This window comes from Magnolia sinica, chromosome 9 (assembly GCF_029962835.1).
Source record: "Magnolia sinica isolate HGM2019 chromosome 9, MsV1, whole genome shotgun sequence".
Taxonomy (NCBI): domain Eukaryota; kingdom Viridiplantae; phylum Streptophyta; class Magnoliopsida; order Magnoliales; family Magnoliaceae; genus Magnolia; species Magnolia sinica.
Window position 1 is genome coordinate 83,813,100 of NC_080581.1, and position 60,948 is coordinate 83,874,047.

At 39.1% G+C, this 60,948-nt stretch overlaps 1 protein-coding gene across 2 annotated transcripts; it reads right to left on the bottom strand.

Moving 5' to 3' along the window:
* Window positions 1-28,444: 28,444 nt before the first annotated feature.
* On the bottom strand, window positions 28,445-53,319 carry LOC131255899 (uncharacterized). 2 transcript variants are annotated; one of them, XM_058256826.1, is made up of 16 exons: window positions 52,737-53,206; window positions 50,219-50,970; window positions 45,769-47,364; window positions 43,941-44,330; window positions 43,778-43,849; window positions 43,469-43,549; window positions 43,271-43,308; window positions 42,597-42,684; window positions 42,365-42,514; window positions 39,957-40,148; window positions 39,780-39,859; window positions 39,388-39,460; window positions 39,202-39,303; window positions 37,455-37,560; window positions 35,338-35,425; window positions 28,445-29,267 (listed from the first exon to the last, which is right to left on the bottom strand). In XM_058256826.1, the coding sequence occupies exons 1-16, from the start codon at window positions 53,110-53,112 to the stop codon at window positions 29,081-29,083; spliced, it is 4,371 nt and encodes a 1,456-aa protein (XP_058112809.1). In that variant the 5' UTR covers window positions 53,113-53,206; the 3' UTR covers window positions 28,445-29,080. The 2 variants fall into 2 exon arrangements, with proteins under 2 accessions (XP_058112809.1, XP_058112810.1); XM_058256827.1 differs by lacking the exons at window positions 28,445-29,267; window positions 35,338-35,425 and adding an exon at window positions 35,448-35,871 and having other exon boundaries at window positions 52,737-53,319.
* Between the last annotated feature and the right edge of the window lie 7,629 nt (window positions 53,320-60,948).

Genomic DNA, 60,948 nt, shown 5'->3' on the forward strand with positions numbered 1-60,948 from the left:
TCCTACATGTTTGTGTGACCTAATCAATAGATTAGTTGGCAAATAAACGTTACAGTCGCCTTTCAAAACTTTTCGGTGGTAGGCGTTGGATCACTATTGTTTACTTTGATGTGGTCCACCTGAGATTTGAATCCACCTATATTTTAGCTAGAAAATTGGATGGATTGTATGGATAAAACATATACATCATGGTCAGACCTAATGAGATTTTTTCTAGATAGATAATCACTGAATCTCAATCTGAAAACAGAGCAAACAGCTTAGTAGCCGACGAACGCGGATTACATGTTGACGCTGTGAGTAGCCCGCAGCTACTCCGAAGAGCCACCATGATATGTGTTTTATCCACGCTATCCATCCAGTTTTTTCAAATTTTATTACTTGAGTTATACAAAAATGAGGCATATTTAAATCTCATGCGGACCACATCAAAGGAAACCATTGCAATTAAATGCATACCATTAAAACCTTCCTTCAGATCACAAAAGTTTTGGATGACACTGATATATGTGTTTTTCCTTCCTACATGTTTGTGTGACCTAATCAATAGATTGGATTGCAAATAAACGTTGCACTTGACTTTGAGAAATTTTCAGTGGTAGGCCTTGGATCGCTATTGTTTACTTTGGAGTGGTCCATCTGAGATTTGGATCCACCTATTTTTGAGCTAGAAAATTGGATGGATTGTATGGATAAAACATATACATCATGGTGACCCACAAGACTTTTTTCCAGATAAAGAGATAATTACTTAATCCCGATCTGAAACAAGAGCAAACAGCTAAGTAGGCAACTAATGCGAATTACCTGCTGGCGTTGTCAGTAGCTAGGAGCTACTCTATGCACCCACCATGATGTGTGTTTCATCCACGTTGTCCATCCATTTTTTTCAATTTTTACTGCATGAGCTAAAAAAATTGTGCATGTTTAAATCTCATGCGAACCACATCAAATGAAACAGTTGCAATTAAATGCACACCCTTAAAAATTCCCTTGGGAGCACAACTTTTGGAAGAGACTGATATTTTTGTTTTTCTTCCCTACAAGTTTGTGTGACTTAATCAATAGATTGGATGGCAAATAAACGTTGCAATGGCCTTTGAAAACTTTTCAATGGTAGGCCTTCGATCACCACTATTTACTTTGGCGTGGTCCACTTGAGATTTGGCTCTGCCTATATTTTAGCTAGAAAATTGGATGGATTGTATGGATAAAACATATACATCATGGTCAGACACATAGAGCTTTTTTCCTGATGAAGACATAATTATTGAATCCCAATCCGCAACTAGAGCAAACAGCTTAGTAGGCGACAAATGCGGATTACCTGCTGATGTTGTCAGTAGTCAGGAGCTACTATGTGGACCTGCCATGATGTGTGTTTTATCCACGCTGTGCATCCTTCTTCTTTTTTTTCAAATTTTATGACATGAGCTAAAAAATTGAGACATGTTTAAATCTCATGCGGACCGCATCAAATGAAACAGTTGCAATTAAATGCACACCATTAAAAACTTCCTTGGGAGCACAAAAGTTTTGGATGAGACTGATATTTGTGTTTTTCTTTCTCACAAGTCCATGTGACTTCTTAATCAATAGATTGGATGGCAAATAAACGTTGCAATGGCTTTTGAGAACTTTTCAATGGTGGGCCTTCAATCACCACTCTTTACTTTGGTGTGGTCCACCTGAGATTTGGATCCGCCTATTTTTGAGCTAGAAAATTGGATTAATTGCATGAATAAAACATATACATCATGGTCAGACCCACATAGCTTTTTTCCCGATAAAGAGATAATTACTGAATCCCAGTCTGAAACCAAAGTAATAGATAAGTACCTAATCCCAATTTAAAAAAGAACAAACAGCTTAGTAGGCGACCAATGCGGATTACTTGCTGACATTGTCAGTAGCCAGGAGCTACTCTGTGTACCCACCATATGTGCGTTTTGTCCACACTGTCCATCCATTTTTTTTCAAATTTTATTGCATGAGCTAAAAAAATGAGGCATGTTTAAATATCATGCTGACCACATCAAATGAAATAGTACACTTAAATGCACACCTTTAAAAACTTCCTTAGAGCACAAAAGTTTTGAATGAAACATATTTGTGTCTTTCTTTCCTACAAGCCGTGTGACTTAATCAATAGATTGGATGGCAAATAAATGTTACAGTGGCCTTTGAGAACTTTTCAATGATAAGCCTTCGATCACCACTATTTACTTTGGTGTGGTCCACCTGAAATTTGGATCCGCCTTTTTTTTTTAATTATGCCCTAAAATGAGTTAGAAAATTCAATGAATTACATAGATAAAACATATACATCATGGTTAGACCCACAGAGCTTTTTTTCTGGATAAAAGGATATTACTGAATCTCAATCCAAAATCAGATCAAATAGATTAGTAGGCAATGAAAGCGGATTACCAGTTGATGCTGTCAGTATCCAGGAGTAGAGGTGTACACAAACCGAGCTAGCTTGGTCAGCTCGCTCGACTCGACTTGAAAAAGCTCGATTCGTCTCAGTTTGAAGCTGAGTTCGAGCCGCGTCTAACCGAGTCAAGCCGAGTCACACCATGATATGTGTTTTATCCACATTGTTCATCCATTTTTTTCATATTCTATAGAAAATTAAGGCATTTTTAAATCTCACGTGGACCACATATAAGGAAACATTTGCAATTAACAAAACATTAAAAACTTCATTGGGAGCACAAAAGTTTTGGATGAGAGTGATATTTGCGTTTTCCATCTGTTCATGTATTTTTTCGCCTCAGGCCCTAAAATGATTTATAAAAATATATAAATAAAACACATACATTATGGTGGGGTCCACATATTACCGTCCAATTGCCAACTCACTGCTTGCAAAGTCAGTAGACAATCGGCTAAGTAGGCTAGGCCTTGACTGTGGGGCTTACCTCAATGTATCAGTTGTATATCCATGCCGTTAATCTGTTTTTTCATATCATTTTAGATGTGATTTTAAAAAATAGAGCATATACAAGTCTCAGGTGGACCACACTACAGGAAACAATGAAAATAATGAAACCCTCCGTTGAAACTTTACTATGGCCTGCCGTAATGTTTATTTGCCATCCAACTCATTGATAAAGACACGCAGACCGGATAAAGGGAAAAGAAATTTTTAACGGTGGGAATCCAATCACTGCTGTGTGGTCCACCTCACATTCGTATCTGTTTCATTTTCAGGACAATGTGCCTCACCCACTAAGTTGTTACCTCAGCCTCACCTAATCCGGGTCCCTTTTCAGATGGAAACGGATTGGCTACTCCCCGGCCATCAGCCCCGTGACTGGTGGTCCCACCATGTTGTATGTGTTTCATCCGATCTATTCATCCATTTTTAAAGATTATTTTAGGGCTTCGGTGATTGGATATTCACCATTAAAATCCTCCTAAGGCTCAATGTACTTTTTATTTGACATCCAATCTGGTTATTAGGTCATACAGGCCCGGATGAAGGGAAAAAACAAAAATCAACTTGATCCAAAACTTTTATAGCCCCCAAAATGTTTTTAATATTCGACGCCCATTCAACACTGTTTCCTGTAATGTGACCAAATTGAGACTCTGATATACCTAATTTTTGGTCTCATGCCCTAAAATGATATGTAAAAATAGATGGACGGAATGGATGAAACCTATACATCATGGTGGGCCCACAGAGCACCGACCACTGGCCATTGGCTGGTGTAGGGGGAGTAGCCAATCCGTTTGCTTTCGGATGGCTCATGTGACGTCACATCTGCCAGCGTAGCTCATTGATTTCGATCCAGTCCATTCATTAAAAGGTAACACTTTTTTAGGTGACCTATTGCAGAAAATCAGGACAGTCCACTATATTTTATCCACACCATCTATCCATTTTGGCATATCATTATACAGCATGTGCCCAAAGAGTAGGTAGATTGAAGGGTCAAGTGTACCACACCACAGGAGGAAGTAGTGAGGATTGAACTTCCACCGTTGAAAAATTCAAAGGGACCACCTGATATTTATTTGCTATCCAACCTGTTCATAAGGTCACATAAACCCATGAATGGAAATCATAAGTATCAGCTTGATCTAAAATGTCTATGCCTCCAAGAAGATTTCAACGGTCAGATTTCAATCCCGGCTGCTTCTGGTGGTGTGGCCCACTTGAGCCTCCAATTTGCCTCTTTTTTCTGTTCATGTCATAATTTGATCTTTCAAAATGAATGGACGATAGTATATATATATATATATATATATATATATATATATATATATATATATATATATATATATATATATGAAAAAGGTACTATGCGCTCGACCCTACGATAAGCTCGCGAGGTCATGAATTGACTTGATTTTTGAGACCTACGCCGAAGATGAAAGGGTGCATCTTACTGATGGGGATAGATGTTCCAAACACATCACAATGGGGCCCACATAGCTCGACCTCATGGGATGGACCCGTGAGGTGGGCGCATAGTACTTTTTCCTATATATATATATATATATATATATTAAGGTGGGCCCCACGTAGCCTATGACAGGACATTCCGTCTCTAGCAAGGTCCTGGTGGGACGCGGTTTGGCAAATGCTGCTGCCATTAGCCAGGTGCTTAGTAAGTGGGTGCTATGTGGGTCCCACCATGATGTATGTGTTTTATTCATGCCTTACATTTATGATCATTTTTGGGCTTGATTCTAAAAATTAGGTAGATCTACATCTCAGGTGAACCAAACCACGTTAAAACAGTAGTGATTGAATGTCCACCATTAAAAATCTCATAGGACCCACTGTAATGTTTATTTGACATCCAATCCGTTGATTAATTCATACATATCCGGATGAACGAAAAAAACAAATACCAGCAGGATCCAAAACTTATAAGAAATGATGGGTGTTCAATCAACACTTTTTTCCTGTGATGTGGTCCACTTGAGATTTGGATCTTTCTCATTTTTTTTCTCATCCTATAAAATGATCTGGAAAAATGAATGAACGGCATGGATGAAACACATCCATCATGGTGGATCCCACAGAGCAATGACGACTAGCCAGGCGGGGTCACTGGCCAATCCGCGCCCTGTGCCCCACCTGCTAAATGCACCAGATGTACTTTCATCATGGAATATCTGCACGGCCGAGTACACTTGATGAACTGCTTGCTTATTATCTCTGTAGCTGTGTGGGGTCCACGGAGATGTCCATAACAAATCCCCTCCGTCCATCTGTTTTAAAAGACTACAGTATAACATGATTCTAAAAATCAGGCAGATCCAAACTCAGGTGTGCCAGACAAACAAAACAGTGGGAAAGCAACGTCCACCGTTGAAACCTTCCTTGAGCTGACCATGATGTTTCTATGCCATCCAAACCATTCATAGAATTATTGCCACTCAAATAAACTGTAGGAACAAATATCATCTCGATACAAAACTTCTGTCACTGCTAACCGTTCAATCTCCACTGTTTTATGTGTTATGGCCTAGATGAGCTTTGGATCTGCCTGATTTTTAAAATCTTGTCCTGATGCAGCTTTTCAAAACAGATGGACGGATTGGATCTGTCACGGACATCTATATAGGCTCTACGCAGCCAGGCCACAGAGACCGGGGTCACAGGTAATCAGCTCCCGTTAATCGCACCATACAGTACAGTACGCGCGCTGGTGCGTGCATGTTGTCTTTCACATACGTGTGGGCTTAGGTAGACATAGGGGTGTACATCGAGTTGAACCGAGCCGCCTCAGCTCGACTCAGCTCAGCGACTAGCTGACCTCAGCTTGAACCCGACTCGGCCACTAGCTGACCTCAGCTTGAATTGGCCAGCTTGGCTCGGTTCAGCCAGCAGCTTGGGCCAATTCGAGCCGAGTTTGAGCCAAGATCGAGGCGAGTTCGCCACTATAGCATTTTCACAAACACTCAGATTGCACCTTCAAAATCTAATTGTATTTGAGGCAACAGTAATGGTTTTATAGGTATTTTATCAAACGCCTTCTAAGTAACATAAAAAATTTTAAAAATTAAAAAAAAAAGTGTTGGTTTCATATACATACCTTCCTTTCCTCCAGCCACACTTCTTTGAGTCATTTCATCAAACACTTGGTGAGAAACATCAATATCAAAGTAACTGAGTCACCGAAATGGTTCGATCTGAGTTCGATTCGAGCTGGGTTTGATTGAGTCGAGTCGAGCTGGGGCAGCTCATCTCATTTTCAAGCTAAAAAAATCAGCTCGAACTCAGCTTCAAACCAAGTCGAATTGAGCTTTTTTGAGTTGATCCGAGTGAGCTAACCAAGCTAGCTGAGTTCGTGTACACCTTTAGGTAGACAGGAGAGCAGATTAGGTGGGACCTAGCCTCACTCAAGACAGTGTGGCCCTTACTGTGAGGCCCACCTTGATGAATCTACTATGTATCCACACTATCCATCTGTTTTTGCAGATCATTTTAGGACATTATCTAAAAAATGAAACACATCCAATTATCAAGTGGACCATACCATAAGAAACAATGGTGATTGACCGTCCTACCATTAAAATCTTCTTAGGGCACACTTTAATGTTACCGTAGTATTTATTTACCATATAATCTATTGATAAGGTCACATAAGGCTAGATGAAGGGAAAAAACAAATATCAACCTAATCCAAAACTTTCATGGCTTATTAATGGTCAATTACTACTATTCCTCATGCTATGGTCCACTTGATAATTGAATTTGATGCATTTTTTTGGATAATGTACTATGAACACTGTGGAATGCTCACTGTAGCCCCATGGTAAGGGCCTCACCATCTTGGCTGAGTCGAGGTCTCACCCACTCTACGGCCCACCTTGATATATATATATTCTATGTCCATGTTGTCCATTCATTTTTCCATATATTCCAATGCTCAAGTGGACCACACCACAGGAAGTAACGGGGATAATGAAACTCACCATTAAAACCTTCTTAGGGGCCACTGTGATATTTACTCACCATCCAACCTATTCATAAGGTCATATGGACATGGATGAAACTACACATGTGCGCACCTTTATATATATATATATATATATATATATAGTCATGTGCACCTACACACGTGCATACCTTTGCACATCTTCAGATACACCATTCCACGGTAGGCCTCGAGTTTAAACATCAAGTCACTCGATGACTTTTGCCAGCCACACCACGTACAAAAGTTGAGAGGGATTACTTTCTCATTAAAACATTCATAATCATTTGTTGGCCAACCTAGGGGTGGTTCACAAATCCAGACCATCCATTATGTGTGTCCCACTTGGATGAGGGGTCAAACCAAGTTTCAAATACATCCAAATTTTAGGTGGGTCACACCAAGTGCTTTTATATGTTTTAGGTATGTCTTCACATAATCTTAGATATTATGGCCCACCGGAGTTCCATATACAGCTGATTTTTGAGATATCCCATCATTTAAAGGTGACCCATCAAATGGGTGTTGTTGATGTTGGATGCGCATCACGGTGGGGCCCACGCAGCTTGGCCTCTTGGGAAGTGGACAACATAGAACCATTATATATATATATATATATATATATATATATATATATATATATATCTATATATATATATATATATATATATATAAAAGATTCATCCAAATTAAACTTTCTTTCGCTCCTGAGAAGTTTTTAATTGTGGGTGTTCAATCTCCACCATTTTTTTTTTTAAGGTTTTTGTTTTTCCTTTTAAATTTGTTAGTACACCAACTGTTAGTTCACACTTCAGTGTTAGCCACCCCCGCTAGGGAGTCGATACCAAAGACCTCGGTGTTAACGAGTATCTTTCACTCAATCTGCCACTTGAGCTATGGATCTGGGTGTGCTCAATCTCCACTATGTGGTTTACTCGTATCTTGTATCAACTCCTAAAATAATCCAGAAAAATGAATGGACAATATCGATAAAATCCATACATCATGGTAGGCCCCACAGAGCCATATCCGATGGATTTACATAGGGGTGGAGGTAGGATGCAATCCGCGTCCGCTTATTAATGAGTGATCCACCTGTCAGCTTTTGAGTTCGGCTTGCAGAAGTTTTAAATTTATATGATGGCCTTGGATTTAGATATAAAAGACCAAACAATTTCGTATCATATGCTAAAACTAACCTAATTTTAGGTCATGCTTGGACTAAAAAACTATACTAACCTGATCAGTCTCAGGATATATCTTTAATATATATTATTTATTTACGGAAATGGTACTATGAGGTCGACCTCATGGGAACTTCCCATAATGTCGAGCTGTGTGGGCCCCGCCGTGATGTGTGTTGAACATCAACACCGTGCATTTGATGGGTCCCCTTTAGGTTATGTGATATCTAAAAAAACAGCCGTATATCGAACTCAGGTGGGCCATACCATTTAAAACCATGTGAAGACATGCCTAAAACATATAAAAGCACTTGGTGGGACCCACCAGAATTTTGGATGCAGCTGAAAATTGTTCTAACCCCTCATCCAAGTGGGACACACACAATGGATGGGCTGGATTTGTGAACCACATCCTGGTAGGTCTAATAAATTATTATGAATGTTTTAATGAGAGGGTAACCCCCTCTCAACTATTGTATGTAGTGTGGCTCACCCAAATCATGGATTGACTTGATTTTTATGCTCATGGCCCACCATGGAATGGTGCATCTAACTGATGGGGTAGATGTTCGACACACATCACGGTGGGGCCCACACATCTTGACCTCATGGGAAAAACCGACCTCATATTACCATTTCCCATTTATGTATTGTCTACATGTAAACACACGTATATGGGTAATGATCTTCTAGAAAAAATGCCTTCCGTGGAAAGTTATCTCATGTTATGTGTGCATAACATCATCCAATCTGTCCATTAGATGTGTCACCTCATTAAATTTATAATGGTCAGAAATTAGGCCAATTCAAAAATTAGGTAAGCTACATCAAAGAAAATAGAAGAGGGGTTGCAGGCCCTTATTTTCTACAGAGCCCACTTGAATTGCAAATCAGTTTTATTTTTCTAAATGAGTCTTCATTCAAGCTAGATGAAAGGTTTATATGGCTTGGATTGCATATATTTAATATGAGGATTTTTTGAGAACTCATTTCACATTATGTGTATATGCAATCTATGTCATACAAGTCCTTCATCTGGCTTGGATGAAGGGTTGGGCAAAGAAATTGCGTTGTTTTGTAACTTAGGTGAGCCCCTTAAAAATCAAGGGTTAGAATTCACTCCTACCTTGCATCGCCTACTTGCTTTTTGGATCATGCTGACTTTTGGGCTGTAGAGGTTTCCTGAGGTGATTCGATTCATTTCGTAGAAGGTTATGATTACCCTGCACATACCACATGATATGGGTTCTCAAATTGGATCTCACCAGATTTCATGAGACCCTCTTCATAGAAGAAAACAGAGATAGAGAGAGAGAGAGAGAGAGAGAGAGAGTCATTGCTAGAAAAAGGGTGGGAAGCTTGGGTGGCCCCCACAATAATGTGCATGTGGAATATACTCCGACCATAAAGTGCTTGATTCTATGCTAGGCCTAGGGCTAAAAATTCAAACCCATCTATATTCAAGTGGGCTTTAGAATTGAAAACAGTGCAGGGAGTAATGTCCGCCCTCCAAACTGTTTCCATTTGTGTGGCTCATCTGAATCACGGATGGATTTGATTTTTAGGCTTCAAGACTAAGTTTTGGCATGGCATCTAATGGTTGGAGTGGATTTCACATAATCATCATACTGAGCCTATAAAAATTAAGGTTGACGTCTCTCTCCTAACCTTATTCATTGGTGTGGTGACGTGATTGCTTGCCTCTAAGTGCAAAGGTTTGTAAGTAATATCCCGTGAATGCATGGTCGATTTCATAGGGAGATGAATTGCAAGAAAGAAAATTAAATGCAAAACAAATTAAGTAATAAAAACTAAACTGATGATTTGATTTTGAGAATTTTGAATGGATGTAATTCAACTGAATTAAAACAACACCCAAGCTTCAAAGTTTGACACATACGTTAATATTCCAAAATTATGATGACTTAGATAACACAACTAGGATTCGAACACTATAGTCGGCTTAATCGAAAAATAAAACAGTTTAAACAATTTAAATAAACAATATAAAATATTAGAAAATCATGGATTTGCATCATTAATATATATTCTCAAGCGCTAGTATTTTAGAAATTCATATTTATAAGATAATGAATATCAAAGAAATATAGCAGGTTAAGAACCTCTCCTATATAGGAAATCTAATTAATTCCGGGTAAGCCTATCCACATTGATTGCTTTAATGTTTTCATAGTTATGATGATTGATTATTTTAATGATGAGAAGAATGGTGTATGTATGTTATCAATTGTTTGGGTTTAGTTTTTGATCCATCAATGTGAATCTCATATGATGGAAACATATGCATCTCACATGAGAATCAAAAACTAAACCTAAACAATTGATAACATGTATACACCATTCTTCTCATCATTAAAACAATCAATTATCATAACTATGAAAACATCAAACTAATGTGCTTCCTTTCTAGCTTGGGCTAGAGGAAATTTAAAAAAATATAATTAAATTACAAAATAGAAAAGCAACAAGAAAGAAATAAATGCAAATAGAAAAGATCTAAAAGAAAAAATAATTTATAAAACTTTAATAAAATTGAAAACTCTCTAACAACCCTAAATTTTGCTCTTAAATGCTTTAAATGATGCTTAGGAATGTCTTGGGAAGCCCTATTTATAAGTGAAGAACTCTAACTTTCTTTAACATCCTGGATTTTCACTGTTTTGGATTTTCAAAAATTCTTAAATTTTTTTTTTAGTAATTAACTTATATTATCACTTACTGACCATTGGCACTCAATGCTAGTTGATACAGGGGTGGTACCAGTAAAGAACCGCACCAGTCTCATTAATCAACTGTAGGAAGCCAACGAATCCGCCCGATCACTTGAACCTCAAGTGTAGCCCCATGATTTACTCACATAGGACCCAAATCTAACCGACCCATCACTAACTAATCAAGACAATCATGACTAAATTAAAGATCTAACCGGAGCCGAGTCAGATAAGTCTCAAATCTTGAATAATAGACTAAATCAACCTCATTACTCTTTTAACCTAAAACCGATGGTTTAGAGTAATCATGACCAAATCTCCACTTTTACTTGTTACAAATAAGCCACAATATGAACATAGCTAATCCAAAACCTAATCATTGTCCACGAGAAATCTCACTACCAAATTCATTCCAGAAATGCTCCGATTTTTTGAACAAGCTCTAAACCGCTCATTGGCGGGCCATTAGTTTCAAAACTATAAAGAAATGTCCGTCTTACTGGGCTCGACATCCATCGCGGGAGTCGAACCTGATAACAGTTCAGAACTGCTCAACTTGACCCAAAGGACGAGTGCATGAGAAGTGCAAATACCCTAAAGGAAGAAGCTGAAACTTAAGTGAATTGGGTCATTATGCAAAGTTGAGAATTTCAGACCGTCAGTTTACGACCAAACTTCACATGTAGAATAAAAATATTTTCCTTCTCATATCCATATAATCACGGCCCCGATTAACCATCGATGACTGTTGAACAGACTTTTAATCATATCCATCGATCGCTGCATCCAAATGGCAGGCTGATCATGTTCATATGTAGATCATCATTAGGGATAACTATCCTACGGTGTATATCGACATGTACGCCCCATAGTGGGCCCTAGAGGCTGGAAAAATCCTCCCATAGGGCTAGTATAATAAAAATCCAACACTTGAGGCCATTTGCACCAGATCTGGCATTATAAAAGGGACTTCTTTTGGGCACCCCTCTCCCCATACGAATTTACCCTAGAGAAAGGAAAGAGAGAAGAGAGAAAATGGAGAAAGAAAAAAGGAAAAAGAAAGGAAGGGAGAGAAAGTGGGTCATAGTTGAAGTGGGGCCCAAGGAAGTTCCATCTTGCAAACCTCTCCCTCTTCTTCAAGGAAACCCTCCACCACAACCGCAAGAACCGCTTCCGTTGATTGTATAGGTAAATCCCTCACCCTTTTTCTTGAAACCCTTATGTGAGAGAGGATTTACATGAGGTTCTAACATGCAAGAGTATTGTCTTAGGATTCTGACCAATCCACACTGAGTTCGGTGCTTATAGGTCATTTCCCAAGACCTCAACGATCCATAGGTGCGGACTATTATCCATAGGTAGCCTAACACCAATTTTAATATGAATTTAATGATTTTGATTACTTGGATGATTTATTTGGAGGATCTAGACAGGACTTAGGAAAGACCTTACCTTGATTCTTTCAATCAACATAGAATAGTTATGGAATGTTGTTGTCTCTCACATGAATGGTATAAATTTGATATTGCATGTGCATGCATTGTTGATTTGTGTATGATGTTACCTTATAGCATCTATGATTTATTAACCCATATGCATTTGTTCCTATGATATTTATATATGTGAAATGCTTAGCTTCCTCACTAATCCGCACAACACACATGAACTTAATGTCACAACAATGTTAGCTTTGCTTAGTAGTAAAATTGAGTTTTATGTTGAGAAATATGAATATGTGATATTGCATATGCTAGATGATAACTCTGAATGTTGGCATGTTACGTACGAATTACCATCAGGACCCTTGGGTTAGTCAGGATTATGAGGTGAGTAAAGGTGGTCTCATTGGTATGACTATCCTGAGGCTAAACCAATGGATTTGGGCAAGCGCGTGTGGGCGACAGTAGTTAGACTACATGGGACGCTCGTGCCCGATGTCATTTGCCACGTACTTGCCTGAACTCGTACGGTCTAGTCTACTAGCTGACCAACCTTGTTTGTTAACCGTGTTTGCTCACCTATGTATGGAACCTGGAACACCCTTCAACCATTGTAGCCCATTGCTAACCATTTGAAGCCGATCCACTAACTCGTGAGCCAGGTATAGTGGAATAAGATATTGTGTCCGAGCTATCGGCCTACGCTGGGGTGACGAACCTCCCCGTAGTGACCACGAGCGATCCCTTTCCTTAGCACTCCCCATGTGCTGGAGGTCGGGGATGGGGAACCCGACGAGATCACGGATCGCGGAGCCCTGACCTCGCACGTTGAAGGGCCTTGGCATTGCAACTAATTGAGGGCATTGAATATGTGGGGTGTATCAGTTTCCCCAACCTACTGGATGAATGGAATTAACTAAGAACTTAGCTAACACTATCATCGCATCACACTAGCTAAGTTGGCGACTGGGCAGTAGAGGTCGCATTGAGGGAGTGTTGGTTATACGCAATCGCTAGATAGAGTCGCTTGAGGGAGTGTTGTGGTGAGGACATGCATCATACCATTTATCATGCACCTACATTAACAAGATTGGTTAGGTGTTTTTGAATGCTTGCCTTTCATTAAGTTCATAATATAATTGATGCTTGTTATAACTTAAGACTAATAGCACTCACTGAGTTGATCACTCACTCCCACTCTGGGACGGTGTTTTAAAACACCAACCAAACTCTCCCGTAGTTGCAGGTGATGCAGAGTACGAGGAGTATGGTGGCGCGAGTCTTGATGAGTAGGACGAGCTATCCTACTTCTAGCTGATAGGCGGTTCTCCATTGGCCTAGTAAACGGAGCTTGGATCACTGGGTGTTGGACTCAGCTCACTATTCTTTTGGACCAATCATTCTTTTGTGATTTTGTTGAGCAACGCCTTGTGCGACGCATTTATATTCTTTTGGACTTGTATATACATTACCTCTTTCATTTCAATAGACTAGTTGTGATTGGGTTTCATGTTCCAAGTAATTCTATACTGCGCATTTAAACCGGATTAAACGCAAAACAGTAAAAATTGGCTATAAGTGATACCCGGGAACTTGGGAGCCGAGTGTATACACGACCCCCAATTTTCAGGGCGTTACACTTTCGCACCTAGTTGGAAAACTCTAGAAATCGCCTCAAATTTACAATGTTTGCTAAAATAAACTTCACTCTGCACAGTTTTCCGAAATAACCTAAAGTTTAAGAATATATTTTTTCAGGACGATTTCAGGATTCCTTTTCTTCACTTCAAATCTTAGGCCTATTTAATTTTTCGAATTCATTGTAAATGCCCTATAAATACCTGCTTATTACAATTTCACCCTGTTTGGAAATAGGTAAGTATTTCTGCTTAGGAAAATGGTTCAAAAGGATTAACGTAAATTTGTGGGCCCCACCATGATGTATATGACATATCCGTGTTGTCCATCTGCTTTATGACATTTTGAGGCATGAGCCAAAAAATGAGGTAGGTTCAATGTTAAAATGGCCCACGCTAAAGTAAACAGTGGCCCCAAGAAGTTTTTAATGGTGGGTGTTCGATTCCCTTTTTCCTGTGGTGTGGTCCACTTGAACTTTAAATCTGACTCATTTTTTAGCTCTGCCCTAAATTTAGTTGGCATAACGGATGGACGGTGTGGATAATCCACATACATCACGGTGGGCTCCACAAATATTTGGTATCATCCTCGATTTTAGCATTGAGAAAAGTAAGAGTCAAATCAATCCTAGAAAACGATGCCATAATTACACATGAAAATAATTATTGCCTATTTACAATGCAATTACGTTTACTTTAGAAAATCAAACAGGCCCTTAATTTTCTTCATTCCTCACTTAGTATTCTTGAATCTTTGGCATGTGAATTCTTCAATCTTGGTCTCCTAAGATCCATCTCTTGCCTTGGTAATTTTTTATCATCAAATTTATGCTTTTAGCACCCTTTTCAATACAAGCTCTTAAATTTACCATACAACACAAACATGAATAAAATAAAATATTAAGTTGATTCATGTTCATAAAACCAAGATATAAATGGGAAAAATTATGCATTATTTGAGTCTTAACATGACGCACCGATGAACGTGAGTTCGATCACCATCTTCCTTAAGGATAACTACTCTGAATCCACGGAGCTTCTCTGGACTCTTCACAGAGACTTCTCAAATCCATGAGGAAAATAAAAAGGGAAATAGAAAATAAATTCTAGAAAATTCGTAATTTGATAGATAAATGAATTAAACGAGTTCACAACTCTTTAAATAGGGATAGAACTGGGCATCAGACCGAGTCGGATCAAATTGGGTCCAATTCGATCTGATCCGTAATCTCAATGGCCTGACCCGAACTCGATCCGATCCGGGACCGAGTCTGGGCCACCTAACTCAAACCGATTCGAAAGGTACATGGCCTGGTCCGATCCAAGTCCGACTCGGTCGGGAAAACCGAGTCAGATCGGATTGGGCACGGTTCGGATCGAGATCGAGTGATTAATATTGTGCGTCTAGGATCTTCCAATCTAGCAAATCTTTAATGAATTGACCGCTTAAGGCTTCCCATCAGTATCATATCAACTCTTTAGATCACTAGTTCATGTGTCACTCATGTAGATCTGAAAGCCCGAACGTAATGTACAATCTCTATCAAAACACTGTACGAAACGTTGTTTGATGAGACTAAGAATAAGGGAAGATAGTTGAGTTACGCCACCACACGTGTGCATAGCCCAGTTCTAATGTGCTAACCTGGCACACAAGAGAAAAATCCAATCCGTCTATCATATGAATCCTCCATCTATATGTCCTGTACCAAAAAACAGGACAGTCGATTCATCAGGTAGGCTAAGGTGTTCGAAGAAAATAGATACCCATCAAATTAAGTATAGGTGTCCTTTTGTTTCATGCATTGTGGCCTACCAAGCGAATGGAGTAATCTTTAATGCAAGTTCAATCGATGGACGGTTTGGATGTTCTACTCATTTTCTGGATTTGCACATGTAGGCATGTGCACGGGCTGGCCCACGACGTGTGAGTGCACGCGCGTGTAGGATGAGAAATCCGTGTGAGAGTGACTACTCAGGAAGCAGATTGGCTAGTGTACCTCACACCAGCTTTGTAGCTGCTGTAGTAGGTACGTGTCATGCAAAGATGAGCATTGACACTCCTCGAGCTCCGAGTTGTACGAACGGTTCAAAGGAGATCAAAGTTACATGGGCTCCAAAGTGATTTATTTATTATATCTACACCATTCATCTATTTTTAGAGATCATTTTAGAGCATTATCCAAAAAATGAATCATATCGAAAAATCATCTGGACCACACCATAAATAGCAGTGGAGATAATGATTTTCACAGTTAAACAATTTTACTTACTAATACATCCGGTCCGGATTGGATCCAATCGGATCGGGTCGAATCTGGTCTAATCCGAACTCGACCCAAAAAGCGTTCAGACCTGGATGGGCTTACCCAATCCACACCAGTCCAGGCCGTCGGTTCGGTTCGAATCGGGTCGGGTCGGGTTGGATCCACTAGATTGGGTCTGAAATGCCCAACTCTAAATAGGGATACTAAGCCATGGGAGAAGTTTCGGAATCAAACTACAACTAAAACTCCTAGAATCGCGATTTACCATAAATAGTAAACTTACTATTTATAGACGGTCGTGATTTCCACTAGTACGCAAGGTTTTTCTTTCAAAAATAGTTAGTGTCCTATTTGGCTAAACCATGACGTTCTCCTAATTATTCAAAGAACTTTTCATGTTGGGCACAACTCTTAAAGCCCAACAGATGAAGAGTTAAAATAAAACTTACTATAAATAGTAAAAACGAAAATAAAACGGGAATTCAACTGTCGATTTGATGGTATTTCACAAATTTGGTGTACACAACCCAACATAGTAGGTTAGTTGGCTAAAGCAGGTCGTCCTACCACAAAATCATATATGGTACACCGAATAACTCATTTCAGATTGTTGGATACGCCCGATTTAAGGTCCCGACGGTCCGGATCACTTCTGCTTGTGATCGGGCCTCTTCTGATCCATCTTGGCCATGAAACTATCTGTGACCCGCTCTATATCATATGGCCCACATGAATCTCATAACATAGGATGATGATCATATATATATATATATATATATATATATATATATATATATATATGATGATTGGAGTGAATTTCACATAGGCATCATGGTGGGTCCTACGAAAAATCAATGGTAGGCATATCCTTATTAACTTAACCGTTTCCCTTGCCATGGCCCACACGAATCATAGATTTACCAATTTCCCAGCCCTAGGCCTAATATTAGGTCACATACCTTAGGATGGAAGTAAATTTTAGAAACACATCACGTGTCACTTCAATGAGCTGCTTGACCCTTGCTGGCATTCTCTCTTTCTCAAACACACACATACGCTCCAATCAACTGTTCAATTAAAACAAGGTATGAGATCGAAGCATAAAACTCACTAGATCCATGGCAAGGGAAACACTTAAGTTAAGAAGGAAATGCCTGCAAATACAGACGGAGCTAATGCAAATCCACAAGTGTTATTCTAATCTGGACATGATGAGCCTTCCAGTCTAGAAACTTGCTAGCGTTTCTACCAATGTAGGTGATAAATGGTCCATCCAAGTGGATCATCCACAGCTCAAACACAGACACTCATGTGGGGTTAGGGCGATGGCTCAACCGACACCAAGTCCAGCCCAATAGTGGAGACGGTCCATTCTAATACCAAGTCATTCCCCCACACATAAGATGATCATTTATTAGAAATAAAACATAAGTCCGGGTCCCTTTATGGTCATGACTAATGCATTAAGATCCAAGGATCACATCTCTCCCTTAACACTTTAGCCAATGTGTCTAATCTCAAAAATGCATTATGATTGTCAGGGGCTAAACATTTTATAAAAAAAAAAAAAAAAAAAAACAACCCAAATAATGTTAAGTATGTCCACGAACATGTCAACAGATTTTTCTACGCATTAATCATGCCATGTAATGAATATACAATGACAAGGAAACAAGGTCCAAAAGGTGCAACCAAACATTAATTTTATAGGTCACATCCCCAATAATGGAGTCAATTTCGGATTAGATAATTCTTGTGAATTGATCATGTACATGCAACAATACTACAACCTATGGTACCACGCCATCCTTCTAGCCCAGACATGGATCGCAACCTAGAGTGGGAATGGTGAAATCTACAGTGGGAATGGTAAAATTGTCATTTCGTATAAAAAAATCTCTACTTACCTATGGATACACGAACCCTTGACCAGGTGTTGAAACTCCCGAGAGTCTACCACTCGGACAAGAGTATGGATCCCATCCACATGCCACCTATGGTGAACATATTAACTCACTTACAAGATGGTCCACGTAATATATTGAATCTAACCATCAGTTGTCCATTGACTCCAACTTTGTGGCCCATCTGATAAGGGAAGGGCATCATTTTGTCCCAATTGGTCTTCATAATGAGTGTTATGGTTTTAACGGTCCTAATTGTGTACAAATCATATGCTTTCACCAACAAATCACCTCAATGTCACTACTGATATGATGTGGTGACATTTGATTAAGCCACGTGCTGTTGATGAAAATGGGCCCATACAAAATATATTTAAAAGTAGTTTGATATACTCACGTAGGTCATTATTGGCAGCAATACATAGCCCAATTGTATCCATCCACATGGGATCATTGAGCATGTAAATGGTGACATGATCACCAAGCAATCTTCTTCCGCACCTAAAAGGGTATGGATTGCTTGATGACCCTATCATTAGTGACCTAAGGGGACGCGGATTAGCTAGTGATGGGTTGAGTAGCAAGTTTCACTACTAAAGTGATGTCACCAAGTTCTATGGACCCCATGTTGTATCCACACCGTCCATCCATTTGGAGATATCGTTTATGGCATGAACCAAAGATTGAGGCAGATCCAAAGCTCAAGAGGGAACAATGACATCACTTGTTGAAACCTTCCCAAGGCCCACCATGATGTTTATTTGAGAACTAACTTGTTCATAAGTTAAGACAGACGTGGATGAAGGGAAAACACAAATATCAGCTTGATCAAAAACTTTGGTAGCCCTTAAAAGAATTTTAATGATAAGCATTTAATTCCTATTTGTTTTTTTGGTGAGCCCACTCAGCTTTGGATCTGCCTCACCCTTAGACTTATGCCTTAAAATAAAATCTCCAAATTTATGTGCAATGTGTATGCAACACATACATCATGGTGGGACCCACAAAACTTGACGACAGTGATAATCTGCATCCATTACCAGTGACCTTTGGGATCCGACCTGACAGGATTTGATTGGACTGGGTGCTTTTATCACAAATGACTTGCAAAAACATGTTTGAAGTTCATCTCTACCAGTAGCACATGATCCAATCAAATATCATTACTGAAGTCATGTCATTATTGTAAGTAGAAAACTTCTCCTCCACAATGAGCAACCAAAAACACGTGTCAGCCTTTAGTGCGTTTAGTGGCCAGATAAGCCCACTCCTAAAAGTTATTAAGGAACTTAAAACTGCTGCAAGTAAGATGGACCTATTTGTCCTATGCAGAGTCCTAAGGTTCATGCACATGAAATTAGAAATTTCATATGTGGAACATATATAACTCAAATCAGACCGTCCAAATTCTAAAAACTGCATTTATGCACCCTAAATGAAATTATGAACTTAAAATTTTTTTAATTTACTACCTGATGGACCTCTGTTCGACAGTTAAAGTGAAAAGTTCTCAACGTCTCAGATTCAACAAACATTTGTTAGTCAGAGGATATGACTATCTAATCAATCTATATTTATGATTATTATATCTGAAATGGGCTCCCTCATTTGGGCAGTTTTATTTCACTTGCAAGCATGCTATGTGTGCATTTAAGAGTGCATGTGTATGGAGCATGTCGGTAGGCCTGAGTATCACATAACTATCTTTGTTTAACGGTAGTCCGGCGCTTAAAACGGTATAATAAGGGATATCATTTTATAAGGAACTGACATTTCCACCCCTGAAATCGATAGTCCCGCCACACAAGAGTAATTCGACACTACAATGATTCACTCATTACAGTAGATTATTGTGAAAAACTAGCCAAAGAACTAAGTGGATTTGACCTGATCATCCCAAACCAAAAATGATCATCTCTATTTCTTCTTGAATTTTCTTAATATATCTGTTTATTAAGTGGGCCACATACTCAAAAAGAAATAAATATATTAGAAAAATAAAAAAGACATGGGTTGCCTACTAACATTGCTAACATTGCAAGTTATGAGGTGGCTAATGAACCATGCTTCATGGCCTCATCATGATGTATGTGATTTATCATTGGATAATTATTTTAGGACATTAACCCAAAAATGAAGTAGATTCAAGTTTTAGATGAACCACACCAAAGAAAGCGGTGGTGATTGAACACCCACCATTAAAAACCTCCTACAGGCCACTGTAGTGTTTATTCAACATCCAACCTGTTTGTTAGGTTACACAAACCGTTTTTAATGGTGGGCTTTCAATCACCATTGTTTATTGTGGTATGGTTGTTTAGCTCATGACTTAAAATGATCTGGAAAAATGTTCGAACAACGTGGATAAAACATATACATCATAGTGGGGCCCACACAGCAATTTATTCTATTGGCAATGTGATGTAGGAAAGGATGTAAGGTCGAGCACCGTCTTCCTTTAGGGGATAACTGTTCTGAATCCATAGAACTTCTTTGGACTCCTCACAAAGAGTCTTTGAATCCACGATGAGAAAATTAAAAAAATATAAAATAAATTCTATAAAATTCAAAATTGATTGATGAATAACTAATATGTGTATGCCTGTTACATCATTAATATATAAAAAAAAATCGTAATTACAAAAATAGTAAATTTCTAACTCTAATAAAAATCTTAATTCTACTAAAATTCTTCTAAAGCTTAATTTTTAAAAATAAAAATTTTAAATAAACTTTTGTTAGAAGAGTCCTGGCATAATTACAAGTTATTTATAAAAAGTAGGAAATCTGAAACTCTAAAAATAAGAAAATATTTTTTTAAAAGATAGAATTATTAAAAACAAAAAAAAAAATAGAATTATTAAAAATAGTATTTTTTTTTTCCTAAAAATTCATTTTTAAGCTGAAAGCACGGGTTTTCTGAAATAACAGACAGATACGGGTCGGTTCACCTCAGATAGCGCGTTTCAATAAAGATTATAAGTAATGCACCCCTGAACAATACCTGGATAAAAAGTTACAGCCAATTTATAGTCCACCTTCTTTTGGCCCAATCATGCTAGGAACTTATCCGTGACACGTTCTACATCACAATGTTAGCAGGCAATCCATCCAAGTGAAATGAAGAAAGATAGTACTTGCCTTAGGATTAAAATGGCACATTTAAAATGGCTGGGCCAGATTGAGTAAACTGAGGCTTAACTAACTTAGTCTTAGTCCAACCAGAAAACTTATGGGCCCCACACAAACTGCTACATAATAGGAAACATTTAACAGGACATAAATTGCATGGTGACCTTAATATCATTTGAGTCCATCAGAATTTGATTAGGCCCCGTATCGCAGTCCAAAATGACCTATCAATTATATACTCTGCCTAACAATTTTTCCAACACCACCTGCCTTTCATTTAACTTAATATAAAGCATCTAGTTCGTTGGACCCACTACAAATTGATCATTATCCAAAATGATATTAAGAAGTGATTTCACCAACTTCTGTGGACCCCACAATGATGCATGTGTTGCATCCACACTGTCCATCCAGTTGGAAGGATCATTTATGGCATGAGCCAAAGAATGAGGCAGATCCAAAGCTAAGTGAACCCCACCATGGAAAACAGTGGGAACAATGACATCACCAGTTGAAACCTTCCTAGGGCCCACCGTGATGTTTATTTGAGAACTAACATGTTCATAAGTTAAGACAGATATGGCTAAAGGGAAACACAAATGCCAGCTTGATCAAAAACTAATATAGCCCCCAAAAGAATTTTAATGGTAAGCACTCAATTCCTACTCGTTTTTCCTTGAGCTCACTTGAGCTATGGAACTGCCTCACTCTTGACTCATGCCTTGAAATAATCTCTCCAAATTGATGGGCAGTGCATTTGCAACACATACATCATGGTCGGACCCATAGAACTTGGTGGCATCACTTAAGATGTCAAGAGCTAATATGCATCCATTACTAGTGATCTTTGGGATCCAAGGTGGCAGGATTTGATTGGACTAGGTTCTTTTGTCAGAGATGGCCCACACAAAGCATGTTTGTATTGAGCCCATCTCTAGTAAGCAGCACATGACCCAATCAATTCTCACAACTAAAGTCACGTCCCTAACGTTAGTAGCAAAATCTTCTCCTCCATCCAAAAACGAGTGTCAGCATTTAGTACGTTTAGTAGGCGGATAAGCTCACTCCAAAAGGTTTATGAGGAACTTAAAACTGATGTGATTAAGATGGACCTATTTGTACTATGCAGAGTGCTAAGGTTCATGCACACGAAATTAGAAATTTCATACATGGAACATATATATATATACATAACTCTAATCACACCGTCCAAATTGTAAAAACTGCATTTATATGCACCCTAAACGAAATTATGAACTTAAAAAATTTCTAATTTAGTACTTGATGGACCTCTATTCGATGGCTAAAGTGAAAAGTTCTCAACGTCTCAGATTCAGCAAACATTTTTAAGTTAGAGGATATGAGTGTCCAATCAATCTATATTTATGATTATTCTATCTAGAGTGGGCCCCATCATTTGGGCAGTTTTATTTCATTTATGAGCATGCTATATGTGCATTTAAGAGTGCATGTGTATGGAGCGTCTGGGTTGGCCTGAGTATCACATAACTCTCTTTGTTTAAACGGCTATCCGGCGCTTAAAACTGTATCATACGGGATATCATTTTATAAGGAACTGAGATTTCCACCCATGAAATTGATGGTCACGCCCCACAAGAGTAATTCAACACTACAATATTTCACTCATTGCAATAGATTATTGCCAAAAACTAGCCCTGTTTGGTGTAAATACTAGATTTTGAGGTCCAACATTTTGAAAGCACCATCTAGGGTCGAAAGTATCAATTTTCATATCACCCAATTGAGTGAAAATGTCAATTTCATCATTTTTGGGTAAAATATATATTTCAGTAGGCTTATTACAACCGTTGTGTGTCACTAATTAGAGATATTAAAGTTGATTTACTAATTAAATTCAAAACCCTGTAAATATACCATGTATAGCTACTTATGGATTAAAGTTGATTCTCAATACAAGGTGCCAAACACATTTCAAATCCAGGGGGTTCCAAATCCACGCTCGCAAAACAAGCCTTAATCTATCCGTTTATCAAGTGGGTCACATACCTAAAAAGAAATAAATATATTGGAGGAATAAAACAGTGGAGATTGCCTTTTCACGTTGCCAGTATGGAGGTGGTTAATGAAGATGCTTCATGGGCCCTACCATGATGTGTGTTTTATACATGCCATCCATATATTTTGGATAATTATTTCAGGACATTAGCCCAAAAATAAGGTAGATCCAAGTCTCAGATGAACCACGCCAAAGAAAGCAGTGGTGATTCAACACTCACCATTAAAAACTAACCACCTAAGACCCACTGTTATGTTTATTTGGCATTCCAACCTGTTGATTAGGTTACACCGGCAGTTTTCAATGGTGGGTGTTCAATCGTCATTGTTTACTGCGGTATAGTCAATACAAGAACTAGATCTTCCTTGTTATTTAGCTCATGCCCTAAAATGATATGGAAAAATGGTCAAATACCGTGAATAAAACACATGCATCATAGTAGGGTCCACAGAATACCATCCAATTTACTGACAATGTCAGCAGGCAATCTGCGTGCGTGAAATGAACGTTCACGTCCTGCATTTAAGATAGTGCCTAACTCAGGATTAAAATGGCACATTTCTATAATAACATGAGCATACATACAGTCAGGCTGGACCAGACTGAGTCAGCTGTGGCTAAAATGACTTGAGTTTAAGTCCAACAAGGAAACAGATGGCCCCACACAAACTGCTACGTATAGGAAACATTTAAGAGGACATGGATTGCATGATAACCTCAACTCCTTTTACATAAGTGGAATTGAGACCTGTAAGAATTTGATTGGATCATGTGTAGCTGTTAGAGATGAGTCTATCAATTATATACTCTACATAACAACTTTCAATCATACTTTTCCTCCCTAATATGTGATTGTATGCATCTGACCCAATCAAATCCTGCCACGTCCCATTCAAATCATACTTTTCCTTTCATTTAACTCAATATAAAGCATCCAGATTGTTGGACCCACTATCCAAATGCGATATTGATTGATCTTCATGGCCTTTTATTAATGGCCGTTTTATTATTAATTTTAGACCGTTGATCATTTTTTTATTCTGAGCGTCCACGAAATGCCAAGCAATAAAGTGAGTTCTAAAATCAAATCAGTGTGATTTTATATTTATATCATCTAAAATGGGACGGGATTTAGAAAGTTTGCTCAAAATAACTTATATGTCACTTCCTCAGTGCCATAGTGACCCGCGCAGCATCCATCATGTTCTGCCAGAGTAGAAAATGCTTTATGCCAGCGCCAGCCTGATTTGGGAAGCGGATTAGGTCGTGAGGAGCTGAAGAGATGAGATTCGATACGTAGGGCGTAATACTGTCAGAGATGGCCAGGCGTTTTTTCTAAAGGTTTTTCAACCGAGTGTATACTCAGACCATATGCATACGGCCAACCAATCAAATCTCACCACACAACAGCTAAGTATAAGCTATGTCCACTAATCACAGTATGAAATAGATGAACGGCTGATAAAAACTTGGATCAACGTTTCTAACTTGCCGACCTGTTTCCAACATCATAACCTATCTGCAGAGTGGACGGATGTGGTTTGGCTGGTGACACAAATATCAGCCAGCTAGCAGGTGTCAAAGCTCTGTGGGCCCAACATGATGTATGTGTTTTATCCACTCCATCTATCCATTTTGTCAGCTCATTTTAGGGCATGAATTCATAAATAAGTCAAATCTAAATCTCAGGTAAACCACACCATAGGAAAACAATGTTGATTGAACACATACCATTAAAAAAATTCGTAAAGCCCACTGTAATATTTATAAGCCATCCAACCTGTTGATAGGTCACATAGATCTGGATGAAGGGAAAACACAAATATCAGCTTGATCCAAAACTTTTATGCCCTAGTAAATTTTCAACCGTGAGGATTCAATCCCTACAGTTTTCTACTATGTTTTCCACTCGAGGTTTGGATCTGCCTTATTTTTGGGCTCGTGCTAAAATGAGCTGGCAAAAGGGATATATATATATATATAGAACATGGTGGGCCCACATAGCTTTATGACACCAGTAGGCTGGCTGGAGCTGGGGTCAGCAGCCAAACCGTCTCCTGAAGGGGATAACATTGCCTTTTGAGCAATGACATCTAATGGCTTGGATGTTGCACCCATCTGCCATGATAGCACATAACGGTGCACGGGCTTAGCAGAGCTCCGACACTCAGTGTGAGAAAGATAACCGCCATACCTTGGTAATCTCAACCGTCCGTATGTGGTCCCATCATATAGGGCCATGAAATAAACAATCGTAGCTGTCCATTGTTGACCGACCAGGCTTCTAGTAGCATGTGAAGTTTTTTTTTTTTAATGTAACTAAACAGCTCAAATTCAACAATAAAGTGTGCAAAAATTGCACGATCACATATCATCTAATGCAAAAATAGGGCTGTAAATGTGTGGGCTGGCCCGGAAGGCTTTTGATTTTCCATTATACATCTAAATCCTGTAGATCCTGGTAAATAACTAATTATTAATTTTTCACCTAGTTTGAAAATGTGAGAGTAATCCCACCTCGAAAATCATACAAAAGTGTTGACTTAAATTTGTGAACCCCAACTTAATGTATATGATATATCTGCACCGTCCATCTATTTTATTTGAACGTTTTAGGAAATGAGCCTAAAAATGAGGCAGATCCAATGCTCAAATGGCCCACATAAAATAAAACAGCAGCCTTAATTCATCCATCATTGTAAGTTGTTTCTTCCATTGGGCCTACATTGAGGTTTTTTTAATCATCTAACCCGTTCGTAAGGTCACACAGACATGGATAAGGGAAAAACACAAACATCGGCTTGATCTAAAACTTGTAAGGGCCCTAAGAAGTTTTTAACAGTAGGCGTTCAATTCCCACTGTTTCCTTTGGTGTGGTCCACTTGAGTTTTGAACCTACCTCATTTTTGTGCTCATGCCCTAAATTAAGCTGACATAAAAAAATGAGTGGTGTGGATAAGTCACATACATCATGATGGGCCCCACGTTGATTTCATAAAAAATTTTGTGTTAAAAAAGTAAGTTGAGTAAGATGCGGTAATTACCTAGGTAAATAATTATTACCTATTTACATGGTAATTACAATTGAGCTGAAAAATCAACCAGGCCCAGGCGTGGCAGACATCAGGTAGGGCTTGGGCTGGAATATCACTTGGAAAAGGCCGGAACTGAGCCTCAGGCCAGGATTAGGCTGTATCTTCGAGCCCATCAGCCAAGTCCAGTCCGGCCATTTAATCTTCAAGGGCATTTTTGTGATATATCATGCATGATTAGGCACCATGGACAGCCCAGATCTTGCGAAATAGTAAGAGGCAAAGCTTGGATTCAGGCAGTTCATAACCATCACAGGCCAGGCTGGGGACTTTGTTTGGGTAAATCACAGGACTGGGCAAGACTCCCGCATTAGATGTACTATGCTGGCCACGTTTGGACAGACCCGAGTGAGGCCAGGCCACCCCATTGACAGCCCTGTGCAAAACTAAGTTGGGTCGTCGATCAACGGGCCCCAATAGAAAGTATGAAGATTGGAATGGGACGCGGATTTCATGTGCAAGGATGCAGGGTGGGGCCCACCTAGATGTTTGTGAGAAATCCACCCCATCCATCCATTTTTCGAGATCATTATAAGACATCCGAATAAAAATGAGGTGGATTCAAAACTCAAGTGGGCCACACAAGCGGAAAAAGTGGGGATTCGGTGAGAACCGTTGAAACATTCTTATGGCTTAAAAAGTTTTATATCAGGCTAAATTTAATGTGTTTTCTCACTTCATCCCAATGGGAATTACCTTATAAACGGTTCGGATGGCATATAATCATCAAGGTGGAGCCTAGGAAGGTTTCAACGGTAGGAATTTCTTTCCCCAATTTTTCCTCTCGTGTGACCCACTTGAGCTTTGCATCCACCTCATTTGTTGTTGCACGTCCTAAAATGAGCTCGAAAAACAGATGGACGGTGGGCCCCACCCAACATCCTGAGCAAGGGCTTCTTACTAAAGGCTTTTGCAGGAAATCTGCGTCCATTGGAAAGCTCGTCCCCAAAGTTTCTACTATAAACAAAACCCTTATTTTGCAGGTCAAAATCAATCGCTCTAATCATCAGACACATTTAACAATGGAGGGTGATTCAGGACAGGACACGACAGGTTTAGGGCGGCCCACACCAGATCTGGCCTAGTCCTATTTACAGTACCTCTTTATGGGGTCACACCCACAATCCGCAGCCCAATAAGACTTCATGAAGCCCATTCAGAGACTAGAGAGAGATTAATCCGGCCCACACCAGATCTGGCCTAGTCCTATTTACAGTACCTCTTTATGGGGTCACACCCACAATCCGCAGCCCAATAAGACTTCATGAAGCCCATTCAGAGACTAGAGAGAGATTAATCCTGCCTAGAATCAACCCCACTTCACATTGGCTTTACCTACACAAATGCACAGACGGGCTCATCGACCACATTAACGGTTGAGATAATATCCTAGACATGGACACTATATCATTAAGAATCATACCATAAAAGTTTGAATTTTACCTTTTCCCTTAAGGGCCTGTCTGGGCGGTGGGATTAGCAGGGATTAGGTGGGATGGGATTTAAAAAACATAACTATTACTCATGGCAGGGATTGTCCCCTGTTGCCATGGGATAAAATTCATGTCATGCTTTGTTGATGGTACGGTGGTACAGTGAATGGATATACCCACCATCATTTGAAATCACTGAGAATAACACACATATGTTATATCTAAACTGTTCATTTGTTTTGTAACCTCAGTTTATGGTATGGGCCTAAAAACGAGGTAGATCCAAAACTTATGTGGCCCCAAAGAAGTTTTCAACGGTAAGTGTTCAATCCCTGTTGCTTTCTATGGTGGGTTCCACTAGAGCTTTAGATTTACCTGATTTTTTGGCCCATGCCCTAAAATAATCTCGATAAATGGGTGGACAGTGTGGATATAGCCCACACATCATGGTGGGACCTACACAACTTGCTAACATAGAGTGAAATTGGCACGTGACCCAATGCAATTCCATTTAATGTAATTCCAAGCTTTTCCATTTCTTCCCCGCCCGGGCAGGCCCTAACAGAATCATTGAGGGGCGAACGATGAAGAAACCGCAGTGGGGGTGGTGTGAAAGGGATGCTGCACGCCATGAGAGACAGATGGGAAAAAGTCTCATGCTACAACATTTTGTTACAGTGGTAATCTAATTCATGGGGACTGATTGAAAGCTCTGTGCAACATTTGCAAAAATAAGACTCATTGAAATGCTGCATGCCTGATGCAACTAGTAGCACTGTAGCTGAAGACGGCTCTGGAAGCACAGGAACATCTCTTGGATGATTGCAATCTCTGATTCATGAAAAATTGCTTGTTGAATACCAACCTTTAATTACTTCATAGCAAACCGTCCATGTATATGAGTGGCTGTGCAACGTCCATCAATTTCTGCCAGAGTATCAAAAATTTTCTCTGCCCAAAAGGGTCAGCAACTTCAAATCTATGGAAGTTTCAGGCACCATCCATACACAGTGGGGCCAACGAATTGTGGGCCCTACATGTACCAAATCTGATCACTTAGCTACATTTGCTGAGGCTAGGAAGCCTTAAGTCTCCCAACTAGTCACGAGCTTGAACCAATGCCTGAAACAGGAAGTAAGAGAACTTCTCATTTCCAAACTACTACGGCCATGAAACTGCAGATTACCATAGGGTGCAAACAAACTGAAAATGGCGTCACGCAGTGAGAGAGCATGTACAAGAGCCACGGCGGCGGATGAAGATCTTGCTGTCTGAATTCTATCTGGTTGATGCTTGGACCACCTCGGAAACACATTGACATAATCGAATGATCATTGAATGGTATCCGGCTTTAAGGCCCTGAACTGCATTGAAGATTTGAGACGAGAGCAAAGTTGCTGCTGTTTGTGTTCCTGACATTTGAATCTTCAGCTGAGATGGGAGGATCTCGGATGGATATATGGCGCTGTTCGGAAAGAAATAATCCTGTTGTTAGCTAGAGTCACTAGATCATGCAATCATATATACATATAGGTTTTTCTAACATCCACTGCATTAATGAACATGTTAACAGTCGCTTGACAATGTGTTCAACCATCCGGACGTCCAACATATAGTCTGAACCTTCAATGAGGCTCATTCGAAGTTTCACGCAAATTGCATGTCCGGAACTTCCAATCGGTCGACCTTTTTGGCCATTGAGAAGTGTCCAAAAGTTAGGCCATTTTAGGTGTGGATATTGATCTACATTTAAGTGGCCAACCAATTGGACGGTCCAGATTCGATGTGCATTCACATTTCTGACTAATAGCATGATGTTTGAGGTGCATGGTGTGCCCCATCACTACCCCTCAATCTTTGCATGGACTCACAGATCCACAGCACTGAACTGATGGCTTAACTAGTCGATGTGCCACATCTAAAAATGGCATCAACAAGATGAACATAATTGCCAAATGTATACATATATATTATGGACAGTTGAAAAGAACCAAAAAACAATAAAATTAGTGGTTAGAATCGTCCACTTGATAAGATTTGGGGGCTATAGCCAATCAACAAGTGTCCCATCTACTGAGTGGTTTGGATTGCATAACACAAAAACAATGTCCAGCGAGCATTAACATAGTTCCACAGTATGGTAGACTTCAGATATACATGAATTATACAATATAAAATCAAGTATCTACTTAACCCAAGTAGGATACTTTTGGTTGTCCTAACCTCTCATACGATTGCAAACATCTTGGATGGGAGATGCCCCTAAAATCTTTCCCATTGCGGAACCTATCTGATGCTTTATCCATTAAATATGGAACAAGTTGTAGTTTTCAATTTTCCAGCCGCGAATCGGATGGTTGGGATCATCTCAGAGGGAAGATCTTGGAGCACAGCCCATCCTATGATGGGCCCACCGGATAAATAACTTAGATTATAAAACACTAGGCCACACTTGTAACGTTTTTGGATCAATAAAAAATACATTTCCGTTGACCATCATTTAATACCAAATGGATAACCTTAGAATTTGTCAATCTAATAGAATGGAAATCCAGCATTCGTCTGAAAATAGACAAAACTCTCAAACACAGACATTGCTCTTGTATATCAAAGGACAAATATCCAAGCAGAGTCTTGACTTGATTGTTGGGAAAATATATTGGAAAAATCGAAAATAAAATTATTTAAATTTTAACACCATGCTGAATCATGTATAAATGCGTTGCCCTTAAAGCTTGATTCGCCCCCTTATCAATTGTTAATGGGTTACAGTTGAATTTCTTTCAGGATAAGACAAGCCTTGTCTCTTAGATCCTGCGTGCAACAATCACTGATCTACTTAGGAACTCAGTAAACGCAACTGATCATCTGGCAAACTTGATGATTGGTCGTCTAGCAATTTTCTTAGAAGGAGAATGTTTTAGAGAGATCGGGTTGGATTTTGTTGAGATCTATTGGAATTTATGATTCTGGACCAAGATGGTCCAGTTTATATAACATTTGAGTAGTAGACTATTGCTAGGTGGTCATCAATGGTTCAGAACGTTTGTAAATCGTTTCTGACCATTGGCACTAAATTCCAAGCATTTCAGATCATTGTAACAAACAATCTGACCATTAGATCATCAAGGCCCGTCCGTTTTCAGGCCGTTTTGGTTATTTTGGCCACTAGTCATTCTCAAAACGGCCGATGGTTTTGGATCCATAGATCCGACCATTTCCAACAGCCTATAAGTGTAAAGTGCATCATCTAGTGTCACTATAGCCACACTGCCAACACCCTCGCATGTGCCCGAGCATGCATGCACGTGCGTGCATTCCAATGCTATGCACTGGAACACGCAAACTGAGCATCTCATCCTCCATTTCTCCAAGTAAAAATACTACCACTCAATCACTTATAAACCACAACTTTTCTCCTACTCTTTCCGATGTGGGACTAAAGAACACACAACTTTTCATTTGAAAATTTCAAAATCATTTTTGGAGGAAAAATAAAATTTTTAATATTGTTTTTAAAACCAAAATTTCAACAATCCCCCACTTGGATTTTAAAATAAACAGTAGAAAATTCTGCCAGAGATAAAAGACAGCTCTTATGTATAGAAAAAGATATCTCACGAATTAAATCTTTCTTTCGTGTAAGTATTTTAAAGTTTTGTCGAAATCCCTAAACGTCGCAGCTTTGAACCAGTTATTCCTAAATGACACAACTGAATATACTACACACATAATAGCATCTACGTTATGCGAGTTCATTTACATTACTCACTTAGTACTTTTAATAGCCATGTACTTATATTGTTTCATGAACGATCCCGAGTGAACTCTTATGAGAAATAGCACCACTTCTACGTTGATATAGGCGAAATCATTTCAGTGTTTCCGTTACTTAAACACTTGTCTTATTGATTGAATTTCATTAAGAGTTTCAGGACTCAGCTCTCTAGTTGTGTAACGGCTAGCATTCTTCATCCTGGATGGGATTATTTCTAAATTTAGTGTTGAAGCTTTCTGCATATCAGTGATTTGTTTTTACTCATTAAACCCAAACTTTAGAGATTTTCTAATTATGGGTTAGGTTTCTATCACTGGCGAAACTTTGATTGAAGAGTTTCAACCTCATCCATTTAGATGTTGTCCTTACTACATCTCTTGTTAAAGGTTTAGTAAAAGGATCAGCCAAGCGAGATCACAATGATTCCATCTTAAATCAACTGCCTTATATAGTCATGTCTTAAACATGTATCTAAACTTCCCATTATATGTACCCTTGTAGGCTTTCGCTAGAATGGCTTCACTGTCACAATGAAGTGAAACAGCCGGTATAGGCTTCGCATAGAATGAGGTTTCTAATAGAAGATCCCCTAACCACTCAGCCTATTTACTAGTTGCAGCTAATGCTATGAACTCAAACTCCATTGTCGAGTGTGTTACACAGGCATGTTTCTTGGATCCCCAAGATACGGCTACACCTCCTAAGGTGAATATCCACCCTGTTGTGGACTTGTTGTCCCATGTACTCAATATCCAACTTGCACCGGTATATCCTTCCAACACAGTCGAAAATTCTGAGTAAAATAGCCCTAGTTCTTTGGTTTCTTTTAGAAAACCTAAAACTCTGCTTATAGCTTTCTAGTATTCTGCACTAGGATTGCTAGTAAACCTACTTAGTTTACTCACAGTGTATATTATATCCAGTCATGTGCATTGCATAGCATACATAAGACTACCTATAACACTAGCATACTCTACTTATATAACTACTTTTAAATTCTTTTCTTTTAATTTGATATTTTGATCAAATGAGATTTTTGCCTCTTTGATTTCAAGTGGTTAAACTTATTACATATCTTCTCAATATAATGAGACTGATACAACGCATAACTCTCATTATGCTTTTTAATTTTGATACGTAATATAGTATCCACTTGTCCAAGATCCTTCATTTTAAAAATGGATGAGAAAAACCTCTTTGTTTTAGTTACACCTTCCATTTTGTTGCTGATAATTAACATGTCATCTACATATAAACATATGATTACAATATAATCATTACAAACTTTTGAGTATATGCATTTATCAGCAATGTTTTGTACAAAACCATAAGATAGTACCTTAAAATCAAACTTATCATGCCACTGTTTGGGTGCTTGTTTTAATCCATACAAAGAATTAACGAGTTTACATATTTTTCTTTCATTTCCTAGTAAAACAAACCCTTCTAATTGCTCCATATACACCTCATCATTGAGGTCACTATTCAGGAATGTTGTCTCCACGTCCATTTGATGGATATAAAGGTGATATATGGATGTTAAAGCAAATAAAATCTTAATTAATGTTATTCTAGCCACTGGTGAATATGTGTCAAAATAATCAATTCTTTCATTCTGTCAAAAACCCTTGACTAGAAAACCTTGCCTTAAGGGGGCGTTTGGCGCATGGAATTAGATGGGGTTAAGTGGTATGGAATTGAAAATACCACCATTTAAATCCCACACCATGTTTGTTTTCTTCAACAATTGGTTGGTATATATGCTTTGGAAAATGAGTCGTGTATTGAGAAGGATTACGAAGAATCCATTTGAAACATGGGATTTGTAGCAGAGGCTTTTCAAATCCATTTAAAAATTGAAATGTAGCAAGCCATCCGGCACATGCACTGTGCGGATCCAACTCATGAGTACGCTGATTTCAGCAAGTTTTGTGGGTCCCACCATGATATATGGACTATATCCAAACCATCCATCCATTTTTCAAGATCATTTTAGGGCATGAGCCCAAAAATCAGGCAGATTGAAAGCTCACATGGAGCAGACCACATAAAGCAATGAAGATTGAATGCCTAGTGTTGAAAACTTCTTGGGGGCCACAGAACAGGTGTGATGGGTAAAAATACACCACGGTGGGCCCTAAGAAGGTTTCAACTGTCAACGTCATTATCTCTACTGCTTTCTAGTGTGGTCCATGTAAGCTTTAGATCTTCATTTTTTGGCCCATGCCATAAAACGATCACGCAAAATGGATGGACGGTGTGGATATAACACATACATCACAGTGGGGTCCACATAACTTGTTGAAGTCAACATGATAGGAAAGTCTGAGATATTTCCAAACAGTATCTTTCGTGGATGGTAGGTTTTGTTGATTCCACATATCAATCCAAACATGATTTCAAATAAACCCTAGATTTAACTTTTCAATATTTACAATCCAAACATGACATACAATATCTACTAAACCATGGGATTTGTAGACAAACTCTGACACTGTCATCATTGCAAAAAAATCAATTCCATCGCACTTAATTCCATCTAATTCCACACGTCAAACATCCCCTAAAGGTTTGTAATGTACCATCAATGTGATATTTCTTCTTAAATACCCACTTAAACCTTATAGGCTTAGAAGCTGGAGGTAGGTCCACCGGTTCTCATATTTGGTTTGACACAAACGAATCTTTTTCATCATTAATGGCCTCTTTCCAAAAAGCAAAGTCGCTTGGAGGCATAGCTTTACTAAAGGTTTTAAGTTCATCTTTACTAAACATTGTTTTTAAAATTTTTGTTTTCCCTCCAAAAATGATTTTGAAATTTTCAAGTGAAAAGTTGTGTTTTCTTTAGTCCCACATTGGAAAGAGTAGGAGAAAAGTTGTGGTTTATAAGTGGCTGAGTGGGTAATATTCTTACTTGGATAAATGGATGATGAGATGTTTGGTTTGCATGTTCCAGCGTGTAGCACCAGAACGCGCGCGCGCTTGGGCTCGGGCACAAGCGTGGGTGTGGGTAGTGTGGCTGTAGTGGCGCTAGATGGTGCACTTTGCACTTATAGGCTGCTGGAAACGGTCGGATTTATGAATCCAAAACCATCGATCGTTTTGAGAATGACTAGTAGCCTTAATGGCCGAAATGGTCCGAAAACAGGCGGGCCTTTATGATCAAACAGTCAGATCGTTTGATCCAACGATTTAAAACGCTCGGAATTTAATGTCAACGGTCAAAAACATTTTACAAACATTCTGAACCATTGATGACCACCTAGCAACGGTCCACTAAGATGCTGTATAAACCGGACCATCCTGGTCCAGAATCATCAATTCCAACAACTCTCAACAGAATTCAATCTGATCTCTCCAAAAAATTCTCCTTCTAAGAAAATTGACAGACGACCACTCATCAAGTTTGGCAGACGACCAGCCATGTTTACCGAGTTCCTAAGTAGATCCCTTCGTGATTGCTGCACGCAGGATCTAAGAGAGAAGGCTTGTCTTATCTTGGAAGTAATTCGCCTGTAACCCATCAACAATCGATAAGGGGGCGAATCAAGCTTTAAGGACAACGTATTTATACATGATTCAGCCTAGTGTTAAAATTTAGATAATGTTATTTTCAGTTTTTCCAACACTTCAAACATTGTTTGACACTACGTGTGGTGGAAAACCAGGAAATCCTGTATTCCACTGGACAGGATAGTCTTTCAATTACAAATTTATGATTAATGGGCAGTGAAATATAAAATAGTATTGAACTTACCACTTCAACCCACTCATGTCAAGAATAAGAGTCACCTTCCCGCCAGTCTTGAAATCAATGAAACATAGCTGCAGTTCAAGCTGACCAACTGCAGAGTCATGCCCATCATTAGTTCAACATCCATGCATGCCTTGATATATTTAAACATGAGCTTATGCCAGAGATAAGTGTAGTTATGCAATACTAGTGCTGGCTGGCACTTGCAATGCCATGGGGAGAGGAAAATGGGGAGAGGGAGGATAGGTGAAGGGACACAATCCCCAAACAACACTTGTTGTATGCAGCAGGTAAAACACCCGAGCTCTGTGGGCCTACTGTGTTGTGTGCTTGACTCTCACGCTTCCATCCATTGAGTGGGTACTCTCAAGTTCACTGTACAGTCCAAAAACTCAACCTGATACAAAACTCAGGTGGGCCACACCATGGGTAAAAATTATGCCTGCAAGTCTGCAACCTCTATGTTCATGCAGGGTGGCCAGCCTATGTTGTGGATTGAGCTGATTTCGGCCCAGGGCCTAACCTAGAAGAGTGCACCTGATGGACAGAGTGGATGTTACACACAACACACTGAAAATACCCACTGCATACAGCAAGTATCATAGAGGATTTGCTCTGAGGTGGAGGCAGTCGTAAAAGTTAGGTTTATTTATTTAAGCTATCCTATGGCAGTTCGCCATGGTAAACAAAGAAGAAAAGAGGAGATGAACAGAGAGAGTGACAATAGCCAATACATAGAAAGAAAAATAAAAGCAAAGATATACATACATACCAGTGTTTTTGGTAGAGCTCTTAACGTAGCATTTGCTATGTGGTGCAGCGTAGCTAAAACGCTACATAGTGTATGCAGGTAGCGTAAGCTACAGGGCATGTAGCGTAGCATAGCGTGTAGCACAGGTGGCATACACAACCTGAAATCTCCTTTTTTTAGGTGTTTCTTCTATGCTAGTTTAATACCTATTTTAAACTGGTGCTAACTCATCCCCATCACACATGGCACTGCATTAGATCAGTCCAGACCATCCAAATTGTGGTCCAGACAGATTTTGCATGAAAATGTGGTTTATGATCCAGATTCGCAGTCAACAACTCGTATGACTATGTATTTTGTAAATTTTATCATATTTTTATATTATTTTAATTTTTTTTTTAAAAAAAAAATTAAGTATTGTGTAGCTTACGCTCAACACTATGTAGCTTATGCTACATGCTATAAAGGGGCAAATGTTACACGCTTACATACATACATATTAATCACTGTTGTTGCGCTATATTCTAAGAAATGATTATATAGTAACTTTACATTGGCTACTCACATACTACTGGCACTAGACTTGTACCTAAGCTATTTCTAGTGGAGAAGCTAGAGACGCACTAGTCTCCTATTCACCTACGCATTAACCCTGCCACATGTGAAAAGAGACTTCTGAAGATAAATTAAGAAAGAAAGAAAGAAAAAGATCCTTTTTCCAACTAATACTCAATGTACAACAAGAGGTTTCTAACAATACTAATATTACAATTTTTTTATTTGGTTGCTTTCCACCCGAGTTGCTTGTGTATACGAGTTCACTAGAATTCAAAACAATGCCACCATGCAATTTAACACGTTAATTCAATATATGCCACAGCAGAATGGCATTTGCTACCTGTGGCTGGCCCAACCCTCCAGCAATTGATCCAAATAGGTGCTGACTCTAATAAGAACCTTTGGATGAATTCCCATCCGCATGTCCCTTTTTGACAGTGACAAATGCTGATTGCACTCATTTCTATTTTCTACCCACGAATTCTAAAGGGGACAGGCAGAAAATATTTAGAACTTCTGGAGCTCAACTCACAGGCCATGACATGTTGAGCCACGGTCCGGAAACCAGACCAATTAGATGATCCTAACCGCTCAACCAGAGCAGGGTCAAGAAATGTGTGGTAAGTCATCTTTTCCACGAACCAAGCTCTTTGGATCGTCCAAAGGCCTAAGTTTGGACAGTGACCCATTAATGGTGAAGCACACTAGATGAATGGTCTGGATATTGTATAAGAATACCGCAGAGTAACCCGTAGCCCATTATCCATGCCTACGGGAAAGAGAATAATAAGCACCAGGAAGTATATCTTACCACAAGGAGATTGAAAGCTAGTGCTGATTAAATTCAGAAGTTCCATTCTAGCTATCTGTACTTCCTCGACCACATCTAGTAGATTACCGAATAGGAAGCTGGTTGCCTGCATCAACAGCAAACCCAGAGATGAGAAGTATTGTATTGTGAACCTCTACCTAGCTGTACATAAACATAGTCAAACAATAATTTTAAGCATGCAAGACAGTTGCAGCAACAAAGTCTTAGAGCTAGACCACGAAGCGCATCTGCCGTACCATTTCTTAATGTTGGTGACTCATCCACCATGCACAGTACAAGTCTGTCAATTCAGAACATCCAAGTCATGGGCTCCAATGTGGCTAGAGCATATCCTGAAAATCAAACTTAACTGTCCAAATGGATAGTAAAAGAATAGATGGTTCAGACTGCCCAATAAGTCTGGTTTTCAAGATATGCTCCAACACCAGTTGCACAAAGTAGAAAGGATTCACAAGCGAGAGCAGGGAAGCATCAGTTTTGAAATGTTAACAAGTTTAAAAGCCTTGAAAGTGGGAGTTGGGAGCCAAAGTGCAAGTCTGAAGCAGGAGCGGGAGCATGACCAATAAAACCAACAAAAATGGGCCCACAAATAAGACATCTGTAATGATGTACATTTATGCATGAATGGTAGATGATTCACCCCCATTTAAGAAATGGTGCAAAATGCACATGAGATCCAGTCCTACTTGCAATATCATATTCATCGTCATCTAAGCCTTCTCCCAACTAATTGGGGTTGACTACAAAATCTTGTTCCACTATTTGACTCTATCATGGACTATATCCTCAGTTAAACCATAGATCATTGAATCTTAACTTACTACCTCCAGCCACGTCCTGTCGGTTCTTCCCCTTGCCCTTTAGGTCCTTTAGCTTGAACCTACTCACTTCTTCCAACTGGCACAGTTCTTGTTCTCCGGTGCACATGACCAAACCATCTAAAATCTACTTGCCCTCATCTTATTACCAATTGGTGCTACTACTAAGTTCCGTCGAAGGCATTTATTTTACTTACAACATCATATTATGATATGAAAATAGAAACTACATAAGGCTACTGATTTGCGAACTCCATCAACTTCCCAACATCATAGGCGCCATCATCCTATTTATCCAATTCTAAATATATGGGAGTTCAAAATCAGATTCATGAGAAGAGAATTAAGCATTCTGCTTTTCTTTTCAGGACAATAGGATTGCTAAGACGAGAAAATCTCCCTATCTTACAAGGTGGGCTTCTTTAAACCTCTTTCTTAGAACCTCTTTCTTAGTAATTAATGATCACTTTATTAGAAACTAAAGAACAAATGCATGAAGCAAACCAAATGTTTTCATCATGAGAGACAAAGCAACAGTCTAATAAAAAGAGCATTCAAAACCCCCTTTCCAACAATGAAAGCAAGTGTCCCCTATCCAGTTATCCAGGTTTATCCATTCGAGATTCCGGTGAAACCCCGACTGCCACGTGTTAGGTCTAGGAGTAACAACAGGCTGGGCTGGCCCATTGGGTTCAGGCGATTTGAGTCCTGATTAATAATGAGTTGAACTTCCAAAAAAATTAACGAATACATAAATGAGAAATGCCCATTTGTGGTGTTACTGGAAGGGTTGGGTCCGACATTAAATGCCCACCCAGAGTTAGGCATGCATAACAAGTTTTTCTTTGTTAAAAAAGTAAAGCTGCGCATTCAATAAATGTATGAATTAAGTACAAGACAAAGCTTACTTCTGTCACTTGACGGAAACTTTTTGAATTTCCAAGCCAGTGGTCATTCTTTGTATTGAAAACAAACTCAAATGCCGTAGACACATCCAGATTCGGGAAAGTCTGATTGGCAAGACAGATGGTTACAATATCACAATGGAACACTGAAATACGAGGCACACTGTTTCAAGCAAAATAAGTGCCTACCTTCGTGATGTTTGCATCATTCAAAAGGTTGAATGAGATTATACTTGAAATTGGACCATCATTTCTTGTGGACCTGACAATTTCAAAGCATAGAAGAATTGAAAAACGAATAATTATAATAATTATAATAATAAAAACAATAAGAAAAATAATGATAGTAATAGTAATAGTGAGTGATTGATGACAAGCTGGAAAAATGGTTCAATTTTTCAGGGAAATGATATATGCACCATTGTGTATTTGATACATGCAATCATTCCTACTACTGGAATTAGAGAAGTACAAATGTACATTGCTCATTTATTCAACAGAAGTAGAAAAAATGTAACTACCAACAGGAACTGGTGTAGATATCAGTTTCCATATTTTTAAAGAAAGATAAATCATCAAACCTTTGGGATAGGAGACTGCGATAGTTGAGAACAATGTTCCAGTGATCATCCTTTCTCCCTATGTCATCCAATACCCATAACTGATGCAATGTCACAGAATGCAAACGGGTGTCAACTATCAGTGGCATAAGACAACATTTTGTACAGTATCTAATACCATTATCAAAGTAGGAATACCTTCAGGTATTGGTGAATAAGTATGCAACGATTTCGCTTCTGCAAATGATCATTAACTAATACTATTGTTTCATCATAGCCTGGGTCTCCTCTTAACTTACAAGCAGAGTGGAAGTATTTGATTACTTTTTTTACTTTTTCATCTAGCACTCCAAGCTCTTTCCTCATCACAGTTACCTTATGGTGTGCATCCTGGAAAAGCAATCCATCAACCACATTGACAGTACTCATTAACCTTATAAGAGATGGCTTTTGACAAGCTAATACAAAAGTTAAAGCAATCCATCAACCACATTGACAGTACTCATTAAACTCATAGGAAATGGCTTTTGACAAGCTAATAGAAAAGTTATGTATGTATGTATGTATGTACGTATGTATACCTATCACATAAGGGTGGAGGGACACTCACAACTCACACCTTAAACGGCCCCCCATGGGAGAATATATTAGGAAGGCATATTTGCTGCTCCCGGGATTTGAATCCGAGACCTTTTATTCTAATACCATGTCAAATCACCATTTTCTCTAAAAGCTTGAGCCATTAGAGGATGGTGTATCAATGTATATCAAGGGACTTTAACAAGGCGCACATGCCACCCAAAGAAGTTTTGAGGTATGCTTATATGAACCTCAAAATAAGGAAAATTCAGGTATTTTAACACCCATCTGAAGGTGGAAAATTTTACAGGGAGAAACTCTTTGAACACTTTTTTCCCATATCTTTTAGATCAAGCTTTGATTTATGAAAAATACCTCCCAAATTTCTAAGACTTCTCATGAACTCATGAGATGTTCTACTTGATTTTCTTTCTTCTTAGCACATGCGGCATTACTTCTTGCAAGTGCAAAATCGATTCCTAATAAACAAATTTGTAATTGAGAATTGCTTATGCAAAAATAAACACAATTGATAAATATGAATAAGAAAAAAATAATTTCTTGCCAGGAATTGCCTTTTATGTTTAAAATAAAAATAAAAAATAAAAAACATGTTTGGATCACAAGTAGGAAAAGCAATTAATTCGTTAGGCAACATATTAAAATTTTCATATGAAGAGTGGACCCCCCAAGCCCCGGCACGTTTTAGCTTCTATAAATGTAAGGGTGCCACGAAAGTCATATGTGGGTCCATCATTTAGGTTATAAATGGATTTCATAGACATGATTAATGGGTCCCAAAAACTTGTTGGTGGGTCTAGTGAAGGTGAAAGTGGGTCCCAAACTCCCAAATAGGTGATCAGTGCTTAGACCTTTTCTAGTATACTCAATATGGACCATCCATTATCCCAAACACTAAATGGATGGTTGTGATCATCGATCAAAGTGATTTGACAAGGCTTGGTAATTGAATGTGTGCCCCACAATATGTACGATATATATCATTGATCATACCTTTTCCAGCATAATAAACATATTTCCATACCCATTGATCGAATGGCTAGGAGCATCCAATCAAAGTGATTTGAGAAGGATGGGCCATCAAGGGTGGGGCCTACATGATGGACAATCCATATGAATGATTAGACCTTTTTCAAGAATAATCAATATGGACCATCCATTTCCGGCCACTGATTGGATGGTGAGGATCATTAAATCAAAGTGATTTGAGAGGGATGGGCAGTAAAGGGTGGGCCCCACACAATGGATGGTTCAAATCAATGATAGGAACCCTTCTAGTATAATAAATATGGACCATCAATTTCCATAAACCGTCAATTGATGATTATGATCATCCGATAGGGATGGGCCATAAAGGGTGCGCCCAACATGATGAACAGTCCACATTAACGATCGGACTTTTTCTAATGTTATCAATATGGATCATTCATTTCTATAGCAATTAATCCTATGGTTAGGATCATCCAATCAAAGCAAGTTCAGAGGAATGGGCCATAATGGTGGGCCCCACACGATGGATAAATACATATCAATGATTGGACCTTTTCCAGTATTATTGATACGGATCACTCATTTCTATAGCTATCGATCGGATGGTTAGAGACTAAGTAGAGATAGTGCATGACAAAATCATGTTCCAGATTACTTTAGTTATTACATGCCTATGTTGTGTTAGTAAAAGTATAGTAATGACATAAACAAGTTGACAGCATTCAAACCTACTGGTGCTTTCTAAATTCCAATTAATTCTAACACATTTTTAACCATTGTCATTTCCAAACGAGCATTAGGAAATTTAATGATAATCTAAAATTAGTGGAAAAGAAATACAATGAGAGCAACCATCAATATGTTTCTCAAACACCTGTTAGAGATGAGCATTAGATGAGCCTTGGCCATGGGATATTGAGTTACATGAGCAAGTGCTCAATACTCCTAATGAAGCATAGAAATGTATCCATAGCTAAGATCTTTTTCCATTGATAGCTCAGGATCTTTCTACAAACCTGATTATCACCGTCAGATTCAGTTGAAAGATATTGAACACATCTCTCCTTATTTTGAACGTCTCGTGTACTAGGTACTTGATTTCGCAATGTATTGGATTGGATATTCCGACACTCCTGAATTCCCGATTGCAACTGTTGTGCATTTTTCTGCATACCAAAAGAGAGTGGTCAACTGGTAAACTAAATGATAATTTCAGAATCATGAAATGCACGAACGAGAAGAAATTACAAGCAATCTGTCTCGCTTCACTCGTAGTAGCTGCAACTTTGCCTGTTCATACATGAGCATATGCTGCAACCATGTCGCTTCAGCCACTCTGCACCATCAATTACTGGTCAGGATTGGCATTTGTAATGTTAAAACAGGGGTTCAAGCCATCACTTGTAGTAGGGTTCAAGCCCGTAGCTCAATGGTAGACAGGGCAAATATCAACATTGAGGACTCGGACTCAAACTCGGGCTCAGGCCCAACTTACCTATCAAATAATAATAATAATAATAACAACAACGACAACAATAATAATAATAATTTGCCATGTTAAAGCAAACCTTTCCCTTGTTCATTTCTACAAGACAGCTTAAGGCTGCATTTGGATGTACCCTGAATCACGAGTCAATTGAATATTTCAATGAAATAGAAAGCCATCCACTCACTTGGGTTGGCACAGAGATTGAAGTGCATCAAAAAGGATTTGGCATTTCCTATTTTCTCATAATTATTTGGTATTTCCTCTTTCTCTGCTGCAATGATGTTGGAAGTATTTAATCCAACATAGGAGGCATACAATATTAATTTGGACAGAAAAGCACCCCATGCATCCGACATATGGAGGTACATCCAAATGAAACCTAAAGAGTAAATGAAAAAGAACTTCGCTTTCCAAACAAGTTTAAGAATGTTACCTTTGTTGTTGCAAGTTGCCCGGATGATGATGCATTTTCTGCAAACAGAAAAGTCAGCAAATGCTTTAGTATTAGTTGCAGACAACTCAGTTCTATGATTTCCATACGCTCAGTGAAGAAGCAATTGGCTAGGAAAATTTGCTTAGCTGAAATTGTAGAGTAGAACCCAAGACAGACACAAATGCTCATCTACCTGACCTGAGATTTAATTTCAGTGCATAACTTCTCAAACTTTTTAGCTTTCTGAAGCTCACCCACCATATCTTCCAGTATGCCAATCTACATACAAGAACAATTTTCAGGTGATGTGTGAAAAACAACGAAGAAACATTGCACGAGACACTTTTCAAGACTTGCAAGTACCTAGAGATGTACACAGTGAACAAATGCTAGTACAAACATGCCTCCATATCCTATGTTCATGATCTAAGAAGCGTTGCTTCTTTAAAAAGAAGAGATAATCTTATGCTTAGCAAAAGGAGAATTAAAAAGAAGAAAATAAAAAACCTCCTGTGTACTGAGTTTATCAGTTGATGTTGGTAACAGTTGTTCTGTTGCTGCAGAAAATTTTGAGAAAACCTGCAATATGAGAAGTTGGCATTTACAGAGGCCCCAACAAAACTAAATATTATGAAAAGCCATGGAATGAAGCAATTTATAATACACTTACGTCACTCCAATGCTTCAGAGATGCTTCACCACCAATTTTGTCTGCCTCATTGCTGCTTACCACATGATCCTCAGAATGAAATCTTGAGACACTGCCTCCCACTTTCGCCACAACTTTTGGCCTCTGTTTGATCCTTCCATTGTCATCCATCTGTTCTTTCTCCACACATGAAATATGCGGACTACTTCCAGAACCATCAACTTCGGGTATGAACAATGATCTCCGTAAAATGTGGAAACTTTTGCTACCAACACTATGGTCATGTTCCCTCAACCCTTGAAGCACTTCAGGGGAGACTGTATCCTTCCGAGAAAGGGGTTGCAGGCCATCACCTTCTGTCAGATGATAGATCTCTTTCCAAGAGGCACTTTGAACTACTCCTACCAAATTCTGCATGCTACAGTAGTGTAAGTTTCTTATACTGCCAAGTACCAACAACCCTCTTTAACCATTCTAAAACCGTGAGTTTGAAGCTCAGTGATCAGACTTGGTACTCAGACAAGTTATAAGGTTTTTTCTGTAAAACAAGTACCATATTTATATAAAATTGAGGACCAAATACTCAAGTGGCTTTTCATCCACCAGGTGAATTGTAATTTTTTTTTTGCAAAACATTATCCTTTAGAGCATGTTTGGATTCTTGGAACCGAAAGCAAAAGGAGACACTGTTTACCATGAAACTAACTTCCCATTGTTTGTCAAGCCTTTCTTTGTGGAATTTGTGGGAAACATTATTTCCCACTTTCTATCTTCATTGGAAATAAACAAATTTATTCTCCCACCTCCACTCCTAAGAAAGGCATTTTCCCAGGATGGAAGGAAAATGGGATTCTCAACGGTTAAACCCAAATGCATCATCATCCATCTTCAATCACTTCACATTCAATCACTCCACATATGCCAAATGAGCCATTGTCCATCTTTCGTTCTGCCCCACATGTGCTAATGTGCCACCACATCTTCTCTTGCACCCTACATGTGCAAAGCATCCCACAAGTGATAATGTGCCACCATCCATCTCCTCTTACACCCCACATGTGCTAATGTCTCACGTGTACCGCCATTCATCACTCTTGCTACATACATGTGCGAAGCACCCCACATGCACCACGGTGACATGTAACACCATCCATCTTCAATTGCTCCAAACATGCCACGTGGCCATGGGGTTAGTGTGAACAAGTTATGCCATCTAGTTTTAAGTGCCCTCATTTCAAATGTGCCAACATGTGTCTTGTGTAACATGTACCACCGTACAGCTTCAAGCACCTCATAGGTGCCACGCATGCCACAATTCAGCTTCAAGCACTCGCATATGCTACATATCCACTGTCCATCTTCAAGCATCCCACATGTGCCAATGTAGCATACACCAGTTATACCTTGAAATTTTTCGAAAGATTTTATTTTTATTTTTTTTGGTTTTGCCAAACAGTTGCAAAACAAACAAGGAAAACAATGTTTCCTTTCCCACAGTTTCCTGGAAATAAGGCTTCCCAAGAAACATTATTTCCTTTCTTATGCTTTCCACGAATCCAAACAGTCCCTTAGAAAATGTATTTCCTTTTAAATTTTAATATGACATGTTACTACAGAACTTGAATATCAACTTGAACAGATCACCAACTTTTTAAAAGGATCTGCTCAGTCTGATGGTTGGATTTTATTTTTTAAAAGATAAAGGGGACTGACCAATTTACAAGCCAAAATCTTTTTTCTTTCCTATTACCCCCAGCTCCACATTAAGCCATTAATATTCTTGAGGCAGAGTTATACAAACTGAAATGAAGGCACAAGATCATGAGTAATGGGAAGAGAGATGAATAACCTTTCCAGATTGTGCTTGGGTTGCCACCCTCCTAGAGACCTCCGGAGGAGCAGACTCACAAGAGGAAGCATTCAGCTGCCTTTCAGGCAAGAGCATCTCCCCTAACTTAGCTTGGTCCATCCTTCTTTGGAAGTTCCTGTCTTGGCTAAGAGAGTGAAAGTTCAGTGTCACTCTACTACGCAAAGGAGTTTGGTAAGAACCAGTAGCATCCAACTCCTTTTGCAAGTCAGGGAGAAAGGACTCCATGTATTCTCTTTCTTTCCGTTTACCAACACTTCTCATTACACTAGAGTTAATATTGGTCAAGGGCATTGTGGAATATTCTCTGTTTTCCTTGAGCAATGAACTTGACTCAACAATGCCTTCAGATATTGTTGTCAAAAGACCCGCATTAGATCCAGTCCTTGCATCTTGCATTTGTTGCCTCGGGCTGGATATAACAAGCTTATCAGTTAGCCTCTGCTGATTTGAAGTACTTAGAAGAATTCCCTTCAGCCCTCCTGATGCAGATGTTTTCTGGTCCAACCTTTTGACAGAAGAGGAGACAAGATTATTAGGAGTAGCAGCTACTTGCTTAATCTCCTTCTGCTCAGCTGTTGTCTGTATTTGCGGAGAGTGAGTTAAGGGAGTTGACATGGTTCCTTCAATGGGATAGTGAAAAATCAAGGGTTGCAGTTCCCTATTCTTTTCTAACCCGGAGACCTCAAAGGATGAAACAGATGCAGCAGTCAGTTTATTATTTTGGCTATTGGAGAAGGTACTTGTACCCATCTGTGTTTTAAGTTCTCCATCATGCAAGATGACTCCGCTATCTCCACTCGGCCTCGATATTATAAGCTTATCTGGAGTCTCACTGCTGGAGGCATGCGTTCCAACTGCAATTTCCACTGTGGTGTTCTTTTCAGCATTATCTAATGAGTGCCCCTCTACACCGGCAACAGAAACATCAACAGGTTTCTGTCTAGGATCTTCAATGTTTTCATCCAGAGTACCCTCAAATAGACAGGGATTATCAGCAAGACCCAATAATGATGGCTTGGAGGTTTCAACTTCAACTTCCTGTGTTCCACAAGTCTTGAATTTTGAGATGCGGTTCTTTATAGATGATATGATCCCACCATTACTTATACTTTCATTATTTAGAGGAGAATGGGGTTGTTCTCTGACAAAAGGACTAGACATCCATTCGCTGGTGAATGAAACGCCAGTATCATGAAATAGACGTTCACGTTTACTGCGCAAAGAGCATACCGATTCTGGAGATGGAGCTTGAGGGTCCTGATCAGCATTCTTACTATAATCAGGAGTATCTCTTTTTCCCTTTGGAGACACTGCCAATATTTCCAGACTGTTTGGAGGGGTTGAGGTCAAAATTTTTGTCAAAGGTACAGGAGAATAAGTTGAAAAACAAGTACTTTCCCCTGTTTTATCTCCAACATAACCTCTAGGTCCACAATCATGTTGCATGATCAGGTCTGTTGAGAAGTTTTTGTCCAGAGATGAGAGGGTGCCAACTTTTCCAGCAGAGTTAAACAGGGATTGACCTGCTTCAGGTGTATCTTTGCATGATTCCTTATCCATGCAAGAAAACGTGCCCTGCAGTTGAAGTAGCAAATATGTTAACAAGTATCAACCATTGGCCCAACACCTTAAAATCTAGGTGAGGGGCTCAAAGAACTATTTTCTAGAGAAAATACGCAATTTCTATTTAACCCATGCTACTTGATCATACATCGATTATCAAACATCCTGATGAAACAACTACTGACGTGTCAATTGTGTCAAATGGTGCAGAAGGACAACAAAAGAATCTAAAATAAGAAAGAAAGAAAGAAGGGGGAAGAGGCATTAAAATAGCATGCAATCAAGCCTTCAAATATGAAGTGTCCCATGCACCACTTTAAAATGAGAAAATGAGGCAGTCAACTGTTTTGTGAATCAGTGTAGCAGCTAACATCTGACATAAAATGATAAGCATACAACACCTCACAAACAGATGCAGGGAGCAAAAGTACCATCTTTAAGAACAAATGTGTTTACAGGATGTGTAATGTTTAGTCTACAGTTGCATGACGTGAAGCAGCAACAGACTCAGGTGTGGAAGAGCATCTGTTTCAAAATGTAAACAAGTATAAATCCATAGGAAGCAGGAGCAGGAGTCCGAACGCAATTCGAAGTGGCAGTGGGAGTCCGAAGCGTGATTCGAAGCAGGAGCAGCACTAGTTAGAATGATCCTGCAACTAAGGACTTCAAACTGAATAAGAAACTGCTTCATGTGACAGACAAAGTGTAGTGCCTAGATTTTCAAAGAAGAACAAGACCATGCATGAGGAATATGAGAAGCATAAAACAGAAACGTTAGGCTGGGTGATGATCTCCCTTGAATTGGGGAATCATCTAGCAGGTCTAATCTTGCTTTCAACATGGAAGTGGCATCTCTCTGTTTGCATGTGAGAAACCACTTTATTTTGAAGGTTTGTAATGAAGAATAAACTTTGCTTTTGTTTTACAAGTAATTCACTTTCAAAGCAGCAATTACCCGCCTTTGACCATTGGAATGACTAACCTTCTTTATCAGTGCATTTCAACCAACATGCACAGTCATTCTTCAGCATTTACTGCCCCTAATTTCTTTGAACTTGTGGGAAAGATAGGGAACCCAGAGGGAATAAAGGGAATTTATTAGTGGCTACTTTCTTCACAGATGTTTGGAGGAGCTTAAGAGGGACACCTGAAATTTCAACAGTACGAAGTCTAACATCAGAATTGTGAGCAGGGGGTTGCAGAGGCAGCAAAAAAGAGCACTTTTAAGCCACATATGATAGGTGTCAAGACTCAGGCCTTTTAATGCAAGGGCATTTTCACACCGGGCTCTAGTGGGGTAGCCTGTGGGATGCGGGGACACACTCCCGGTCGGCGGCCCGTGAGAGGCAGATGGCTTGTGTGAGGCGGTACCAATGTGATTTGGGGCCCACGAGGGGGGTTCAGCTAAGGTCCTAACCCATGAGATGTGGGGCCTGGGCTATGAGATAAAGGAATTAATTCGTCATGCTCTATCAATTCAAGCTTTTAGAGCAAGTGGTTAATTGTCTTGCATCAAATTGGTATCAAAGCGGAGGGTCACGGGTTCGAGACTTCTCACCGGGGCCCCACCCATGTGAGGCGGGTGGCTCGTGTGAAGCAGTATCCATGTGATTTGGGGCCCACACACCTTTTGCATCACCTTTTGCAGTTTCATGTTAATTGGTCCAAGACATACATGGAGCACTCGACTCGCCTCCTAACATCCATCCAGTCTAATGTTTCCAGGACTAGCAAAGCCTGTCTAGGCAATGGAAGATACAGCAATATACAGTGGTGGCAGATGTACCCCAGTGGGCCTTTGATAACGTCAATGGTTTATCCCCTCTTGGTATGTTGTGGCCACCTTCAAAGATATTTTGGAGATCCTTTGCAGATTGCACTCTTTTAGGTTCTTGGACACACACAGTTGAAACCATGTTGCCTGTGAGCTGGACAATAGGATCCCATCTTTGCTGAACTTTGGAGCTTACCTGGGTAGTTTTTTTCTTTTACAAGCTCTGTAACTTTACATGTTTGATGTTTATAACTATTCCTAGTTGACCGAACGAAAGAAAGAAACCTGTAAACAGGTACTGGAAAGAAGCAACGAATGTAAATCAAATTCAAGGCAAAGCTAAATGTTTCAGAAAGGCATAAAAGAGAGTCCGACTTTCTCACCTAATTCATCTCGCTTTCAGGCTCAACATTTCGTTTACCATGTAGGAAGGGAGACAAATTAGATGGCCAATTTGTTTACCAAAGAGGGTGTTCTCCTGTCCTGTATCTATACAGGGGATTCGTTCGACAATACTCGACGTTTTACACAATTTGAGTTACTTAAAAAGTATATTCTAAGAAAACAGGAAGCCTTTCCCGGTAATATATTCCATGAAGACATGCATGACAGCATATTTGGTAAATAAAACAACCATACCAATGCAAAACTGAACTCGTTGATTGTGATCAACCAATGTAATAGGCTATTAGATAGCTTGATTGTAATCAACCTATGTAATAATCTATTACATTGCGCCTGTGGGAGTTTTATGCTCTCATTGTTGGTGGTCAGCCCAGATAAAGGAGAAGGATTGCATTAGGTTGGCAGCCAATGTCAAACTTATGCCTTTAACTTCCAACATGAATCCAAACAATATGAAATACCCATGGCCTGACTGAAGTTATGGCCCTATAGAGTGGAATGGTGGAAAAGGATTCATGTATGACCCTAATTAGTTGGGATAAGGCTTAGATGATGATGATGATGATGACCAATGGAAAACTAACATAAACTCTGTTTACTCACAAATGGAGCCCCATATCATATCTACATTCCAATGTTTTGAAATAATGCTGCGTCACAAGAGACAAGAGGCAAGAAATTTCTCACCTGAGTCAATTCACTGTGCGTCTGGTTCCCATGCCCAATGGCTCTATCATCTGGCAGAGTCACTTTAGTAACAGATGACTGGCATGTCTTGTCAATATTCATGGTCCTATAACCACCATCTACATCGCACGATTTATTGCTGGCATCAAAAGGCACCTCAGCTGGTACAGTGTCACCTTCAATACTGAGTTTTTTTGCATTGCCAGAATTCTCTAGATCCTCGAGCTTGCTCCTATGCTCAAATGTTGAAAGCTTATTGCCGGTGTTTGGAGATATGAGTGAATTTGGCACATTGATTTGATTAGAAATGGAGACAAGCTGCACATGCTTCTGACCTTCAGACAGCAAAGCATCCAAACTGGGAGACAGTCTTCCATAATTGTATTTATCTGGGTTTTCAACTACCAAGCTCATATCATTGGAATCACCGCCACCACTAGATCTTCCATCAGACATGCATTGAGGGATCAGCTTCTTATCACCAGTAAGAACCATGAAACTTCCAGCATTCGTAGGCATGGAATCTCCAGTGGGTGTCTTTTCCTCAAATGCAAGATGAACACCAGTTGGCGTCTTGAAGTTTCCTCCAGAGTTGTTCAATCGTTCATCTGACTGCATGAGACTACGAAAATGCAAAGAGAATGCCGTGGAATCCATAGTAACATCAGGATTATCATCTGAGTTAGCAGACTCGGTGGATAACCGTCCTGGTCTTATAAAACTTGCCGATACAGGCCCGAAAAAATTGTCTTCTGCATGAACACATCAGATTCAATTGTATGCCAATCAGCTGTTTACCTCAACCAGCGCAAAAAGAAATTTATAAATTCAACGAATAAAGGGACTAAAATGGGTCAACATTTCGTTGATATTGATAAAAACAGCAGGATGTATGTTGCAATGATCCCATGTTTTTGGGATAACTTGTTGAATACATCTAACTCACTGTGAAAGAAATAAAAAGCACCGTAAACATGTAAACCTACCACGATACCAGTGAATTGCAGTTTACTAATGTCAGTATTAACAGCTCAAGAGATCGCCAACTTCCCACCTTAACGACAATTGTCATGTCAAATATCTTAGTAACCATTTTCATGGTTTTCCAAGAAATTAGCTCAAGATCAAAGTCACATTTATAATTTACAGGAAGGAAAAGAATATAGTGATGTTTCTATCATGCAAGAAACTTAATAAATTGTATTCAGAAATCAATATGCATGAAATCATTAATTTATTTTAAAAAAATAAAAAATAAAAAAGGAATCACAATTCCAATGGCTACGGTAATTCATATAAGCAAAAAGGTAGTCATGTCAGTCAGCGTAATCTGTCCTCTAAGGACACAACATAAAATGAAGAAACTCAGTAAGCAAAATGATCAATTGCACCCAGTCGGCTATGACATTTTGGAGATGTTGTGATCAAGCATTCTCCTCACTTCCTATCACCCTCTGAAAAAATTCACCAATTACAATTTTTTTGCTTTTGATGTCTCACAGCGAATCATTTCCCAATTGGTAATGTACCAAAGGTCTCCATCTGTCCACAATAATTATGACAAATAAACATTCTGTATCGATTGCCCGGCATTTTTCAACACTAAATATGAAACATAAAGGCGAATATTTCAGCAGGCCTCTACAGGTCAAAAATCATAAAGATTCAGCAAGAATCACCATCATCATCACTATCATGACCATAGTCATCATCAACAACATAGTCATCACCATCATAAATTCGCCTTTGCAATGTGGGTCAGCTTTAAAAATCCAGTTTCTCCAATCAATAAAGCCTGCCCTCAGTATTGTTGAATCCTAACAATGTCAATCAAACTGTGATATGAGAGGGGTCCCCCACTCACTTGGACATTTTTGGGTGGCAGTAAGGCTGAGTCAGACCCACATTCCATCGTTGTCCATTTAGCTCCACCCAGCTGTCAGTATTTTAAATTGGATTATTTCCCATTTAGCAATGTAGCAACAGCTAGTATGTTCCAAATAATTGTGGCAACTTAGCACATTTCAGCATACATTCTAACAAGTCAACCATGGATAAATCATCACAAGAACCATATACAATCTAAATCGTTCGAAATAAAAACCGAACTATATGCCTCCCCATTAATGAACCATTTAGCTAGAAAATAAAAAAGATTATAATGATGATGACAATAATAGAAAAGGGTGTTATGTGATGCTCTATCGAGAGAAACAACACTTCCTTTGTTCAATGTGGCCATTTGTCTTGTGGGCCCCATCATGAGATAGGCCATGCACTGATACCATCTATCAGACAATCCTATCTATCTGGTGAAAATGTCAACTGATGCAATGGTCCACAGTAAGCAGAAGTTAAATCAGACAGTTAGGATCATCTGATGGGGAATCATGGAGTGACGACCCACCATACAAACAGCAGAAAGTGGGCCAACGTGTATAATTCGTTGCCCCAAACAAAATCTTGAACTACATTGTATCTTCACATTAGGGAAAGAAATTAAGAATCGGACCGTTACCGTCATTTGACTCTGCAGACCCCACAGTGCTCCCGGGAGACGAAAAATCCATGTTCCGTACAAAAGGCTCCCGGACATCTTCATCATCATCACCATCATCATAATGCCCATGATCATGACCATCGCCATCATCACCATCACGACGTGATGACGGCTCCTTCAAATCACCACCGTCGGGGGTGCAATCTCCTTCTCTGCTCTGTTTCTGGGCTGACTTAGCGAGTTCGGATCTGGATTTTGAATCAGGCGGGGAGTCGAAGTCCTCGTCCCGGTCGAAGACGTGGACAGATGTGATGTCAGCGGCGAAACTGACACGGCGGGACCGCTTCGGCTCGATCGTGTTGTAGAAATCTTCAAATCCTTCTTTCGATTCCATCGATAGATGCAGGGAAATGGGAAGGAGTTTCCGGACAGAGATTTTGTAGCTTTGGATAAATAAAAAAAATTTTAAAAATGAGATTAGGGCTTTTATTGGATAGGTGTTTGTGCGGGAAAATGAGATTTTAAAAGGTGAGGGCTGAAATATTTGAACTGACCAAAATGCCCTCGTTGATTGGGGAAGGAGTTGGAAGCGGATTGCGTCTTGCCCCGCGTACCATAACCCGTCCAATACGGGGTTCTGTGGGGCCCACCGTGATGTATGAGTTTCATCCACGTCGTCCATCCATTTTTGCATAAAATTCTATCGTATGAGCCCAAAAATTAGGTTTATAAAAAATCTTAAGTGTACCACACCACAGTAAAAAACGGTGATAATAACACCCACCGTTGAAACTTTCCTAGCGGCTACCGTGATGTTTATTTGCCATCGAATCAATTAATAAGGTCATATAAACCCGGATGAAGTGAAAAGACAAATACCAGATTGATCTGAAACTTTTTACACTCTAAATGACTTTTTAATGGTGGGAGCGCAGTCCCCACTGTGTGGTTCATTGATTTTTGGATCTGGCTAATTTTTGGGTTGATACCCTGAAATAATCTGAAAAAATGGATGGACAGATTGGATAAAATCCATACGTCACAGTGGACCCCACATAGCCCTGCCTGGACGGATTAGGGTCCAGGCGGGGGCAGGACTCAATCTGCTTCCCATATAGTTGGAGCAATTCGGAGGTTATCTTATATAACCCCTCCAATTTAGCTTATTTGAAGGAAGAAAAAACCCAATGCCTTCCAAGTACTTACAGATAACTACCTGATGAGGCGGCTGCAAATTGGGTTCTGACCCGAACCCGACTGACCCAGCCCGAGTTTGAGTCAGGTTGGGTTGGGATCGGAGGTGTACACGAGTTGAACCGGGTTGAGCTTGGCACAGCTTGACTCAGCTCGGCCATTAGCTGACCTAGCTCGAGCTTGGCTCAGTCTTCAAGCCTAACTGGCCAGCTCGACTCGGTTCGGTTAGCAACTCAGGCTAATTCAAGTCGAGTTCACCAATGTGGTATTTTCACAAACACATGGACTGCACTTTCAAATTCTCATTGTTTGTAAAACAGCAGCAGCAGTTTTATAAGTATTTCATCAAACACCCTGTAAGCAACATCAAATTTAATTTTGTTTTTAAAGGTATTTGTTTCACGCACATACCTTCCTTGCAACCAGCCGACACTTGGTTAGGTCATTTCATCAAACAATTGGTGAGCAACATCGATATGAAAGTAACCGAGTCACTAAAATGATTCGATCCAAGTTCGACTCGAGTTGGGTTCAATCCAAGTTGAGTCGATCTAGGCCAAGCTCGAACTTGGTTCGAAATTTTTTCGAAATAAAAAAAAAAAAAAATCAGTTTAACTTGGCTCGAACTCAGTTTCAAACCGAGTTGAACTTAGCTTTTTCGAGTTGAGTCGAGGGAGCTAACTGAGCTAACCCGGCTCATGTACAACCATAGTTGGGACTACATTTTGGTTGTGTAAATTGGTCCAAGCTAGGTTGAGTTGGGATTGATCATATATATCTAGATAAGGTTGGGTATTTAGGTCACATTGGATTATTTTAGGATTGTTAATAGGAATTTGGATTAGGTATTTTGGGTTGGAATGCAAGTCAGGTTAGGTCATGGCTCGGGTTGACTCATCAGTCGACCCAACTTCTGCACTCTTACACGATTGTAAATGCTTCCCCCTATGATAATTGTAAACCTTTCTTCTTCTTCTTTTTTAATTATTTTAGTTACCCAGTCATTTGGATAATTCATTAAAATTCATCTGGATTGACTATTAGCACCAAAATGTTTTTTTTTTAAACTTTTTATTTTAATGGTAGCTTGCTAGTACACCCACTGTCAGTTCACACTTCACTGTTAGCCACCCCCACTAGGGAATCGATACCAAGAACCCAGTGTTGAAACGAAGTATCTTTCACTCAGTCTACCACTAGCACCAAAATGTTTGACTTCCATTGTTTTACTACAATCACATTCGCAACTGGTTTTACATGTCTACGCCTTTTGTAGTTCGTATATGTCATCCAACCCATTCAATGCGGTCACTCAAAAGTGGGTCGTGCTAAAAATCAGGCTAATATAACCATCAGGTGGGCCACCACATGAATTTGGATGTTTTCAGGTGATTCTCCATTATTTTCTATGGTGTCACCCATTCAATGATCAGATTGGCCTTTTTTTACCGTCCACTATTAAAGGTGGAGGCACCCTAAATGGACAAGTTGGAAGGCATTCAGGGGTTATTTAGTGACCCCAATTTGGGGTGTATTCGAATGCATTCAGAATTTAAAAAGTCATGTAACAATGCAATTCGGGAAGTAAATGAAATTGGAGGTAAGTGATAAATGTAGGTTTGGTTAGTTTGAAATATAACCCTTTTGATTTTTAGTGTAATCGAAGTGAAATGTATAATAGAGTTACATGTGTAACAAAAGTATCGCTAGGCCATTAATCCAATGTACACAGGTCATGTTGATGATGTCCAAAAAACAATTTAATTTTGGCATCGCTAAATTCAAGCTAATAGATTAATCTAGTTGTCCATACATTGGTGATGTAAATTAACACTTACGAATCGTGTGAGTCGCTCATTTTTTATTCATATGCTTGTGGCCTTCTCAAGGCTCGAAATTTCAACATTTTTTTTCTTTCAAAATATATATTTCAATGAGCTTATTACAATCATTTCATTAAACGTCATATATGTAAACTAGTTTAAGATGTTAAAGTTGATTTAGTAATCAAATCTTAGTTTTAATCAATATACTACAGTTTTTTAATATATTTTTATTTTTTGGATTGCATTGCATTATGATTTCAAGTTGTCAAACTTTAAGGATTCAAATTCACCTTCATTATGATTTGGATTCTAATGCATTCCAAATACGCGCTCCCAACCAAGCCCTTGCACATACGGCTGACCTTATATGAGTGTATTTTTGTCATTTGGTGCATATGCCTCTTACTCATGTAGTAAATGGGTGTGCTAATACAAACAAGATGGGTGTTGTTTGCAATTATGTGTATGGATCAGGAAAGTGGTTTCAAACAGCCTAGGGATCTCCCTCCCTTTTATCACGCGAAAAGATATTTTTGCCTTTTTAAATAAAATTCCTTACCTTTTAAAAGTCGCCTTAAAAACTCTTTAATCTTAGAAAGATGCGATTTGGGGAAGCCAATTGAGTCCAGGACAATACTGGACAGTATCGTACGAGCTGGGGCTACACAAGGCCAACCATGATGGATAGGTTTTATTCATGATGTTCATCCATTTTTTTCATATCATTTTAGGTTATGAGCTTAAAAAATTGGCAAATCAAATACTCAAGTAGACCATAAAATGGGGATTGAATACCCATCATTAAAAACTTCTCAAGGGCACAAAACCTTTAATCAAGCAAACATTTGTTTTTTCCCTTTATCCGGCCAAGGATGGCTCTTTTTTTTCTTGTTCTTTTTTACACACGCACACAGTCTACCAACAGAGCAACCAAATATGGCTTATGCACCATAGATCCACGGCTTCATCAAGCAGTGCTCAAAGTGTCCATGTTCATGTTCAGAGAGATCCAGACCAATGATCCATTAATTGGGCCATCCATGCATGCTTAATCTGGACCTTTGGATTTTATTTTTTCTAAGAGCCCATTGTTTTCTTACAAGTTCGACCTACCCAATTAGCAGACCAACATTATATATGGTCCATGGCTAATGGATGGCTCCAATCTTTAGCTTATGTGCCATCCAATGGTGAGAACCAGGTCCAATACACGAACTATAAATCTGAACTGTTCATCAAGTAGGCCCTGCAGTATGTTATCCATGACGGTCCAGATCATTCACCTGGTACGCTCTATATTAAATAGATCCATATAACAGGCCTGTCCAATACGAGCATGTGATTGAAGATACTTTGACAGCGATTCAATAGTAGGGACCTGCATTCAACAACACGAGTGCAAGATGGGCAGATGATGCGATATGGCTATTGTGACCATTCATTTGGCTGTTAGCTGGAGAAACTCGATTTCAACGACCCATATTCAATGGACAAAAGGCCCACCTCCTTATGTGTTGCCTTATTGATTTAATATCTGACCATTGCCACTATAACAGGGCCCACAATCTGGATTAATAAGACGTGTCTTGGACAGAATACCTAAGTTATGTTTGAATAGTGGGAATATTAGTTCTTGATTATTATTTTCCAAGCTATTATTAAGGTGTGTAACTTATGTTGGCAAGGACGTGACGTCGGGCACCACTCAGGGGATAATTGTTCTGAATCCACAGAAATTTTCTGAACTCATCATGGAAAAACCTTGAATCCATGAGGAAAATAAAATATAAATAATTATAAGAAATTCGAAATAATTTAATTGATGATGAAAAGCGAGATTACAATTCTTTAAATAAGTCCACAAACCCTAGTGAGAAGTTTAGAAATCAAACCAATGCTAGAACTCCTAGAATTCACAACTTATTGTAAATGGTTAACTTACTATTTATAGACGGTCGTGATTTCTACTAGTGGGTATGGTTTTCGGCCAAAACTAGTAAGTGTCCTATTTGGCCCAAACCATGATGTACTCCTAATTATTCTAAGCTCTTTTTATGTTGGGCGCAACTCAAAGCCCAATGGATAAAGAGTTATACTCAAACTGGAACTTACCATAAATAGTAAAAATGAAATTAAAACGGGATTTCAACCATCGATCTAGTGGTATTTTGTAAATTGGGCGTGGGCAACCGGAAGTAGCGGGTTGGGTCGCTAAGTAGCTCATCCTACCCCAAAATCATATATGGTACGTCAAATAACTCATCATGGATTGCAAGATACACCTTATTTAAGGTCCCACAGAACGGATCACTTTTGTTGTTGACCGGGCCTTTTCTGATCCATCTTGACCATGAAAGTGTCTCCGACCCGCTCTACATCAGTAACCCAATGCATTTTATTGTAAATTTGGAGCAAGGAAGAATGCCAAACAATAATATAGATCATTGTATTTCTTAATTGATTGAAACCTTAATATCTTATGTAATTTATGGATTACACCACTAATGAAGAAATCTCAAACTCTAATTTTATTAATTAATATCTTGTAGAATTTATGGATTACACCACTGATAAAGAAACCTCAAACTATACATAGCATATTTAGTTATAATTTGGAAACTAAATTAACATTTATACCTTTTTAGTTATAATTATACTGCCTGCCAAGCATGTTTATTTGTTGAATATAGGCCCGTTTGAATTTTCAAATCCCCCATAAATACCCACATTATTACTATTTTAGTTTATAGGGCCATGGAAGTTCTGGATCAGGCACATGTTTGTTTTTATTTTATTTCCTAGTCATCCCGTGCTCCACCAATGCCATATAAACATAGTGCTGGGTCCCAGGAAGGCTTCAATGGTGGGAGCGGATTAGGTGCGGCCACAGCCTTGCCCAAGGTGGTGTGGGCCTTACCATGGGGCCACCTTGATTTATGTATTTTATATCCAAGTTGTACATCTGTTTTTTAAGATTATTCTAGAGCATGAGCCCAAAAATAATTGGGATCCAAATCTCAGGTGGACCATGATATAGGAAACAATGCTGCACTATTAAAAAAATTTTGCAGGCCACATTAGTTTCGAATCAAACTGATATTTGTTTTTTTCTCTTCAAACATTTATTTATATGTTGGATGGCAAATAAATGTTACACAAACATTACAAGCCCTATAAGTGTTTAATGGTGGGATGATCAATCACCATTGTTTCCTATTGTATGGTCTGCATGAGATTTGAATCTAGTTCATTTTGGAATCTCTTGAATGACTTGGAAAAATGGATGGACTGCGGAGTTATAAAATACATATATCAAGATGAGCCCCATTGTAAGGGCTGCTACTTTGTCTCGGTTGCCAGAGCGGATTAGGTGTTACCCAGGTATCACATGAATGGGTAGTTTTTCGAGCTTATTTTATGCACGAGGCATGGTCCTATAAATGAAGCAAATCCATATATCAAGGGGACCACAAAATAGAGTTTAACTACTTATTATTATAAAGTTTTGTATCACAAGTTGGATGGCAAATAAGGCCTTAAAAAGTTTTTAATGATGGTTGTTCAACTACAATTTCCCATGGTGTGGTCCACTTGAGATTTGGATCTATATCAATTTTGGGGTCATGCCCTAAAATGAGCTGGAAAATTGTTAGTCAACATGGGTATACAACACGTACATAAAGGAGGGCCCCACAATTAAGGGAGCACTCGCTGACATGTTACCCGTGTTACACCTAATCCGCTCGCATAGGATGTGGTGTGCTTGACTTTCCATCTATTGAAAATCAATGGTTTTTAAAATAAAAAAATTCTAAATTCTAAATTTTCAAATTTTCGGGACTTTTCCGCCAAAATGCTTTTTAATTTTTTTGAAGAAAAAAGTGTGGTGTGTGCGCTTTGTCCCACATCGGAAATGTGAATAAAACTTTTGTGGTTTATATGTCGACTTGTGAAGAGTATTTTTATTTGGAGTTTTTGGAGGAGATGAAACACGGGTTGCATGCACTGGAACACACGCACGCCCGCGCGCACTCGGGCACGGGCACAGGTACAGGCGTGGGCAGTGAGGCAATGTGACTGTAGTGGCACTAGATGGTGCATTTCACACATACACATCGTGTTGCAGAGTGGTTGCTCCCTCGCGACCTTACGCAAACCGGCATGAGACGATGTAATGTATCTAGTAAGAACCTTAGGGCAGTTTGAGATTAATGGACAACAACCAGAAACGTTTTTCAAACATTCTGGACCATTGAATATCACACAGCAATAGTACTATACCTGATGCCTATATAAATTGGACCATTCCAGTCCGATTTCATCATCTCTACACACCATCTCTTCCATTAAATCAGATACGATATATAGCTTCATTCTAAAATACTTAGAATATCTCCACCGTCTGAGTTTGTCAGAAGGAATCTGCTGTGTTAAAAGTATTCCACACTGGACCTGTCGTGATTGCTGCACGCTGAATCTAGATGGGACTTGTCTTATCCTTGAAGCAATTCGCTTGTAACCCATCAACAGTTGATAAGGGGGCAAATCATACTTTAAGAACAACGTATTTTATACGTGATTCAACCTAGTGAAATATTCTATTTCTATTTATTTTTTATATTTTCGGTGTATCCAAACGTAAATTAACAACACCATCAGCCTTATTTTTGGGCTTACATCCTAACATCAGTCGACAAGGATACAGTGGATGTCACACACACACCACCATGGGCCTCATTGAACTTTTTGTTGCACAATCATGTAGACATCCCACCCTAAATAAGATTAAAGCTACACTTGACGTTAGTATTGGCATCGACCAAAAGTACCTTATGTCCCAATGCTTCCCAACACAGCCATACTAAGTGGACAAACGATATCCTACAACGGGTTTTGGAGATATCCAATGGGCTACATGAGCTAATCGGTTGACTCATTGGCCTATATCCTTACCACAATCTGGTTCAAAGTTCTTAATAATTGAGGAGTAGTTACACTTAGCCCTCTTCGGGGCTAAGAGAACTTACTAATAAAAAATAAAGACAAACATAACCGCATGCCATGATTTCTCTTGACACTTTCCTATCCTAAAAAATGATAAGACGGTTTGATGGGCTGAAAGGAAAGATAGACTCGTTATTGAGGCTGCTCTATCCTTGATGTTTGGAATATGAGCAATCATTTCCATGGGTGGGTTAGGGAATGGTTTG

Excerpts from the sequence above, each read along its gene's own strand:
- LOC131255899 (XM_058256826.1), bottom strand. The coding sequence starts at position 53,112 with ATGGAATCGAAAGAAGGATTTGAAGATTTCTACAACACGATCGAGCCG. Across the intron at positions 39,860-39,956 it reads TTATTCACCAATACCTGAAG|TTATGGGTATTGGATGACAT; the intron begins GTATTCCTACTT and ends ACATTGCATCAG. Across the intron at positions 35,426-37,454 it reads TAGCTTTCAATCTCCTTGTG|TTGGTCAGCTTGAACTGCAG; the intron begins GTAAGATATACT and ends ATGACTCTGCAG.